At 34.6% G+C, this 63588-nt stretch overlaps 1 protein-coding gene across 1 annotated transcript; it reads left to right on the top strand.

The window, feature by feature from the left end:
• Positions 1-10517: 10517 nt before the first annotated feature.
• LOC128554351 (uncharacterized) lies at positions 10518-52251 on the top strand. Its single transcript, XM_053535633.1, has 13 exons — positions 10518-10645; positions 10881-10990; positions 11943-12013; positions 19242-19589; positions 31473-31594; positions 33506-33743; positions 36849-37010; positions 37832-37948; positions 46399-46627; positions 48826-48952; positions 49434-49542; positions 49689-49766; positions 50178-52251. The coding sequence occupies exons 3-10, from the start codon at positions 11953-11955 to the stop codon at positions 48833-48835; spliced, it is 1287 nt and encodes a 428-aa protein (XP_053391608.1). The 5' UTR covers positions 10518-10645; positions 10881-10990; positions 11943-11952; the 3' UTR covers positions 48836-48952; positions 49434-49542; positions 49689-49766; positions 50178-52251.
• Positions 52252-63588: the final 11337 nt, after the last annotated feature.

A 63588-nucleotide genomic window follows, 5' to 3' on the forward strand; every position in this document is an offset into this window, starting at 1 on the left:
TTTTTACGCAAATTTTTGGTATTTGATTCTAGCATGACTCATCGAAAAAAATTGTTCAACAAATACTAATTGTATATGTATTTGATCTGTTTTTGAATGATGAAACGCCCCCACAGCTGAATTTTAAAAAAAAAAAAAAAAGAAATAAAATCCTTAGACCCGCAAGCGGGGTTTTTTCTTGTCAACAAGCATTTGGGGCGTACAAAATCTGTTAACCAAGTGCCTAAAAATAGAAAAAGTGAGAAAATTAGAAAACATGGACAACAGCTGTTTGAAATTTCAAAGGTCTAAGAGCTAAATCCTTTTTTCGTTTTTTCAATTTTCATGCCAATAGATGACCCCCCAATTTATCATTGGCTGGCGGGAGAAATTTGTTAAATAAAATTTTTTTAAAGAAATAAACAGTAGAATTTTGTCAAAATGTTTAAAAAAGTAAATGCAGTTAAAAATTTTCGTTTTGAAAAAAAAAAAGTCACTGTTTGAGTTGGGTTTTTTTAACGCTAACCCGCCGAACAGCCCAAAAATTCTAGCTGTCAAAGGTCCACAAAGGCCGAGTGTGATCAAAATGAAGGGAAAGGTTTTCTGGGGTCTGGAGGGGAAAATCTTAAAACCGGAAAGCCCCCCCCCATAGAAATTTAGACTTTTAAAACAAAGATTGGTTTTGAATAGTTCCCCCCTGTTTTCTTTTTGTGTGTTTTTCATGGGTAGAAATAAAAAGTTGCCGGTGAAGTAAAGCTGTATTTACGGTATAAAAAAACTGTGTCAACGTCACCCTTTCGTTTTTATTAATTTTTTCTACGAAAAAACAATTGATTTCTTTTTTCTTTAAAAATGCGTGTGACTTTTAATGTAGGGGTGGCATGATCTAGGGGGGGAAATGGTGTGGCACGCGCAATGGTGGTTTGACAGGTATGAAAATTCTTTACCGTGATTCCAGGTAACCTTTTGACTTTGGGGGTTATGCTTTACTTTTCTCGGTATCATGAAAGGCAAAAACAGATGGTAAAGAGTAGGGAATTGTTCCTTTTCCCCAGTTTGTTGAACAAAGGGGCCGACAAAAAGCAAAAATTGTTTTTGGTATCTGACGTTCTGTTCATAAAGTTAAATTAAAAATTTTGAGTATGTGTGCAGTGTACAAAATCAGATTTCAACTAAACCTGTGGCAACAAGATGAAAATTTAAGCCCGACCCAAATTTACATGCCCCGAATTAAAGCTGAACTTTGAACCTAAAAAATGGTCTGCTGATACCCCCCAAAAACTTTATATATTTTTTGGGACATGCTCGACTGGGGATTCCCAGGAGACAGGGAATGAATGATCGAACCAAAAAAAAATGTGACGCCCTTTAGTTTGCATTTGCAGAGCTCAAAAATTTTAAATTTTTTGCCAATGTTTCTGAAATTTTAGATGTAGCTTTTTTTTTTGTTGTTAAATTTTAATTTTGCAAATTTGGATTTTAATAAGGGTTAAAATCTAAAAAATGCTTAAAAACATCAAATTTAAAGCACGGTTTTCCTTTGGGGTACAATTTTGTGGTTATAACTAAAAGACCCTTTAAAAATAATTCGGAAGCATCATTTATGGGTTATTTTAATATGGCTGAAATACGGCAGGCAAATTTTCGTAAATAATTTTAAAAAAGCAATTCAAATGTATACATGTCGAATTTGTAAGATAGTGCATTCTGATTTAATTATAAAATGACTTACATTTTTTAATTTATACCCATTTAGGGCTTTTTTCGTTCGGCCCTTCTGGCAAAAAATATTTTTTTCCAATAGTGTTCAAAAAACCCAATCAAACCAAAAAAAAAAAAAATTTTTTTTTTTTTTTTTTTAAAAGACCATTTTTTTTGCAAATTATGTGGTGCAACCTTGTATTTTAGATTTTATTGAAATTTCAGCTTGAAATTTTAAATAAACGTTTTCTTTTTGAAAATTAGCGTGAAAAACAGAAAAATTTCGAAAGAAAAAAAGGATTTTCTGGAAATACTTTTTCCCAATTTGGTGTTTAACGTATTATTTCACAATTGGCAGTATTTGCGAGTCGGGAAATTCCAAAACAAGGGGCCTTTTTCCCAAAAAGGTCAGAAAAAGCCCCCGTCCCTTCACAAAAAAAAGGCTAACCCCAAAAAGATGTTTTGTTTTTTTTATCCTCAAATGAAAACGAAACTACAAACATTAACAAAAAAAAGCAACTTTTGATATTATTTGTATTTACAAAATAAATTGTGTGAAATTTTTATCTTAAAAATTCATCTGAAATTGCTTTCATTTACGAGCAAAATTTTAGCTTTATTTCGGAAAGTAAATTTAAATTTTTGCAGTTATGGTTTGATAACTCTTAAAAACTTGCATTTAGGCGTTTAATTTCATTTCCCAAAATTTTACCAACTAATCGAGATGCTTTCAGAACTCCAGATGGGCTGTTTTTTTTGTAATTACGTTGTTGGGCTAGATTTTTTTTAAAATGGGAAGTATCAATGAATTTTTTTAAAAATTGGTTGTATCGTAAATGTAAAAAAGTTTAATATTTCCCAAAAAAAGACGAGCCGAATTGTTGTTGCGCCAAGTTGGTTAAAAGCTATTGACTGTGACAATTTGACGGTGTCAATGGTGTGGATATACGAAACAAAACACCAATAGCATAAAATAATGATTAAAATAATTTTTTGGCTTAAAAATTTGGTCATAAAAATTGAAAAGGGGGGAAAAAATTTCCAAAATGAAGGCAAACCCGTTATTTTTTTTTTAATTTTTGTATTGAAAGATGAACCCCAAATTTGAAAGAATTCTTTACTATTTTCAAAAAAATGTTGTTTTTTGTCGAAAGCCCGATCGGGGAATGTTACCCGCTGTTTAAAATCTATATTTTTTTCTAGAAGCGATCTGATTCCCCATAATGCTATTTTAGGCGAGCACGTTTTCGGGAGAAACATAAATCAAATTTAAATTCTGGTATACAGCATGGGCTAAGAAATAAAATCTAAAAGGCCATTTCAATTGATGAATAAATAAAAAAAGTAAAAAAAATGGATTTTATGCTTTTTTCAGGTTGGTAACATTTCCCCATCGGCTTATGACAAAAAAGTTATTTTTGCAAAAAAATGAGATATTTCTTTTAAACTTTGGGCCATTTGTTTTAAACAAGTAAAATTAGAAAAAAAATAACTTGGTTGCCTTCATTTTGGGGAATTATTTCCCCCTTTTAGATTTTTTTGCGCATAATCTTTTAAGTCCAAAAAAAAAAAGTTCGAAAGCTAAGTTTTAAAAAAAAAAGGGGTTTTTTTAAAGGGTTTTTTAAAGCTCTAAATTATTGCGTAGTCATGAAAGTAAAATTTTATTTGCTTTCATTAAAATTATAGAGAAATGTTGTCCCAAAAAAAAAATTCATAATTGCATAGAAAAAAAGTATTTACCCCAAATATATAAAAAGGTATTGGCGCACAGTTTTGGGGCAAGAAAACCATTGATCCTTTTTTTTTTAAAAATTGCATTAAAAAAATATTTTTTTGGGCTTCAAAAAAATGCACATAAAAATCTGAAAAAAAGGATTTAATTCTAACTAAAAAGAAGGAACAAAGTTATTTCTATTTGATAAGCATTATTGTAAGCTTTAAAAAATGAAACCAAATCTGAAAAAAAAATCTTCATTATTTGTCAAAAAATATTCTTTTTGTGTCATAAGCCCCTCGGGCAATGTTACCCGCCCGTTTATGGGTGGGGGTTTTTTTACATTATTTACAAGGAAAATTAGTTTTTAAGTTTTTAAAAAAGTCAAAGGGCCCCCCCCGCAAGCTGTAAGGAGTGGGCCATATTTATATAAAAGTAAAATAAATTCCATTAATAGTCATGCCTGCAAATATCACGGATTTTTAATTTTAAAAAAATTCAATAGGCTTAGAAAAAAAGGTTAAAAAAACTAAAGTCCGGAAAGGAATTAAATCGATCTGAAAAGCGCCCCAAAAGGGAATCTATTTTTCTTCCCCCAGTGAAGAACTGTTGGAGAATGTTTTGTTTTCCCCAAAAATTTTTTAAAAAGTCGGGGCCCGGTGTGTATCCCCCTTTTACCTAAAATAAAAAAAGTTCAAAAAGTGCCGTTTTAAAAAAAGCTATCAGTATTGTAAAGTGTTTGTACACAAATTTTCGTGACAGTGTACGTTACCGGTGATAAACTTCTGAGAAAAAAATTTAAAAGCTTACTTGAAAATTTCTTTCGAGTCGCAGACTTTATTGGCGGATATTGCGTTTCGCCCCATGATCTGACGGACGTTTTAAAAATTAAACGAAGCCGTGTTCCCGAATTTGGGGGGCTTTGCCGCCATGGTCTAACCGGAAAATCCAATTTTTTTTTGGATATATGTGTTGTTTGGATACCCCCGTTGTTCCGTGTGGGATTCGATCCCCATTTTCGTCGTTTGCGACGAAAAAGGTAAGATCGTTCCTTCAAAACAAAATTTTTTAAAAACAGGGATATACAATTGAAAGCATAAATATCAATTGAATGCATACATAACATTTAAGCACCCAAAAACAGTAGAAAAACCTAATTTTGTTAAAAAAAATCACAAATGCAGATGGAAAACCCCCTATACTATTAAAAGCCAATACGTTGAAACAACCCTATCACCGGAAAAAAAATAGAAACACAGAGGAAGCAACGCCGTACTGTTAAGCTCTTTTAAACATGTTTTTACTGTATATCGGAGAGGGTTTATATCAGGTTTATCAAACAGAAAACAGATTGGGCGCTCCTAGCTTTAGGATTTTTTTTGGTATGTTTAAAACCTGCAAAATTGTAAATTTTGCCTAACAGTTTTGCCTGTGTTTTTGACTTCTACATTTTCTACGTTTCTTTGAGTTACCTATTTGGGTGAGATTTTTATATATTTTTATGATTTGTATTTGTAAAACGCCCCAAGGGCGTATTGTGTTTTGGGCCCCGGTGTCCCCCCGCATCCCTCCGTTGAGTTTTGTGCCCCTCTGTAACTCTTGAACCCCCTTAAAATTTAAAGAAAAATTGCACAAAAGTTCATACACGGCGGGGGCAGAGGCATGTTTTGGATATTCGTTTCAAAATCAAAGGGCCATTGGGGTCAAAAGTTTTATGAGTGTGTTTCGTGTCCCCGGGGTACCCTTTAACTGTTTGAAGGAATTAAAAGAAACTTGCCACAAATGTTTACCACACTGAGACGACGTGCAGAGTGCATATTTCAGATTACTAGCTTCAATGTCAAGGTCACACTTAGGAGTGAAATGTCATTACTTTGTTGTGTCGCTCTGTAAATCTTGAAACTGCTTGAAGGATTTCAAAGAAACTTGGCACAAATGTTCACTACACTGTGGCGACTAGCAGAGCGCATTTTTTGGAATGACTGGCTTCAAGGTCAATGTCACACTTAGGGGTCAAAGGTCAAATATGACTTTGCTTTGTGTATATTGCTATGCATTACAGTGTTCATTGTTTTTATTTGGCATATCCTTTTAGTTCTTCACACATGTTTTTTAATTACTTCCCTTTTTGTTACTATAAATAGCTTATTTTGCAAGTTTTTTATTATTGTCAGTAAGGAAACCGAGACACTTTTCTGTGGTACAACATGGATGGTACATCCAATTTTTAGATGTATTTTGACATAACTTTACATGGTAAGAATTTTTGTGGACTTAGAATTTTTTTTTTTTTTTTTTTTTTTTTTTTGAATTTCTTATTTTTTGTTCCTGTCCTTTGGGCTTCAACAGTCAAGTTCTTTAAATTTTGCTCCTATTCTCTGATGTGACCCTTCGGGCGTATATTGCCTCGCTTAGCGGCGCTCTTGTTACTCATGTTAAGGGTCTACCTCCTTTCGGAATCATTTCATTTGCACTGTCTAATCTGACTAGTTGAAAATAGGACAAGTGAGAGGCTGTCATGCCCAAAGCGCTTTTAAAATGACTGTTTCCTATCTACAGCTTAATTTTGTACGTTTCGTTTCATATGTTATCTACATTTACGCACATTTGTAACAGCTACAATTGACTTTTTATGGTGAATACATGTACATGCTAGTGGCGTTGTAGACTTATTGCTAAGTTGTAAAGTATGACATGATCAATCAGACATTTTTTAGTTTTGAACACTACTGCGACAAGGACAGTTATTTAAGCCGTCTTCAAAGTCAGTCGGTAATAAGTCAGTATAACTGTAAGCTTTTCAATTTGTATTTGTCAAATGAATACACTTCTCTGGCGAGTTTCGTTGTTCCATTTATTTATCACCCATAATTAATTGGCCTAAAACATAATATAAACCAATAAGACAAAAATAAATTAGATAAAACATTACAATATTAAAAATAAAAATTTGAAATTTTAAAGCGATCAGAAAACACAAAATAATATATATCAATTTATTTGATAACATTTTACAGCAACGTCTGTATAAGTTATTTTAATAGAACTTGAAATGAACTTCTTTATGAAAATCGTCTAACTCGTAATCGATTACTATATAAAGTGCAGAGATGTAGAGGAGATGCATGGCAGAGAAAGACTGTTACTAAAGCAATGTATTCAACTCCCACATAAACATAAAACATACAATACAATTAGTTATGTACAATACAATAGACTGGCACGTGCTCACCCACTATATTGCTTCAGTGAGCTTTGGCCATACAATTTCCGCCACAGGTATTACCACTGGATGTCATACACTAATGGATAAAACAAAACATATCTAACTAAAACGTATACGCTAAGGTTAATTATTAACAAGAGGGCCAAGATGGCCCTAGGTCGCTCACCCGAGAAATTCACCATAACAGTGTAAACATGTTTGCCCTAGTGTTTTATGGAAACAAATTTCTGGCCAATTTTCATTAAGATTGGATCACAAATGTAGTCTCTGAGTTTAAAACATTACTTTCCTAGATATGACCTAGTTTTTAACCCCAGAAAACCCCATATTCAACTTGACTTAGATTTTATCAAGGCAATTATTTCGACCAAATTTCATAAAGATCAATTGAAAATCAATTGAAAATGTGGGTTTACGATCGCATACAAAAGGGTTTTATCTTTGATTTGACTCGTGACCTAGTTTTTAATCCAGATAACCCTATTCAAACTCGACTTAGATTTTATAAGATAATTATTCTGACAAGATTTCACGAAAATCAATTGAAAAAATACAGCCTTTATCGCATCCCACAAGTTTTTTCTTTGATTTGACGTAATGCCCTAGTTTTGACTCAGTAACCCATTTTTAAATCGGCCTAGATTTTATCAAGGCAATCATTTCGACTTAATTTCATGAAGATCAATTGAAAAACTAACCTCTGTCACATACACAATGTTTTTTCTTTGATTTTGATCTAGTGTCCTAGTTTTTAACCCTAGATAAAACATTTTCAATTTGGGCCCTAGATTTTATCAAGATATCATTTGAAAAAATTTTTGTTTAAAAAATCAGTTGAAAATACAAGGTTTTCCTTTGATTGACCTGTGACCTATTTTTTAAACCCCCAGGTAACTCATTTTTTAACTTGGCCCGGGAAATTTTTCAAGATAATCATTCTGACTTAAATTCATGAAGATCAGTTTAGACATACAGCCTCTATCGCATACACAAGGTTTTTTCATTGATTTGACCCAGTGACCCAGTTTTTTTTTCTCAGATAACCATTTTCAAACTTGGCCTAGATTTTATCAAGGTAATTATTCTGAAACAAATTCATGAAGATCAGTTGAAAATTACAGCCTCTATCGCATACACAAGCTAAATGTTGGCAGACAGTCAGACGACAGACGACGGACGCCCCGGGCATTGAGCGATCACAAAAACCACCTGGTGCGCAGTGAAGATCAAGTAATTATATCCTTGATGATTGAACTATACGAACGCTTCAAGTTAGCACAAAATAAAGAACGTCTGGGCAATAGTCGTTACGTTAAGAATGCTTCGGGTAATTAAACTTTTAAAACTCATTCAAAAAATAGATCAAAGGAGTTTAAAGTACGGCATAAATAACGGACTTTAATTTGTGTAGTTTCTGTGACTCTGGCAATAACGCGATTAAACAGTCTTTATCAAATATCACTAAAGTCTTATGTATACAGCAAACAGTATGCATAGGGGTTTAAAAATTTTAAATGAATGGGTTTTAAAATTTTCAGTAAATTTTTTTGTCTGAATAGGATATATAAAGCTATTAAGGTAGTACTAAAATTTATTAACGGTTTTATAGTTTTCAAATTCAGTTTGATAAATCGGCATGTTGAAGTCGTTAAGTCATTACTCCCTTTTACGAAAAATCAGTATTTAACGAACAGATGTACGGCTTATTACTTAATTTCGGGAATCAAAATCTTATTATGCACATGATCATGTAAATTAGGTCCAGACTGTTTCTGAATAATGTTTTGGGGATTGGGGTATGGCGGGGGAGGGACACATTGCCTTCGTCTGTCAGTCTTACGCGTCATAGTGCTTCGGCGCATGCTGATATAAAATGTTTTATTTTTTCAACAAATGCTTCATAGAGACATGAATGTTTTAAAGAATGTTAACGAGACTAATTATGCGGAAATGCCACGTGCGGTTTTGTTTGTTATTTCACAGCTATCGTATTAGAATTAAAACATTTAAAGGTGTTCAAAACGGGCAAAGAGAAATGAACGATTTTTGGGAAATGTTAAATCCAGCATGTGACATTTTACACCTAGAGTTTATGCTTTTTATGGTCATGAACGGGAAAATATACTAACCCATTTCAATCGTAAATTTCTCAACTATATATATACCTAGTATATTGAACAAGCGATAATTTATATTCCATCGTGCACCAGTCACATTGTCTCAATATTCCATATTGCTGAGATTATCAACATATTTTATGCTTTCGTCAACGTTACAGAAAAAACTTGCTTGACCTTCCCTAATAAACATCCGGTCTAGAGGTCACGGCAGTGTGCACATGTTTGGCGAAATGTAAACAAACAAAAACAGAAAAAAAAATCACATTTTTACAATAAAACTCGAAATGATAAATGAAATTCATCTCGAATATGATCTTTAATTTGAAATCGTACATTGGTCTGCATCTGTTCTGTTTATTTTATTCATTTTGCATATTGATGCTGCATTGTCACATTTTAGCGAACACATGTAGTAAAATGACGATTGACATACATTTTCACATTAGCCAATCAGAATGGTTTTGTAATCTAGAACGGAACTTCACCAGGGAAGTTCAAGCAAGTTTTTTGTGTAACGTTGAAATAACTATAAACTACGCGTTGTTTTTCTGAGATAAGATGTATTGAAGAAATGTGACTGGTACACAATGGAAGATGAATTACGACTTGTTTGATATCCATAGTACACATTTACCGAACTGCGTGTTTTAGGTATGAAATGCGCGATTAAAACGGGTCAGTATATTTTCCCCTTCATGACCATGGTTCTTATAGAATACCTAGGGGTAAGGTATAACATGTACAGAGGCATTTTCTTTCTGTTCTGGTGCCAGTGGACTGACCTAAAACACATACATATTTTTAAAGCATGTGGCCAGACGAAAATAATGGTGGGAAGAAAAGTGTCTCATAACCGTTTACTTTTTCCCGCTATTTTGAGCTGAATCTGGAAGGATGAATGACCGTTTCCATTTCGTCTGAATTCCGTTACCTCAGGTAGGACTTTAGACCCGGCCGTCTACACGGAGCTAGGAAAATCGATTCACGTACATATTTACTTTACACAATAACTACTCGTATGCAGGAATCCTCAGTTCTACGAGTATAAACATCATAAATAACCAGTTGAATATAAATGCCTTTAAAGGACATCTGTCTATTTTATTTAAAAAACGTACCCGGGCCAAATGCGAAACTGGCCCCTGCCACTTAATATGAAAGCTTCAGATCTGCATAGGTAGCAGTTGGTAGTTTCCAGCCCCAGATTCGAATTGGCCACGGTCAAAATCTGTCATTAGAGATAAAACCTTGAAGTGAAGGCTGTTTTGATGTTTGAAATATTTGTTGATGTGAGTTTTTTATTAACAAGTTTAAGAATGGTATGTTGCAGAAATTCTGGCAGATGCGAATGTAAGCTTGATGGCATTATTTTCGTATAACTGCTTAAAATGGGTATATACCACTATCAGCATTCAGCTTCTCGTGAACTGTCAAATAACATATAGGCCTCACACATTTGAAAATAGTGAAAAAAGTAATCGGTTGACAGGTATTTTTGTCCAGCTCTGCAAGTAATACTTGAAACCGAGTACTGAATGCATGTGGCCATTTGGCTCTATCATTTCCCCTAACATTTTCAGGCCACCTGGAAAATGGCTAATTTGGGCTGAAATGTCATGTATTTTCGCGAGCTGAAATTATCTTTCAGGTGGCTTGTGGATTTAAAAATTTATGCTTTGTATGAAGTTTACTATATACTTTATTTCTTCTGCAAGTAAGATGTAAACAGGTATCTTTTTATTTTCAGGTCTGCATCTCGTAAGATATCAGAAGCCGTCTGACTTGGCTACATCACTCGGAAGTCCGAAGTATTAGAAAAAACCGGCATCTGCTACCATATTAGTATAAGGCATTTTAGTCTATCCCGATGGCGAGTTGTATACCGGATTTAGAACGTTTACCTGTGTAAGGAGGCATCTCAAAATATTCAATTGATGTAACATGGTGTAAGAGTAACATTGATGCCACGACTTTAAATGTTCGTTTATTTTACACCAATCTGGTGGTTATTATGTTTTTCTGGCTTTGTCATCGCTTAGTTTTTTTAAATTTTAGTATGAAGCTGTACACGTATATGACTTCCCCGAGCATTTGCATTTGAATAATGTTAGATATCAACAGGCAATCGTTTGAACTTCAGACTTGTGCAACATTGTTAACAACAAAGATAAAGGTAAAGCATCATGCAACCTGATGTAGCGTCCGGCTACTCGAGATATTTATAGGAAAGTCATTACGAATCACTCTGAGGTATGATAGTAGTTCATATTTACTGTGGTGATCAAATTTATCTTAAATTTGATTCGAGATATAAAGCTTAACTTTCTTGTTTTATAACTTATTGCGTGACATCACATTTGTCTAATAACATCCAAATGTAACATCAATGTCTCACACTTTATTACACTAACATTTGATTTCTGTAATAGTACAAATGTACACAGTAATGTTCATGCATAAAACCAAGAAATCAAAATCATTCTTTTATTTTCTTTCTTACTGAGTCGGTTTAATTATATAATGCAAATATCGTATTTCTGAGTAATCTTTTTTTAATGAAACGGCATTTTGCCATTTTTGTTTTAACTGTAAATATGTAATTATATGGCTAGTATATTGCCACATTACAAATCCAAAATGACACTTTTTGATGTAGCGGCCATTTGTTATGCTTTCCTCAAATATGCTATACTAGTGTGCGTTAGTAGGTACACATAAACGGTCTGTGACTAGTGTTCTGTAGTTTGATAACCTTTGTGTCTATGCCCTTTTTGCTATGCAAGTCTATGAGTACGGTAACATAACGTTTCAGGTATAATACCCATAATTGCTACCCTACTTTTGTGTTCCTATCATATTATTTCATGTGTTGTTTTTTCACATACTTTTTGGATAAGAACATTTTGTCATTGAAAAATGTACAATGTAACATACGTTTATAAATTGGTATATTATTAAATATAGATATTGATAGATAATTTATATTATAGTCCAGATAGTAACAATTTGGAAATTATATGCAAAGTGCATATTATCGAATTTAAGCATCCATTTGTTTTCATTCCTTTTCTAATTTTATATATTATGATATATTGTCTCGCAATGCATAATTGTTTCTCGGCAAAAATGTTTTTGCAGGTATCTGTAAGGCTTTTGAGAAATACTAATAAAATGCAAATAAAAATATTGTATATTTTTGTAGATAATTAAACATGAAGACATTCTTGATGTTTCAAGCTACGTTCCTTCTTTCATGCATGGATCTGAACACAGGTAAGAGACAATTTGAAGTTCGTATACACGTAAGAAATAGAGATCTTGAAGCACTTTTCACGGATCCTGAATATTAGGAGGTACCAATCAAAGATTCAAAGAAGGAATTTATCAGATTAAAACGATTTAGTTGAACTTATGTTTATCTTTACGTAACATCATTAAGTTGTGTCTTATCGAATTGTTGACTTTATATGATTTTATACGTTCTTTGTAGTGCTCAACACTTGAATTCATATGAGCAAAACTCTTCCATTCTTAGGCAGTTTGAAGGCTACATATGTACAAGTAAGGTAAAAGCACATAGGGGTTTGAATAAAAAATAGAATCAGTCAGTTTTGACAGTCATGATGTAAAACGCTGAAGAGAAGAGAAAAGGCGCTGTATTTAAGGGTATTATTCTGTCAAATATCTAAGCTATGGAAAATGCAGCACGCAAGTTCTGAATAATAGATGTTCTGCATAGATGCCTATGACTTTTTTCAACTTGTGTCCCTATGGTGTTGTGTGTAGAATACTTTCACAGCTTGTAAATGAAATTGAATGATAAAAGATAGAATACGTTGCATGACATCAAGCATCTGTCCGGCTGGCATATAGACCTTTTTACACAGAGCTATTTGCTTAGCAACGGGAAACAATTTTCGCGCATGCGCACTCTACGTAGGGCAAGAGACATGAATGCACAATATAAATTACGTTAGAGGTATATTGTATTTTGATCTATTCGATCAATAATGAGTTTGTTTCATAGTAAATATCCACCGAAATACAAAGGAAAATATATGTAGGTCTTTGCAAACCCACAGCTTTAACTGATTTGCATTATCATTGATGATTTTGGATTAATGAACTATTCATTTGGCAATTTTGATCTCGACAAATTTAGGTTAAGAAAAATGAAAAAATGATATTTTCGATGAATTTATAAAGTAATAACAAAGATTTTGTTTTATTTCCTAACGTGATCTCCCATAACGTACCACGTTGCAATTAGCTTACATGATACTTGAAATATAATTAACAGTGGAAAGTAGTATAGGGGTCGGTTTGGCCCCATGACTGCGCATGCGTGAGAATGACGTCATGCGCGGCGGCCATTTTGAATTCTATTTTAGGATAACATCTTCTTTCTATTTTAAGAATGACTTCACAATGTTATAAAAAGAAACGATCATTATAAATCTATTTTAAGACTGTCATACTGAAAAGGACTAAATGTTCTATGAATAGAAAATGTCTCCCAGAAGTATACGGAGCTGACTCGCATACCTATCTAAGGCATGGTCACGCACATTGAGGGTCAGGTGCTCAGCCCTAGGCGGAGAGACAATATGAAAACAAAATATTACAAGAAAATCAAATAGAATATGAATTATATTTAACCATATAAATTCATTTCAGACCTAAATGAACAAATACATACTTTTAATCAAAACAGATTATATTAAAAAGCAAAGAACATTACTAATCTAATTCGAAATATTTATCACATTAAAACTAAAACATTAAACATTGTTTAAGATAAATACATGCTTAAAAAAGCAAGATTACTTTTTTGTCCACGATGTGTACCCCTCGGCGTCCACTAAGTAAATGACCATGTATCTGTTTTAACAAGAGGTCATTCAAATGAACTCATAGTCTAATTTTAGAATGAACTTTTGACATCGGTGCAACTATTATTAGGTACTTTATACTCATAGCGACGGTCATTAATCAAACAAGTCTTTGATAGTTGAGCTTTGGTATTTATACGTAAATTTGTACCGGATGAAAAAGTCATTAAATTCTCCATTTGGCACTCAGGCGTGAAAGTGCACTTTCTGCCTCTCTGAGTCCATGTGGAAAACTCATTATCTTTTTCGGAATAGCGCTGAAGCGTGATAGGGCACATTCTGCCTCTCCGAATACGCGTGGAAAATTCATTTCCTGACATGGAATTCACGCGTGACAAAGTACTCGATGCCTATCGGAGCAAGTATGGGGAAAACACATTAAATTTCCCGACTTGGAACTCGAGTGTTATTGCCACTTTCATACCATTAATAATATGATGTTAAAGAAGATTTTGATAGTTTTCTAAAATATTTGCCAACATTTTCAATGACCATATAGAGTTTTAGAACCGGTAAGGTACTTTGTAATTGTTAATAGATTGTCTGAGAGGATCCTGAAAACGCTTATCCCAAATCTCACTGATCGCTCTTCTATAATCTCAACTTTTCTACGTTTACCGGGAGATACCTCGATCAAAGATCGTTTCTTTACAAAGCTTGTGTCATTATTCCTATTTTCTGTTTCATCATCACTATCATCATCATCATCATGGTCATCATAATCCTCCTCCTCATCTTCATCTTTGTCATCATTTTTGTCAGATAAGCATCCCTCTCCATTGAAATAGTCTTCTGGTTTATATTCATCATCTGTTCGTTTTCTCTTTTTTGGATTGTTCGCCTCGAAAATGTTATCACGTAAACGGTGTTGTTCTGGGGTGATCGATTTTAAGTCTATTACCAAATAACCACGCGGTCTTGATGTCGCTCATTCAAACCGTTTCATAAAGATGTTCCTAGACGAAGGGTAAATTCTTCTTGCAAATATAGCTGCTTGTTGTCTGTCAATAGGATTATTAAATAGCACCAGATACTGCGTATACAAAGCGATATCCCTACAAGCTTTACCTTGAGAGAACAAATTTTGGATGAGATATATGACAGATATGTTCTTGCGGTGACGGCCCTTGGTAATGAGATCAGCAATTCTTTGATCGCATTTAGCTTCAGTCATCAAGTCGTCAAAGACCAGCAGGTTCCTTTGATTAACATTTATATATTGAGAATCATCAAGTAGTCTGGAATACCGTGTACAAATTCGACCCCAGGGATTTCACGCTGAATCTTATCATACAATGGTTGTCATTGTCCAAAACACCATATGATACGCTGAGGCTGAGGTCTTTCAAGATTTGATGTTAACAGTTTTCTTGTCCATTCAGTTTTCCCACTACCACTTGGTCTTGAAACGACCATGAAAATGGATGTTAAAACGTTGTTTCTCTTGACATGTCCCATGTTTGTAATGGCGGTGAAAAACTGCCAGTGGCTTCGTCATTTCCGTGGACATAACGTTGATGTCAATCCTCACTCAATGCATGTTGTCAATCCTAGAGATTGACTGATGGCAAACAGGACACTGATGCATTTGTGAAACCGATGTAAGTTATATCTTTTATCAAAAAACACTGCTTTATTCTGTTCTGTTAGCCATTCTTAAGCTTTCTTCGGGCAGAGGAGAAGGAAGAGGAGGAGAAGTGGTGGAGGAGGAGGAGTGGAGGTGGTGGAGGAGGAGGAAGAGGAGTGGAGGAGGAGATGCAGGAGGAGGTAGTGGGGGAGGAGGAGGAGGAAGAGTGGAGGATGAGGAGGAGGAGGAGGAGGAGTGGAGGGGGTGGAGTGGAGGAGGAGGAGGTAGTGGAGGAGGAGGAGTTGAGGAGGAGGAGGTGGAGGAGTAAAAGAATGGAGTAGAAGGAGGAGGTGTTGTTGGTATATACAGTAGCTCATAACACCTTCAGTCATAGTTAAACTGACTTTTGACTTAACTTATACGACTTATAAATGACTTATGCGTGTGATCCTTGAGTGACCAATCAGCATGCGTCATATCACTAGCCAATCAGAGCATTGCTATAAGCTATACTGACTAATCAGAACGTTGCTTTGGCTCTATTTATTATACTTCTCCCTGTAAATTCATTCACTGCCATTTAGGATATCAAAGTGTAAGGATCGAGTAAGCTTACCTTGATGTATTTCTCGCATGAGTGATTTGACTTCCGGTTTAAGTTTGTTGCCTTATAGTACTTATCAAGACCTTTGGTTAGATACCCTACATGCCTAGTTGTAGTTCAATTATGAAGGAGTTAGCCGGGTTTTAACGCTTGAGTGATTTTGGCTCATTATTCGGTTCCATTTGAAAATACAATTATCAAAGTATAAATGTTCCGAATCTTCTTGGGGAGACCTTTCCAAATATACCTCACTTGACCAGGTTCGAGTCTAGGAACGCTTAAAAAATGTGAATTTACGCATGATTGATTTCACTTCCGGTTTGAGTATACCAACTTATAGTACTCGTCCAGCCCTTTAGTTAGATACCCAACATGCCTAGGTTATCTTTAATAATAAAGGCACGAAGCCGGGTGTTTCCGGATGAATGATTCCGGTTTTAAACTCAATATCTGGAAAACGGATAGAGATAGATCCATAATAGCATATATTTTCGGAACCTACTTGAAAAGATCTTTCTAACGGTACAGGTCCTGAGCCTGTACGATGACTTTTGAAATTTAATGACTTCATTTCCGGTTGGCACCTAGGTTATGCTAAAGTGTACCCTATAGGCTTTTCAAAAATGTCAGATATCAAAAATGTAAAAATGGACCATAAAACATCTTATTTTTGATGATATATAAGCAGCCTTCTCAAAAAGTATCTTACCGGTTCTAAAACTCTAGATGGTCATTGAAAATGTTGGCAAATATTTTAGAAAACTATCAAAATCTTCTTTAACATCATATGATTGATGGTATGAAAGAGGCACTAACACCCGAGGTCCAAGTCGGGAAATTAAATGTGTTTTCCCTATACTTGCTCCGATATGCATCGAGTATTTTGTCACGCGTGAATTCCAAGTCAGGAAACTTAATGAGTTTTCCACGTGTATTCAAAGAGGCAGAAGTGCCCTATCACGCTTCAGCGCTATTCCGAAAAATATAATGAGTTTTCCGCATGGACTCACAGAGGCAGAAAGCGCCCTTTCACGCCTGAGTGCCAAATGGAGAATTTAATGACTTTTTCATCCGGTACAAATTTACGTATGAATACCAAAGCTCAACCATCAAAGACTTGTTTGCTATGAGTATGTAGTACCTAATAATAGTTGCACCGATGTCAAAAGTTCATTCTAAAAGATTAGTAATGTTCTTTGCTTTTTAATATAATCTGTTTTGATTAAAAGTATGTATTTGATCATTTAGGTCTGAAATTAATTTATACGGTTAGATATAATTCATATTTGATTTTCTTGTAATATTTTGTTTTCATATTATCTCTCCGTCTAGGGCTGAGCACCTGACCCTCAATGTGCGCGACCATGCCCTAGATAGGTATGTGAGTCAGCTCCGTATACTTCTGGAAGACATTTTCTATTCATAGAACATTTAGTCCTTTTCAGTATAACAGTCTTAAGATAGATTTATAATGATCGGTTTTTTTTATAACATTGTAAAGTCATTCTTTAAATAGAAAGTTGATGTCACTCTAAAAATAGAATTCAATATGGCCGCCGCGCATGACATCATTCTCACGCATGCGCAGTCGTAGGGCCAAACCGATCCCTATACTACTTTTGGAAGTTGAAAATGAAATGTTTAATTAATAAAGTTAAGCCTTTTGTTTTATATCCAATTATACTCAAACGGGGATCAATTCATTCAGTATTCAAAAAAAAAAATGATCATCTTAAAATTGTTATTTTTATTTTAATTGTTTCTTCGAATTTGAAAGTTTTTATTTGGCATTATCAAAGTGGTTCGAATGCTGAAAGCAGCGGTCAGATTTAATAGATAGGGGGCGGGTAGCGGGGAGGGGTGTTCTATACTTACATTCTTTATCTGTTCTATTCTTTACGAAATTCAAGTTTATCATAATAATTCTACTAATTCACGGATAATGACTTTTTGCGCGATACATTTTCGATATGAAAATGATCCAGCATGTAAACATAAGAAATAAAAAAAAAATAGAGATTTATATTAGGTATTTTCCTTCAGTGTGTAGGTATAGTCCTTGATTTGATTAATATTTTACGAATATATATTTTTTGTAACTACACTTTCATCGTTTTTAAAGGAAATGTCCACTAAAGTTCCAAAGCATATTCTTATAGATTTTGAAATACTAGATATACACGTGAAATGGGTTTTTTTTATTCACAAAACAGCTCCGCCACGTGATATATTAATCTGAGTGCGTTCTTTTAATGGCATTGATGACCGAAGGCATTAATGTATCACATCAAAGCCATCTTATTTGCTTCAGTAACCTTTATGGTCCGCTCTAAATAGGGGACACTCTCGAAATTAACTTACGGTCTTGATTACCCAGGTGACCTATGTATTATCATGCCAATTGCATAATAGTTACGCAATGATTTCCGGTATATCACTTAAAACAGCAACTTCAGTGGCATGGAGCCGCGACCCCAAAGTATGTAGATATCATTTAAGGCGGAGAAAAATATATAAACTATTTGAAGTTGTGGGAAAAATAGATATAATGAAAAATATGAAATTTTTAAATGTAAGGAACAAGTTTTATATTTGTATGATGTGTGGAAGTCTGGAAATGCTTGTTCTTTTCTGACGAAACTAAGAATAAAGCAGGCTTTTCAGGTAAGATATGATTAATTAACATACATGTCTTTAATCAAAGTATACTGTATAATAAATTACTTGACTGAAATTATCTTTATCATGGCAAAACAATTCGTAATATAATGATAATTTTATGTAGATTTTCTTATCGTTGAGAGTTCTTTTGCCACACGTAAAGAGCGCATGCGCGTTAAAATCAAAACATCCGCGGATTAGCATAGCAAGCAATAACTTGTGTAAAAACATCTATAATCATTATTGGTATGCTTTGTATACTAATGCATTTAGTTCACAAGAAAATAAACAGCAGCATGGCGCTTATTTGATGCTTTCTCCAGTCGGTGTCATATATAAATTATATAAATTAAGTTCTACAATTTCCAATGAAAGTTGTTCTTCGAAGCTAATTGGAATTATTTTGTGTGCAAATACGATGTAAATAATCATCAGCTGGAAAGCATTTCCATCCAGCAGAGGTTTGCAGTTATCCCGAGACGAACCAGGCAGACCATTGGTTAATGCTGTATCAGTTAACAAAACCGTTGCCATTTATTTGTTGTCTTTTTAACTTTCGCGTTTTCTGAACCTTGGTTTTATTCTAAGTTGTACATATACATGACGTGTAGATATTACTAACGATCTAACAAACATGCAGAACTGCTATAAATGCATTTACTATATCAGCGTTGGCTGAAAGAATGGGCTTCTTTTCGGTGCGGTGATAGTATTAATTTTCTAAAGTGAACCTCAAGCAAAGATACATTTTTTGTATTAACACTGCTTTCATTCCAGGTGCGGTACTTTCTCTTACTGTAATCAGTCCTCTAGGTGATACAACAATAAATGATCTTGATATACCCACAGACTTTGTGTGCAATGCCGAAGCCACTTTGTTATGTGAAATTAAACCATATATTGATGACTCCGTGACTTGGCAAATAAATGGGAAAACATACGCAGTGTGCGTTTTGCAGAATTGTGTCATATACCCGCCCTTTCCAGAAAACCACAATTTTTCTTTGGACGTGGCAAGCGGAGTTTTCAATTTAACTGTGGATCCGGTTACCAATTGCACAAACTACAATATTTACAAATGCGATGATGGCATTACTGCAAGATCAGTTGAAGCACAAGTGAAAGGTAATTATAATAAGTAGAAACAAGGTGTCCACAGGTGTTGACGTTTGCATTTATATCAATGTGACGTATAACCGTTTATGAAAATTTATTTTTATTACATTTAGAAAATGCAAGGGGCGTTCAATAAATAATGATACTCTGAGTGTAGTTCCGTAATCGATGGTCATTTTGAATACGATTTTCATCACATTATAGAGCAAAATGCTATATGAATGATAAAAATCGGTAGATTCAAAGTAAAGCTATTATCATTTGAGAGAGGTGTACTAAGGTATAATAGATCATAATGGAAAATAACTATAACTTAGGTTTGTCCTGGGCCTCCAGGGTCTCAGAGTAATAGAATAACTTGTAAAATCACAAATTCTATCATTTTTCTCCGAGATACAGCAATTTATGGCGAGTTTGAGTTACTAGCATTTAGATGTGACCTGTCGCTTTTATTTTTAGATTTGGATTTTCCAGACTGTTCCATTTATTAAATAAGGGTTTGAAAGATATTTGACTTTTTAAAACTATAAATATATTTCAAACTGTATACAGATCGAAATTGCACCGGTAGCTCTGTTGGTAGAAATCAGGAATCTTGCTTTCATCATTGTAGGGATAATACACGTTTTTTTGTGTATTAACGTCTGCAGAAGCCCGCGGGATTGTTTGTGACCGAGACCGGAGGTCGAGGTCACAAACATATCCCAAGGGCTTCTGCAGGCGTTAATACACAAAACAAACGTGTATTGTCGCTATTCTTGCATAAAAAAACATTACACGACGACTAAATGCATTGCTTTCATATGTGATGACTTGACGATTCCGGTACATTTTTTATTTACCATTCTTGTTGTTCTTGGAAACGGTAAACATGTTTTAAATATCCATAACCGGGGCACACATAACAACAACACTACTAAAAGCGTGATTTGAAGGTTTTTGAGCATCTTATTTTTATTTTTAGTTATTACAAACGTTACATTACACATAATTTTGCATATAACTAAAAAATTTGATAAACAGGAACACAATTATTTTAAGAATAACAACTTTACATTCGAATTATTTTGAGTACGAACAAACAGAGTACGGATGAGTACGAAGCTAGTGACTAGCTTTCGAGGTTTATTATATGAATTCTGCGAACAATCAGGTAAAAACAAAACGACTGATACTAACAAAAATCATTAATATAATACCTAAAAATGGGCAATAGCGCAAGTTACACGCGATACTTATTTATTCACAGTTATTTACAATAACTGAACAGACGCTTTGTAAAGGGAGTAAACTCTAAGAGAAGCTAGTGCGTACATTGATGGTGGCAGTACGTTTGGGGTTAGAAACTGATACAGCTAAACATACTATGTGAGTATGGATTACATTGTATCTATAATGCTACAAGACGAGGTTATTATGGAAGAAACAAGATGCCGATGCCAAATATCAGTCTGCGCAGAAATACATACATACGGCCCTGGCAAAGCATTTCAAAAATAAAAATCATGTATTAACAGCACGTGAATTGCCTTGTTTGCACACGATTTTTCTCCCGTTTATACATGGGCGGATCCAGTGAAAAAAGTAGTTTTTATGCAAGAATTCAATTTCATTTTTAATTTCATTCATACAATTTCAATACGTCATTCACAATAGCTTTTGAATTAGAAGTAAGAGCCTTTGTCTTTGCTGATTTTGAAAGTGCCATTTTCCTTGCCAAACTGGGTATGGCTATTTTCTCAATGTGGCATAGTGTTTAATATGCAAACGATAAAACAATGTTGTCCTCGTGAAGTCCGTGCACTCTCGTACAAGAACACACCATGTTGAATAATTCGAAATCAAGAAGATATTTGAAAAACCTATGCTATATGCTAAAATAGCAAAATGATACAAGTAATTCGATTCAAATACATATTATTTAACATTATTATCACTTTAAAATGTATGCTACCAAAATATATAATGAAAAGAAAAGTGAAAAAGAAAAATCATTGATCTCCGTTAGAATTCGAACTCACGAAAGAGCCAAAGAGTCGACACACATACGCATTTGCAGAGATTAAAATTTAAACTTACAGGTTGTGCGTAAGCGACCATAAAAGGCAGTAGAAGCATGAGAAGTCCATGCATGTCATTTACAGTGCACGCCTGATCGACTCCGTAAATAACATTATCACTGTAAAATTTTAACACTCAATTTTGCATAGGTCTCGAGATATGACGGAAAATGAAACGGTGCATACTCTTCTGTCTAATGGAGAATGCTTCATGAAACTGGACAATTTATTCTTCGTGATATATTTTATAACATTTCCGGACGTGACTGAAATAAGATTAACAGTTTTACAGTGCACGTCTGATTGACTCCGTAAATAACATTATCACTGTAAAATTCTAACACTCAGTTTTGCATAGGTCTCGAGATTTGACGGAAAATGAAACTGTGCATACTCTTCTGTCTAGATGGAGAATGCTTCATGAAACTGGACATTTTATTGTTCGTGATATATTTTACAACATTTCCGGACGTGTTTGAAATACGATTAACAGTTTAAACATATTTTAAAGGCATTTTAAGTAGTGTAAATGGATGGAAAACTGGTCAAAGCACATTTCTCGTTTACTGAAAAATGTTTTAATTTTGCTGAATATCGTTAATCCCTATCGAATTCACGGTTAACATTTTTATTCCTTCAAATTTTATTGTATATTTTGCACTGCACAAAGTTTTGTCGGTTTATGCCATTTGTCAGTTTTCAAAATTATACTGACTTAACATCCACAAGTAAATGACAACATCTTCTTGTGAATCAGATGTGGAAGACGAGAGCGATTTTAAACTAAATAATGTTAATTCAAATCGTTATCATGTCACACGAACTGCAAACCTCTTAAAGATAGAAGGTTTTCATATCTTCTCAATGGTGTGCGCGCAGTTTTTTAGGACATTTCGTTGTGTCGTCTTGTCGCGCCTGATCAGGGTATATCACCTCTGTTTGGATTATTTTGCCCGGATCAGGGAAATACAAGAACACTAGAAAGAACACACAAGTTTCAGTATCAGCTCTCTAGAAAATTGGTAACATTTACATGTTATATAGATTATATTATTAGGTTACCTATATATCAAAAAGTAGTAACACGCGTGCGTAGAATTTTATCTGTTTTCCCTGTGTAAAATAGCTGAACTTTTATACATTTATTTTATCATGCTGGTATGAGTTTTTGCACATTCTTATTAAAAAGTTACCAAAACTTCAGTGTTTTCTATTGTTCCTATGTTATCACTGTTACAACGATCGGTGTATATCATTCATATCGATTGAAATATATACTCGGAGAAATGCCAAGCCTGCTAAGACTATTTAAAGACCTAAATAAGTTCTTCAAATATGTAAAAGAAACCTAGAATACCATTCGCATCAAATTCTGATCAGTTGACTAGACACACATTGCAGCCCTCAGAAAGAGACTATAATCTTCTCAATGTTTCCCAAATGTGCATGGATTTTTCATTCAATACAAATGTCATGTCCTGATTCCTGACAAATATATTTACAGGTGCCTAGAAAGTTGAGCATTTTGATATATTAGTAGTATCTGATAAGTTCTGGCACACATTGTTCTTGTTCCTTATTGTAATTATTTGTTTTTAATCATACATACGTGTTACAAACGTTTTACAAATCCGAAACCAATCTGGACTATTTAAAACAAAGAAACATGTAGGTAAGTAAGTTATCATTCGAACAATAACTATTACTTATTGCGTTTTACATTTTACAACACAACTAAAACATCTAAACCCGAGAATTAAAAAATTAGTATCAACTTCAAATAAAAGAATTTTTTCAACGATGAACATCACACCTGACAAAATAGCAGAGGCTTATTGTACTCATCTTATCGTTTTTCGGATAAAATATACACATTCCATTTAAAACTGTTATCATTTTTTTTTTGTTTTAGTTTTTAAATGTTTATGTAAAGATGCTGGTTTGTTTTTAATTGTTTAAACTGAAAATTGAGCTACAGTTCTAATTGTTGAATAGTAGAATCAAGGACTTATTACAATCTCATTATTCTATATCTACGTTAATTTGCAACACGTGACCGTACAATATAATTATTACCTTATTCACACCCTATAAACGTCTGTATTCCCCCTCTTCCTCTTGCGAGTGATTCAAACAATAAACTTACAGCTAAAAGTTGAAAAACAGCATTTTAAAGTGGCTGATTTGCTTTGAAGGTATGTATATTTACATTTTATTGGAAGCTAAACATGATTTGTTTCTGTATATAATGTGTTAGTCTGATGACAGGTTGAATTATAGCAATAAACTCGATTGATCACTGATTTTGTCCAGACATTGTACATTGTCGGCGTCAAAAGTTCTTATTTTCTTGCTAGAAGAATGACCTACATGTAAATTCCACTGTTTCATGAATAAAGAAACAATACTAGTTCGGTAAAATAAAATAAAATCATTGATAAATTCTCCAATTTGTTTATAACCGTAAATGAAAGAAGATTCGGTGTTATTTCCTGACTGTATGCACGCTTGCTTAATTACTGTACAAGTGCTTGCGAGTTTGGTAAAAAGACTGTATGCCTGTTTGTGAGTGATTTCGTTATAAAATATCGGCGTTTCCTATGCTCCTGTAGTATTTCTTCATATTTAGAACTCGCAAACAATGTTTGAAGGAGGGTGGTATAAAACAGTCACCATGCGGTCTGTCTGTTCGATCTGTTTGTATATGTGTCCTCATATATTTGATCGTGCATTTACTTCTATGTTATTGCACCTACCTCTCTCAAAGTTTACATACAAACATCGGCCATATGTAGTTAATGTCCATCTTATTATTTTCCTTTTTTCTTTTTAAAGTGACACTTAAAGGTAAAAATATGGTCTGTTTTTCGTGTCAGTGCCATAACTTCTTTAAGCATTAAGTGATTTTGAAAAAACTTGGCACAAATGTTATCCATCAGGAGACCGTAATGCGACGATGTGTCGCATACAAGACTATATTTTCTAGAATTTCACACTATTGAAATCAATATATAATCGCAACTGCAATTAATAAGGTGTGAAAATATGAACAGTAAATGGGGTGATTTGGAGTGAAACGGTGCCAGATAGATTGAATCCACTTATCGTTTGTGGATGGCTTTCTTGACAGCGTTGCACAGTAAACAGCTCTATTTTAGTTTTGTCTTTGTATTTCCCATAAACACATGAACTTTAACATGAAACTTGTCTTATTTTACTGAAAATACATTCTGCGAATGAAATAAGTCCCCATTTTACAAGCAGAAGTGCCATTAGAGGGAAAATGAGGGTTTATTACCTCCCCTGAGCAAGAAGTGCTCAAGGTGAGCTTTTGTGATCACCCTGTGTCCGTCGTTGTCGTCTGTCGTCAACAATTTGACGGTTAACACTGAGAGGTCACACTTTTGGTCCAGTCTTAATGAAACTTGGTCAGAATGTTACCCTCAATAGCATCTTGGACGAGTTCGATATTGGGTCATCTGAGCTCAAAAACTTGGTCACCAGGTCAAGTCAAAGGAAAAGGTTGTTAACAGTCTGGAGATCGCAATTTGGTCCAATCAAAATGTAACTTGGTCCGAATATTACCCTCAATAAAATCTTGGTCCAGTTCGACATTGGGTCATCTGGGTTCAAAAACTAGGTCACCAGGTCAAATCAAAGGAAAACCTAGTTAACACTCTAGAGGCCACATTTGTGACCATTTATTAATGAAACTTTTTTCAAAATGTGTTTTTGATGAAATTTAGGTCGAGTTCAAATCTGGGTCAGATGGTTCAAAAACTTGGTCACCAAGTCAAATCAAAGAAAAAGTAAGTTAACATTCTAGAGGCCACATTTATGACCATATCGTAATGAAACTTTGTCAGAATATTGATCTTGATAATCTATAGGTGACGTTTAAAGCTTAGTCAATTGGGGTCAAAAACTAGGTCACCGGATAAAATCAAAGGAAAAGCCTGTTAACTCTCTATCGGCCATAAATATGGCAATATCTCTAATGCCTACCAACGACTACCTGCTGTGATTTGGTAATCATTTCTCATACATTCATACTTACCAAATAACATACAGCTTTCGATATAAATGTCGGAATTTGCCGGTCATACTGAAACAAAGACGAGGTACAACTCACGCCATTTTTAAAACAACGGAAGTGGATTGAGCAAGGCATAGCAATGAAAACGGCCAAATCCGCAAGGACAGATTCCCGGCGTGTGTGCGTTATCACTATCAAATGTAAATTATTTCTAGGTAAATCTTGACAGGTAGTAAACACGATGGCTGTTCTATTCGCGCACGGTATTTGTAACGATAATATGTTTATGTTATTATTGAGGAAGGGGGAATCGGGTATTCGTGACAAAATAATTGTACTACTTTTGGAACTTGTTGACTGACTTACCATGAAGTAAACTCTGAATTACTAATAAGGACTTAATCGATTTTTTAATCCCCCGCCGTGGCGGAGGGATTATAGGAATGGTCTGCGTCCGTCCTTCCGTCCTTCCGTCCGTAACAAAATCGTGTCCGGTCCATATCTCCTAAACCCCTTGAAGGATTTTCATGAAACTTGGGTCAAATGATCACCTCATCAAGACGATGTGCAGAACCCATAAGTCAGCCTTGTCGGTTCAAGGTCAAGGTCACAACTCAAGGTCAAACGTTTGAGCCTGCCATTTTGTGTCCGCTCTTTATCTCATAAACCCCTTGAAGGAATTTTATAAAACTTGGGTCAAATGATTACCTCATCAAGATGATGTGCAGAACCCATGAGTCAGCCATGCCGGCTCAAGGTCAAGGTCACAACTTAGGGTCAAAGGTTTTGAGCCTTCCATTTTGTGTCCGCTCTATATCTTCTAAACTCCTTGAAGGACTTTCATGAAACTTGGGTCAAATAATCACCTCATCAAGACGATGTGCAGAACCCATAAGTCAGCCTTGTCGGCTCAAGGTCAAGGTCACAACTCAAGGTCAAATGTTTGAGCCTTCCATTTTGTGTCCGCTCTATATCTCCTAAACCCCTTGAAGGAATTTTATCAAACTTGGGTCAGATGATCACCTCATCAAGACGATGTGCAGAACCTATGAGTCAGTCATACCGGCTCAAGGTCAAGGTCACAACTTAGGGTCAAAGGTTTGAGCCTTCCATTTTGTGTCCGCTCTATATCTCCTAAACTTCTTGAAGGATTTTCATCAAACTTGGGTCAAACGATCACCTCATCAAGGCGATGTGCAAAACTTATGAGTCAGCCATGTCGACTCAAGGTCAAGGTCACAACTGAAGGTCAAAGGTTTGAGCCTTCCATTTCGTGTCCGCTCTATATCTCCTAAACCCCTTGAAGGAATTTTATAAAACTTGGGTAAAATGATTACCTCATCAAAACGATGTGCAAAAATTATGAGTCAACCATGCCAGCTCAAGGTCAAGGTCACAACTAAGGGTCGAAGGTTTGAGCCTTCCATTTTGTGTCCACTCTGTATCTCCTAAACCCCTTGAAGGATTTTCATCAAACTTGGGTCAAATGATCACCTCATCAAGAACTCATGAGTCAGACATGTCAACTCAAGGTCAAGGTCACAACTGAAGGTCAAAGGTTTCAGCTCTGTATCTCCTAAACCCCTTGAAGGATTTTCATGAAACTTTGGTCAAATGATCACCTCATCAAGACGTTGTGCAGAATTCATGAGTCAGCCATGTCAGTTCAAGGTCAAGGTCACAGCTAAAATAAAAGGTTTACCCTTTCACTATCCATAGCAGTGGCGGGGGATTTAGCTGTCTTTCAGACTGCCTTGTCCGATAATGTTTTCGTTATCTTTTTCTATTTATACGTCCATTCGCAGGATACTTGCGGGTGTAATAGTTTTGTTGCAGACGGACAGACAGACGGGGGTCAACCTGTAGTCCTCTCCGGTCTCATCTCATCGATATTTAAGGTAACATTTCTTCGTGTGATTTCCATAGGGAATCGACGGTTAATTTCTTGCATGACATATTAGGAACCCCGTGTATACATTCAGTTTCTAATTCGTATTTTATGATAGTACATGTGTTTAAAACCAACACTGATTACTTGCATGTAACCGACGCTGAAGCATTCAATTAATTATTTAATTAAGTAGGATAGCGAGTTACAGACACTCCACCCCAATCCCAATGGATTAGTACAAGCACCGCACGGGGGATTCGACATTTAATGACATTATAAACATGACGACTGATCAAAAGAAAAATTTTGTATGCATATTTTTATTTCATTTACGCCTTTTAAGGACATAAATCGCCGATTGTACTCGCAAGATGGAATACAGTATCACTCGCTATATTTATGTAGTATTCATACTTATTACAGAAAACATCATGGATAATTCGATTACAAATCAGTTTGGCGTAATTTTCATCAGTTTCTTGACTTGGTCGAGTGCATTTTCATGCAATGAGTGTGATCAGTCGACATATTTTAAACATTACCTGTCAGTTTCATTTATTATATCACCATATACACACATATATGTTAGACTTATCGTTTAACTTAAATACACATACAGTTTAAAGCCAAATAATGAATTTGAAGACGATTCTTACCTTTTGCGTGTCTGTTTATTGTTTTGATCACTCGCAAGAGGAAGAGGGAGAATACAGTCGTTTATAGGGTGTGTTATTGAATGCATTTGCGTACAAGAAAACCTGTATTTCTTCCGTACTTGGACGGTTCGAAAAGTCCCATGGCAAACATACGATAAAGCCCGAAACGCGTGAAAATGTTCCGAATGTAAATTGGATGAAGTAGGCGCTATATGTACAGAGTTAGATTGTGAGTCTTGAAATGAGGAAGACAGAAATACAATATTCAGTGAATCAATTTTGATTTAAACTAAAATAAAATAGATGTAGAATAACAAGGTTATTTAACATTGAACTGTACAAAACGAGATATATATGGACTCGAATATGGTTTTCTCAGCTGGGTACTCGTCAAAATATATTTCCGTATTGTACAGAACAATGTTAAATAACCTAATAATATTTATTTACATAAAATGGTCCAGTATTTATAGGTTATTAGCTTTGTATCGGGAAATATGCACGAGTTCTTCAGTGGAAATATTGCGCGACTTTAGGAGCGCAATATTCTTCCGCCGAAGAACGAGTGCATATTTTCCGATGCAAAGATAATAACCTTTTTATTACATACTCATCTACACGTATAAATATAATGTAAATATCATTAAATTTGTTCAATAGCCTGAATATGACTGACAATACTGAACTAAATAGAAAAAATAGTGCAACAACATACACTGAATTACGTCACGCACCCGATATGAAATTCAGGCGTCAGTGTATGGAAAAATATTGACGTTTCCGGTACTAGTGTAACTTAACGGGGAATAGAAACGAGTATGTAATAAACCTGAGTACACCTCACTCAAATGATTATATTTTAACTTTGAATCTACCGATTTTTATCATTCTTATGGCATATTGCTGTTTCAAATAAACTGCTCTATAATGTGCTGAAACCCGCATTTAAAAATAACCACTGATTACGGAACTACACACGCAGTATCATTATTTATTAAACGCCCCTCGTATATAAAATAAACACTTTTAAGGTATTCTTATCATAGAGCTGATGACTACAAAATGTCAAAGGTTATTTTTGGAAATACAAAAAAAAATATCTTAACCATCATGATTTTCTGATTGGGATAACCTCTTGTTCCCTAAAGTTGTTAATGCTTTTTATACACCATTCTCTGCTTGAAGGAACTCTGTTGCAGATTTTTAACTTATCCCAAAACAAAGTGCTCCTGATGAGCATTTAGGATATTATATAACCGTCGTCCACCGTCCATTTTGAAAAAAATATTGTACTAAACTACCATGTAAATTTCAACAAAACGTCAAAAGATTGTTTCTTGTGAAGTATTCTCAACAAAATATGAAACTTTATATTAAATCCGCACAGAATACTAGTTGCCGTCGCAACAAAACAAATTAGAAACCGATTTCAAAATAATTTCACAGCTTCGCTAATGCTGTCTTAATGTGTTTAAACAAGACTGCCAGGGCCCGGACTTCTTTTAATGGCTGTATGGACCACTTTGAAATTCTTCTCCACTGCAACCACTGGTCTAATTTGAAATTATTTTAACTTAAAATGTCCCATAAGTGGCCGTCCAGCCACGCTGATTTGAGAAAGGAAAACAGGACAGCCAGGGATGGTGTTTAACAATATGGCGTTTTAAAACTTTGAATATATTTTCCTCTGAAATCACGACTGATTCTTTTCAAAGTCACACAAATCTTATTTATTATTTCAGACTATTCCGTTACATTAAAAAAATCATGGCCAACGTAGAATTTGGCAGATTTTGCTTATATGATTGAAAATGTTTACAATCTTCTTGTCATAGACTGCGGGTCTGATATCAAAACCAGTTTTCATGATTGTTCCTTGGATGACCGTTTAACAAAACATTCAGATCATTTCCATTCGCTACGAAATATTGCCACCAAGGGAGAATGACAACATTACTGTTCTTTATTTTTTGTAAGGAGCGAACACTTTCACTTTCAATTATTTTGATTTGCGTGGTGAGTTTTCCCTGAAGAGAACTTGCTTTCAACGACACATTATTGAAAAGACATTCGCGGTAATCTGTCACTTTAAATAGTCACAGTGTCTTCCTTATACATGTTTATTTCTATTGTTACAGCCGATCGTAAAGAAACCTGCTTTGTGCATCGGCACATTTTAGAGGTCTATGCAAGCTTAATTGCTATTCAAGGAGACACTTAGTGGACACATTAAATAAATACACAGCGAATATTACCCAGTCACGCAGGCGTCGATAATATTAAATAATCTATATATTGACCAAGATGTTCAATTATATATAGAAAAATAACTGTTTTTAACGTTGCAAAATTCTTTTGTATGTGACGTTGACGTGAATGAAACGTTGACGAGTTGAAATCACATGATACTGCCTGTGTCGCAGTCTGATGTAGGTATATTTTCGACGGCTCCGTCTTGTGGCGTTGTTGCCACAACATTAGACTTTTGGAAAGGCATTTTTTGGACATAAATAAAAGTCGATAACTATTTTGATTTAAGTTTGGAAATTTCATTTCATTTTCATATTTATTTGAACCGACTTTAACATTTGATTTTTGTACATACATGGTATGGATTCTGAATTTACATGTATCTCTACACGAGCTCCCTGTACATATGTAACAAATGTCATATATCACAAAGAAACACCCATAATGGATCGCATTTAAAAGAATGGTAAATATGCATCAACCCTTTTGAAAAGATATTGCCGGAATAAAATATTTGCCATAAATAGATGTTGCTTTTTTACATTTCTTGAGAGAATATAAAGTTTATAATCGCTTAGAAAAATAATTCTTTTTGCATCAAAACATAAGAAACTGTCAACGAATCAACGAGCCACATATCGATACAGTGTGTGATCTTGTACATAACTAAAACCTAATTAGTAATACATGATCGAAGGACCTTAAAGTTTCGAATTTCAATAAAATAAAATTGCTGTTTGCTTAGTAGGAACGAATTTTTTTCATACCCTTTAAATATTTGTAAGAGCTGAAACACATATTCAAATTGTTTTTGATGTTTGAATTGATATATGTTATACGTCGAATGCAGGTAGTATAATGCAAGTTATGTGTAGAAAACAACAACAATCAAGTTTTAAATCATTTTAAAAACGACACAGTCGAATAATTTGTTACAATAGTACACCTTCAATCGATACTTTAAAAAAAAAAGATGACTAGCTTGTCTTATAATTTTAGTATATCCAACCAATGAGACTTTAAAAATGGATACAACTGCTGAAGATCGATTAACAGTAACAACCGGATGTGTCTATCCAAATGAAATTGAAGACCTAACATTTGAATGGTACATATCTAAGGTAATCATTCAATATTGTTAATTAAAAAGAATTTAAACAGCCTTTTAATATCTTAAATTTTATAACGTTCAATCAAAAATCAAACGTATTCGTAAACAATTTCTTTAGGATTATACTTGAATTTGCCTTATACGGTACATTTGAGGCGGGATATCCTTATTTTCTATCAGCTTTTTTCTTTTAAATTCTTTATCTCATGAATGTCTTGATGGATTTTAACCAAATGTTTATGCACGTCCATCCTAAGACAACAAAATCTGTCTGAAAGTCTCAAAACCGCTTGATCTCCGTTTAAAATGCCACAAGAGCTACCAATAAAAACGCCTTTGAAATATCTCTTCTCATGAAATGCTCTAACAATTTTCACAATCTTTATCAGAAGCATCATTGCATATGCATGTACCTTATACAACTTATACAACTTGTTTTATTAAATCGCTTCAAGTTGAACCCCTTTATTGGTCTCCTGGATTAAAATTGAAAACCTTTAAACAATAATCTTTTCATTAACTGTTCTATGTATCTTTACCAAATGTGGTCAAAAGAAGCCTTGAATGAACTCTTCACGGGCTGGTTTAATAATATCTGTCATGTATTTACGAATGGGATAGAAATATCCGTCCCGAGGGCACCTGCGCATTGGGCGGTAATGTGGCTTGCCGAATTACCGCCCATGCGCAGGTGGCCGAGGGACGGATATTTCTTTCCGATTCGTAAACACATGAATGATATTTTTTCGCATATCGTATACATGTGAGCATTTTATTCTGGCACATTGTTTTTCTTGCATACCGTATTTAGCACTCATTTTTATAGTAGAGAATGAACACAAAGCGCGGGAAATTAATGTCCGTAAGCAGACGTGACGTCATAACGTTTTGCGTTATGCACAATAACAAAGGTCTTCTTCAGTTTATCATTTGCAGCGTAGCGTTATGTTCTTACGGAAAACTAACGTAATTTGTATCGAGAAAGATACTATACGGAACGGAGAGAAACTATCAAGGTACCTGCTTTTTTCGTATTTTTACATAAACAATATATTATCAGTGCATGAACCACTGGTTGTCATTAACAGCACGAGAGTAATCTGGCATGGGGGTGCCAGATGGGTTTTGCCGGCATGGGTAATAACCGGAAACGCCGGTCCGGTGTGCAAGAATATATAGAGGATATTTGTTTGGTTTAGTGAAATATCAATTTTATTTAACTCGTGAGCACCAAAAAATGTCATTTTCACTCGTGGCTACGCCACTCGTGAAAATATCTGTTTTTGATGCTCACTTGTGAAATAAAACTGATATTTCACTGACACAAACAAATTTTTTTTTATTTCATGTGTAAAACTCTACTTTTATTGCGTAATTTATAAAATGTCGAAAATCGCGGGAAAGGTCAGCAGAAAGCATAACACAAATAAAATGACGTCATCGTCATTATGGTCCCCGGTGTTCATAACGCTCGGTATACAATTTGACTCTAATCGCGACGGAGGACGGGAACTTGTTCGGCAAAAACAGTGAAAAATAAAAATGATAATCTACTGTTTCAAAACTGTGGATTATCACTTTTATTTCACTGAGAAAACTCTATAATACACTGGAAAACATAAAATAAATGATTCCCTTTACGGGGCAGCCAGATATAGAAGCCAAAAAAATGGCACAAACTGCTTATTGTAATTTTAACAAATACGGTCTGTAAGATCGTTTTCAAGGTCGTTTTAATTTTTCTACTTTATCCTTTATAGCCGCCACCTTAAACATGAATGGTTACTGACTAAAAAGGTATTGAATTATAGGCATTTGAAGATTTTAATTATCACTTTTTAAATGCTTCTAACTAGGTTTAAAAAGAATAAATCATCACAAATGTATTAAGATAATTTGATAATTTTCTTACAATTTGCAGTATAACACGACTGTAGAGTCAGAGCCATTTACATCAAAAAAGAATGAAAGCACAGTAATTTTTGATTGTACAGAAACGCCAAGTTGCACAGCATCACATTTCAACAACACTGTAGTTTTTGATGTTTTCGATGATGGAGATGAATATTACATTTATGTTATCGTTAAGCACAACGATGCACCAAATAGGCCCTCTACAATACATTCTACTGGAAGACGTTATAAAGTCAAGGACAAAGGTAGGTTAATTTTTATACGTCTTAAACATCATTTTTAAATGGAAAAATGTTTTCATAAAACATACATAAAAGATAATAGGTAACGGTAGATTTCTCGGAAGCACATAACATAATACATAAGTTCATATAAAGTGTTATTACATTACCATGATATAATACACATACGGCCTTTTCCTTCCGTCTCACACATATGTATGCATATTAAATAATACATAGTTGTGTCTAGGTATTCAAATTAAAACAATATTTTATATTTTTGGAATACAAGTGTTTCTAAACTACACAACGAAATTTTTCATTAATAAAATCATGGAACGTCCCGTTCATGTTGATTACCAGGCCACTTTATAAACAAATATGTTAAACCAAACTTAAAGATTAGACCTGCAGCTATGTTAGGCTTTATGGTTCCTTTGATTTGAATTCAAAAAAGGAAATTTTACATGGCCCTTGATATCAATCGCCTGTCCATAATGTGTGCTTTATGACTGGTCTATATTCAACACATATTTACCTGGCTAAAAAGACAAAATATTCAAAATTAATATCTAATGCCCTGTAATATGGCTGCCGGCCAGTAGTCAAAATTGTTCAACTATTGACCGGAGAGCCATTCAAGACATGTATAATACTTTAGTAGTTACACACGTCTGTGTTTGACCGTTTTTGTTATTTTAAAGCTCTTTTTGAAAGTGTATCTTGTTTGCTCTTAATATTCTACAGATCACACAAAACTACAAAACTGACTACATCAGCACTGACATTAGGATATAACCCAGTCACAAAACTGACTGTACAATATTACCCAGTCACAAAACTGACTATACGGAATATCCAGACATAAACTGCGTAGAGCGGATTTGGGTAATCCCGAACAGGGGGATAATTCCGAACACATTTTTCCATTGACATTTTTGTATTCTTGAAAAGCAATAATCTAATCCATGAGGTCACATAAGTGATATCAACACATTCCATACCCTAATGCAATGAATGCAAAGTTTTGTCGCGCATATTTTCAATATAATAAACTAGAATTTATACGACAGCTTGCATGTAAGTCGTTCTTACCGGTTTTTGCATTTCGATGTAAGTAATACGTAAGGATCTAAAAGTATTGGTTTTTACCGTTGACAATGTTTTGGTGGAATTCTTACATCACAAGTGTCCCGTGGGAAGGGAATTCACTGTATTTCCCATTATGAAAAACGTTGAAGGTTAAACTGACTGTTCGGAATTAGACACACTTGTCAAGTAATGTATTTCTAATTCCAAACAGTCAATATATGAGGAACAGTTTATCCAAAATAAGTATATATAAATACTTATACTAGCTATATTTGAAGCAAATAACTGGAGCTAGATTATAAATAAATAAATAAATAAATAAAATAGATAAATAAATAAATATATACTAGATCTACTACTTTGTAAAATGATTACAACTTGTTTTCATTCATGTTGGCTCGTTTTAAACATGTGCAATATGATCTGACTCTGGTGGAGGAGGCGGCGACTCATGTAGCAATAGCATGAGCTTGTCAAGAGTTGCAAGCAAAGTTTGGGTGCCAAAGACAACCCTGCACCACAAGGTCCACGTAACTGGTACGCATGTGAAAAACCGTACATGCACCAATTGTGGGCGTAGATTTCACCTTAAATGTGTAGCAGATGAATTATTGGGCGATACAGACAAATTTCCGTTTGAATGCAAATACTGTTAAGTTAAACACAGGTTCTAAGACATTTTGAACTGTTATAACACTGCACATTGCACCATGTATAAGGATATATAAAATTTGTCGTAGTGATTAGATAACCCATATAAGTATAGTAACAGCAGCTGTTAAACTATTCAGCTGTGCATATTTATCATGCAAAAAAGTACAGGCAGAACATATCAATAAGGGTACTGACACCATGGAAGACATGTAAAGTGTATACACAAAGACTTGTTAAGAATGTTATATGCAAACAAATATACTTTCTGAAGTTTGAGTTTAAAATACGTAACCTATTTAATAAAAAAGGTACACTTCCTGCGCAAACTTATACAACCATGTTATGCTATTACTCATGTCATCCTATGAGAACAAGAAAACAGAACACGATTTAATAACTTTATATAAATACTTTGAATACTGTTTGATTTAAAACATAGAGCGGATGTGAGTATTTCCGAACAGTTAAGCAATAATGTTGAATGTTCGGAAATACCCACTTATATTGTCATTAAAAAACAACTTGTTTATAAAGTAATTCCAGCTGATTTAGCTTGTATAATACCGAACTATATAGAGGATATTTGTTTGTTTCAGTGAAATATCAATTTTATTTCACAAGTGAGCATCAAAAACTGATATTTTCACGAGTGGCGTAGCCACGAGTGAAAATGACTTCTTTTGGTGCTCACGAGTGAAATAAAATTGATATTTCACTGAAACAAACAAATTTTCTTTTTATTCTATGTGAAAAACTCTTCTTTTGTCGCGTAATTTATAAAATGTCGAAAATCGCGGGAAAGATCAACAGAAAGCATAACGCAAATGACGTCATTTTAACGACGTCATTGTCATTATGGTCCCCGGAATTTATAATGCTCGGTATACAATTTGACTTTAATCGCGACGGAGGACCGGAACTAGTTCGGCAAAAACAGTGAAAAATAAAAATGATAATCTACTGTTTCAAAATTGTGGATTATCACTTTTATTTCACTGAGAAAACTCTATAATTCACTGGAAAACATAAAATAAATACATATATAGATATTGTCAGTACAGTGTATTGAATATATTAGGCCTACCTATTGGACGGGTATTTCCGAACAGTGGGGGTTATTCCGAACAATAAGGGGGCTAATTCCGAACAGTCCCAACTTTTTTAAAAATAGAACGTTTGTTTGTATACAATGATAAACATACACATTCCTTACGGTATTACTTGCATTTTTAACTAAGGAACTTTATAAAACAAAACATATAACTCGTATTCACAGGGTATCTGTATCTAAACCGAAATTTGCAGAAGCACAGCACAACATCTTGACAAATTTCTACATGATTAATGTCCAAAACGTTGAATAGGGTATTAATATCCTTTCAGTTAAAAGCACACCTTCATATGGTGAGTCTAAGGATGACAAACCAGCATTAAACCTTATGCTTATCATCGTCCTTGTAATACTGATCACGTTATTACTTGTACAACTCGGAATTATGTGTTTTCTTCAATGCAAGATACATAGCATACGCAGCAGAGCATCAGGTATAGTACATTGTTTTACTGCAAGTTACATTTGGCTGTTAAGGGAACCAACCCCAAATTCTGATGCAGGTTATTGAAACTAAAGAATCGATTACTGTTAATTTACTGTTAATTCGCTATGTTATACACATCACTCATTTCTTTATATGTTTCATTTATCAGTCCTGCGTGATGAAAAAAGTTCATCAGTCCATCAAAAACGAAACCATAATTAAGCATTTTCCGTATCAAATCAATATTATAACTTTAAAGGATTAGAACGCGGTGGTCGAAAAAGGGCAACTTTTACATTAAATGACTGTGGCACTTTTTGGCCTCTGATCAGGCGTTTAATCGACTGCATGTGATTATGTTTAGCGCTTTAAGTACTTTATATGTAAGCAATATATATTCTAAAAACATTTTTAATCTAAGTTTTTGGGCATTTTTCTTAAGTCAACCGGGAAAGTAAAACAATATTATCATAGATGTTCATGGAACAGTTAACACTTATATCCCGCATTATTTTGGGCGCTATTTATCTGCATCTGGAAACAAATCCGACGTCGTCGAAAATAATTTTGAATTGAAGCACTCTTGAAATAGATATTGCATCTTTGTTTTAGTTTGTTTACAATCTCAAGTTCATTTGTTGCAGAAATGTACATATACTTGCACTATGTTTTCTAGGCAAATTTATCCAAAAGTATGTTGGAAGCCAAAACAGTTTATGCATAAATTATTCATCTAGCGAAGTATGTTTGCAGAACTTTCTATGATGTCATGTCATCCCACAAGCATAAATATACTCTGTATATCAAAACATTTTCCTGTCATTGCAGGCGGAGATTCTGAAATTTACAAAAGGATAGGTATGACTATTTTGGGGAGTATTCCAGTTTTAGGAGGGATACCAATATACATTACCTGGAAGGTGTTTTACAGAGACGTGTATCAAGGTGATTTCTCTTTACTAAGGTTTAATATTCAACATTATGCTCAGGACCCGGTTGTTTGAAACTTTAACTGCCTGTTGAATTTTGATTCAAAACTCTAGACTTGATGAGAAACACTAGTATGATATTTTGATTTTATTGCAAAGATTTTTCAGTGTTCATAATTCTTACCTTACACATTTGTTTTTCAAAGTTTTCTGAAATGCCAAAAAATAATCCTAAAAGTTAATCAACCGTTAGCTTAAACGCCTCGCCTGTTATAGTTTCAAACAACTGGGCCCTGATGTCCATAATCTTATGGTTTCAGCTTGTTACATGTTTATTATCAGTTTATGTATATGTTCTGGATAATTATATGCGCGTATTATGTAATGACTCGAGCGTCTATCTGTCCGTAATAATTCGTGTCCAAAGCATATCTCAAAAATCAAGTTATTGACTTTAAACTTGGCATGTAGGTAGGAGACAATATGCAGAGCGCATTACCCAGGTCAATGGGTCAAAGGTAAATGTTACAAATGGAACACAAAGGTCAAATTTGTCCCTATATGTCGTGTCCGATTGATAACTTACTAGCTATTGAAGGCATTGACTTTAAACTTGGCATATAGGTAGCTGGCGATGAAACAGTGTGACAGTTTAAGGAGGTAGGTTACCTTTATATTTGTATGTGCGCATGTCCAACCGGAAGCTAACATGACGATTTACGACGATGTTTACGACAAACTAAATGTGTTTGTATATTCATTCTTCTGAAAACAAATCATGAACCTGTCTTCGATCTGATGCTTTATGGTTTAATAATGCAGAAATAGTGAATAAATTGCCGCAGAAACGCTTCAAAACAATGTTGCCTTAAAATGACGTCATTGGCGTCATGACGTTACGTGTCAGTTACCGCGCAAAATTAATAGCTTTTATCTTGAAAGTATGTAATTCTGTGCATTTTCTTTATTTTAACTGTTTCCGAATAACCATTATTTGCTGAAATATTTTTTATGAGTCTTTTGCTCTGAATAATATTCAATATTTTGCTTCTTTTATGTGGTTATATTGAAATGTTATGCGGAATATAAGAAAATGGATGATGATAAACAATGTTATTTGGAATATAGTTAGGTGAAAGGTTACTTGTTACGGCCATTTTCAAATAAAATATATAGCAGTTTGATTTGTAATACCTATTTTTCAGGTTCCGTTGATAATTTGCTACTTATGTACTAAAACTAAGATCTAAAATTGTTCAAATTTCAGTAGAAAATTGTGATTTCTTGAATTGAATTGATGTTACCATGGAAACGAAGCCCGTGACCTATGTATCTAAATGTAAAATTTAAAAGCGTTGACACTGGTTTATTTAAGAAACACAGCTTCGGCTTTTTATTTTCATTTGAACAATATCCATGAGAATAATAGCAGCATGCTGAACGATTTTTCCATGAAAAATTCCAAACGAGGGATACTGCTGTAAGTATTCTAAGCTGTGAAATTTATTTGAATAAATGCAAATAACACGAAAATATGACTTACGTTAGAAATAATATGTTTTAATGCTACATCAACTAGAAAGATAATCTTATTCAATACTTTCTATAAGAAATTACGACAAAAAGCAAGATATAAGCTATTTTAAACATCTCTGTTGCCATGGTTACTTTAAACATTAAGAAAAATAGGGTACCATGTAAAGTGCTTGGTATTTTGCTAATGATATTACCCAAATATTCCATGTTGGTCATTAACAGAATGGCACTGAAGCCGTCGAAAAACCCTATTTTTATACATAGTTGTTTAAAAATGAGAGAAAATGCGTTACCATGGAAACACGAGCCCCGCGACATATACATTTTAAGCTTATATTAGAAAGCTTACGTGCATATTAGTAACATTATCAATTATGCAGACTTCTACGGATATCAATGAAACTAAAATACACTGAAAAGTGTTAAATATCCGTATTTTCCTTCTTCTTTCAATATGAAATACCTTTGGAGGATCATGTTCTTTAAACCTGGATAAAAATTGAACTTTAAGGGACAGAGACAAACGAAATTGAGATTGTAGCAGTTAAAACTTCATATTACACGAAATACAAAAGAATGCTGCGGTTCAGCTAATTTGAATTTACCCTTGTAACAAGGTAACCTACCTCCTTAAGGAAGTAAGAATAAATTTGGCACATGTGTAAGTGGTGATAAGGCGATGTGCATGAACAAATCCGACTGTCAAAGGTTATGATCACAAATGGATGTCAAAGGTAAAATTTGTCACCATGTTTCGTGCCCGGATGACACTACGAACTTACTAACTATTCAAGGTGTTGACTTTAAACTTGACAAAAAAGTAGGCGGGATAAGACAATGTGTAGAGCGCAAGAATTGGATAGTTAGGACGAAGGTCAAGGTCACAAATGGAGCCCAAAGGTCCAACTTGTCTGTCATATTTTGTGTCTGAAGAATTTCTTGATAACCGTTCAATGTATTGACTTCAATTAATGGCGCATATGTAGGTGGCAAGGAGACAATGTGCACTGCACATGAATCAGGTCAGTAGGTCAAAGGTTAAGGACATAGAAAAATCAAATGTGTCTTTTTTACTTTATGTCCAGAGTACAACTTTAAAAGTATTCAGTGGAATGTAGTGGGGTGGTGATGGTGTCACAAGGTGAGTAAAATGTGCAGCCATACCGGGACCCGGCGCACCGGAATACCGTTACTCTACCGACTGAACTAGCCGGTCACTTACACATTTTCTTCCCGTTTTAATAATTTTAAAAGTCCTGTACAGTGATATACTCTTACGCTATATGAAATTCGTCCTCGAGTTTCTAATGGGACAGAGATCAAGGTGAACATAATCTCGGATGTTATACTGTCACGGTCCCATGTTGGGATCGAAATGTCACAGGGTGAGAAAAATATGTAGTCAAACCGGATCTCTAACCAGTTGTCTCGTAATACCGTTCCTATAATTTGCCGCCCGAGCTAGCCGGCCGCCTACACATTTTCTCCCCGTTATAATAATTTAGTCCTATACAGTGGCAATGGGACAATTTGAGAAGTACAACAATCCAAGTGTAGTATTCAGCCCCCACTCACTCATTATCACTTGCCCGCGAAAAATCACTTTAAGCATTTAGTTTCTTATGTCTTAGTATTCCATCATCGCCGCCGCACAAAGCCCTTCAACCCCGACCCGCCGCCACATTACATCCTCCCCTTCCAACACACAAGAAAAAAGTCGTTAATTTTTACCTCCTCTCCCGCTGATCTAGATATTCGGGTGTATATTGTCCCGCTTTGCGGAGCTCTTGCTTACAACTAAAGATACCTGTAAAATTAAGTATATTTCCTTGTAAACTAAATGATCTAATTAGTAGCAGTAGTAATACGTTATATTTACTGACTAATACACAGAGAATGATGTGAAGTGTAAGTACGATTGTATTCAGAAAAGCATTCCCCTGTAAGCTATTATAGAAAGTGTGTTGTCGATACATGAGCTCATGCCTGCTACGCTTCTGCAGAAATAAAGTAATTGTTGGGAGTTTGTTTGTTTGTTTGTTTTGGGTTTAACGCCGTTTTCAACAGTATTTCAGTCATGTAACGGCGGGCAGTTAACCTAACCAGTGTTCCTGGATTCTGTACCAGTACAAACCTGTTCCCCGCAAGTAACTGCCAACTTCCCCACATGAATCAGAGGTGGAGGACTAATGATTTCAGACACAATGTCGTTGATCAAATAGTCACGGAGAACATTGGCCCCGCCCGAGGATCGAACTCACGACCCCGCGTCCCGTACACCAACGCTCTGCCTACTGAGCTAAGCGGACGGGTCAATTGTTGGGAGTAGTTGTGTTTCTAACTGCTTAGCGTTGTCATAGTATGAATGTTAGTTTCATGTTTCGGGGCTTAAACTTTTTATGTTTTGTAATATACCCGCAGCAACAACCAGTTATGAATAGATATATCTTGTGCTTTATTAGATGCGACATGGGTGCAGTTCTTTCAGTGATACAATATAATTATAATGGTTTTGATCATTTTGCTAGTATAATCATCATTGCACCGGTCTGTGTCTTAAACATAGTTCACTTTATGTCAGTCATAGTTCCGAGACATACATCTTTTAGTGCATGTACATATTGTTAAAATTATAGTTTTTACAATGCGGATATGAAGAGTCAGTTTGTGTATTTATAACCACTTTCAATTTTGGAAATAAAATTTAATGTTATTTCTAGAACAACCAAATTGCATTACGTACGTACATAGGTATTTTCAATGAGCATTCTAAGTTAGTGTAATGACTTTAATTGTTTATTACTCTCCTACTGGATGAAAACCAGTTTCGGGGACTATAGAAATGCGCTTTTCCGTCCGTCATTCCGTCATTCCGTCCTTCCGTCTTTCCGTCCGTCCACAGTTTCGTGTCCGGATTTTAATATTACTTGGCACAAATGTTTCCCGTGATGAGACGACGTGTCATGAGCAAACCCCGGACCCTTAGCTTAAAGGTCAAGGTCACAATTGGAGGTCAAAGGTAAACAGGGTTTTTTTCGTGTCCGGTCCATAACTCTGTCATTCATTAAGGGATTTTAATATCACTTGGCACAAATGTTCCCCATGATAAGACGACGTATCATGCGGAAATCCTCAACCCCTGGCTCAAACGTCAAGGTCAGAATTGGAAGTCAAAGGTCAACAGTTTTTTTTCCTGTCCGGACCATAACTACCATCCCTGAAGGGATTTTAATATTACTTTGCACAAATGTTTCTCATGATGAGACGATGTATCATGCGCAAAACCCGGACCCCTAGCTCAAAGGTCAAGGTCACAATTGGAGGTCAAAGGTCAATAGATTTTTTTCCTGTCCGGTCCAGAACTCTGTTATTTATCAAAGGATTTTAATATTATTTGGCATAAATGTTTCCCATGATGAGAGGACGTGTCATGCACACCACCCAGAACACTAGCTCAAAGGTCAAGGTCACAATGGAAGATCAAAGGTCAATGAGACATTTTTCCTGTCCGGTGTATAACCTTTTCATGCAAAACAGGATTTGGATATTACTTGGCACAAATGTTCACCACTATGAGACGGAGTGGCATGTACAAGAACCTGGTCCCTAGGTCGAAGGTCAAGGTCACACATAGAGGCCAAAGGTCAAATACAAGAATGACTTTGTCTGGAACATTTCTTGTTAATTCATGTAGGGATTTTGATGTAACTTGGGATAAATGTTCACTACTATAAACGGATTGTTGTGTGCACGAACCAGGTCCCTAGGTCTAATGTCAAGGTCACACTTAGAAGTCAAATGCCAGATTCAAGAATGACTTTGTCCGGAGCAAACTAGTCTTAGGGGAAGATTCCAGACCACTTTTCTGTGGTACAACATGCATGTTACATCCAATTTTGAGGTGTATTTTGACCTATCTCTACCTCAGGTAAGGATTTTTGTCTGGACTTGAATTTTATTTAGGATTATTTTTTGCATTATTTTTAAATAGCAACATATTGTTTTCCCAAAGTTGATCTGTGTCCTTTGTCATGTAGTGGGGGCATCTGTGTCCTAAGAATTTTTAAGTTCTTGATAAAGTCAAATATCTCTGTTACTGTCAAAACTATAGACTTGAAACTTAAAATGGTTATTTACTATCGAAGTCTACACCAGGAAAAACAATCCCCATAATTTTGTTTGAGTTCTGACAGAATTATGCACCCTTTTTACTTAGAGTTTTTATTTTTTTATTTTTTTGATAAAGTCAAATATCTCTATTGCTATTAAAGCTTTTGACTTGATACTTAAATACCTTTTTACTATCAAAGTCTACACGCGGAGAAACAACATCCATTACTCTGATTTGAATTTTGACAGAGTTATGTCCCGTTTTAACTTGGAATTTTTTTACTGGCAAAGCTCTTATTCAGATTCAAACACTGAGGAAAGTCGAGCGCGCTGTCTTACGGACAACTCTTGTTCCATGTTTCTGTCCATTAGAGAGAGGTTATGCTAAACATATCGCCAAAAGTATTAAATCGAGTCATGCGCTCTGCACGTCGTCATAATGTAGTGAACGTGTCATGTTTCTTTAAAATCCTTCAAGCAGTTCAAAAGTTACATATCGCACTCGAATCAAAATTATATTACCTTTGACCCCTAAGTGTGTCATTAACCATCCAAAACATGCGCTCTGCACGTCGTCTCGATGTGGTGGACATTGTGCAATGTTTCTTTAAAACCCCTCAAACAGATCAAGAGTTACAGAGCGGACACAAAACAAAGTCATGTGACCTTGACACCTAAGTTTGACCTTGTCCTTGAAGCGAGCCACCTGATACAGGCGCTCTACACGTCTTCTTGATGTGGAGAACGTTTGTCAAGTTTGTTTAAAATCCTATAAGGGTTCACGAGTTACAGAGCGGAGTCGGTACGAAAATGCTAACGGACAGACGGACACACAGACAGACAGACAGACAGATGAACACCTGTTGTATCCCAAAATACGTCCCCTCAGGTGTATAATAACAACAAAGGATACGGATACATTGCGATCAGATTAGCTCATCTTTTCAACTTTGACGCAGATGCTCAACTTATAATATCAAAGAACATTTCAGAAAAGTGTTATGACTTTTTGCGATATGTATAACAACATTTCAGTGGTAAACAGACGGACGGAAAGGCACATCCAAATCTTATCCTGTTCGGTGACATAATAAGCCAGACCTTATCATCATTATAGGAATGTTTTCCTACCAAACATAAATTGAAATTATTATGTTGAGACGGTCCCCTTGAAAAATCGATAGTCTTAGGTGTTCACAGTCCACGTAGACTTAATTCGCATTTTAATAATATATACCTACCCATTCTTGCTCAAATGTTGCTTTAACCAAAGTAAGTCGTTTTGATTTAGAAAGCTAAATGCTGTGTGAGTTTTAAAGGTGAAACATTTTCTATAAACTAAATATACTATCATAGACTCTTCAGTGAAAATTAATTTATATTTTGTAGACGTAGATTTGAGTGAATCTTTCCTAAACTGTTTAACTATTGAATGTATTTAGTAATATTGTGCTGAAAGTTACCTCTTTGGTTATGAAAAAAAAAGATTATAAGGAAAACAAAATTTATCAATCTATAGTTTTTAGACGTAAAATCTTTTCCAAAACTATATAATTATTGAATGTATACAGTTCTACGGCGCTGAAAGTTACCCCTTTGGTTTTGACAAAAAAGATTATTATTTACAAGGAAACATACATTTAGAGTGACTGTGTTATTATTCCTTCTCATGAGAAGGAACACTTGTGGTGAACATGTCACACTTGACTGAGTAGGTAATAGATACAAGGATATCATCAAAGGTATCCGAATTCAAGTAGGGCGCCGCCATTTTGTACTCATGCATATTCATTACAAATAACCTCTTTGCCAATGTGTTTTTACGCATCTTTAAGTCAATCTTTAGTGAAATACAACTACGTAATAAACAGACCTACAAAAAACAATAATTTAGTTTAAACAAGGGCTATCTAACTCCTAAATCTTACATGTTATATTGTAGAATCGAGATTAACAAAATGAATATTCATCATCTAAAAATAGACTCCCGCCCAAAAGTCTACTATTATTCCTCTTGGTTGCATTCTTTGCTGCTTCCAGAGGTTCTTTTTGCAATTTTATTTCATACCAAATTTATTATTTTGACATTTTAAGTATTACCAACAAAACAGACTGTACTAATAAAGTTATTCGAGATTTTTCACTTGTCTGTGAATGCTGTTGCACGATACGTACCGTCACCGGATTGCAACATTTCAATTACTTCCCTTGTTTTTATCAAGAACTGTATAATGCATTTCTTCACTTTACTGAGCTATACATATTTCGAACTTTGTAATTTCATGCCTTTTCATTAATTGTTTTGTAATTTTCAAATTGTGAACTTTTTATTCGCACTTTTTTTTCAAATCCATTAGTTTGTTGGTGCCGACTTATATAAAAGCCCTTTTTCTCCTGGTTTAGTCGTTATGGACCTGTAAATATCCATTCATGCAATGCAATTACTGGCATTTGGCAGAACTTTTCTGCCATTGTATTGCTAATTAGAAATATGCAAACATACGTCCAAATTCTGATCTGTGCCACTAGGACAGCTGTCGTCATTGGTTCCCGAAATATTGACAGAGTGATGGTATTTATTATTCATTGTCCGCTGATAATATTTAGGTAGAATCGCTCATCTAAAGGTGTTTGTTTATTATTCTAAGTTAAAAAAAAAATGTTTGTGTGAAATGACTTTAAGTATTCTTATAATAAATAGATAAGAATGCACGTAAACTAGCAAAACACATAGTTGTTTTATTAAAGATCCCTAAAAAGAATATTTAATATACGCTAGAAGGAACTTTTTGGTAAGCTAAATCTTGTTTCATATTACAGTTACTCATGGAATGCATCATGGTACCAATACAGACTTGTCTAATAACTCCTATAGTGGCGTTAGCTTGAATAGAAATGGGACCATGTCACATGAAGTCCATGAATACGACATAATAGTGGAGCACCACGAGACAGAAACAACCCTAAATAGCAGCCATACAGAAACTAATACAGGCATACAGATACAAAGTTCCACAGTAACAGCTAGTCCATCCAGCGAGCATGTCGGGTAATACTTATGATTTATGTTACTTCAGTTCATTGTTACATACACAAATGGCAATGTCGTGACGTTTATTTTACAAGTACGAGAAAGCTTATATTTGCACACGTGCAAACCTCGAGTGTCAATGGTTAGGTTTAATCATTTTCATATGTATCACATTTATTCAAACATCCAAACAAAAACATACAACATGGTTGTGCTAACATATAGTCTTAGGAGTTCTTGTAACCGTCCATATAAGGCACGTCATATCTGTTTACCGAAGTCTTAAAGTAGACTGACCGTAGTGACGGCATAATGTCACTTATCCGGAATACTTTTAAATGGTAGAATGCGCCTAATTTGAAGTTGTTAGGTTCCGTTTTGAAATTTTGTTTAATATAAAATTCAGCATATTCCTCATAGAATGTGTATTTTACTTTTTTGATATTTCTGTAACTTTTTTCTCTACAAACCTTTAAACACGACTATTGACGTCCATTTTTGATGAACCATATAGTCCAAGAGATAAGGCACTTTTATTTACTTTTTTTGAGCCCAAGCAAATTTGTTATTGTATTTGAAAGTCAATTATATGTAGTTTTAGGAAATCCATTTCTTAGTTGTCAAAGCGGGTGGTATAGTCGAAAATTTAAGATGGCGGCCAATATGGCCGCTGCAATTTTCTATTTTCTATGCATCTTTACTTAGGATGTTTCTGCTTTTGAAATTTGTATTTTTTTATGTTTTGATGGTTTTTCTTTTCAGAAAACAAACAAATCTAATGATTAATAACATTTTATTTGTATTTTATACAACAACTAAGGAAATATTGAATAAAATGAGGCAAAAATGGCGTTTTTTTTCATGTTTGTTTTTTGCCAAACAATTGTCTGTCAACATTTACAGTTGTTCACTAAAAATGTATTTTTATCATTTTTTATCAGAATATTTCACCCTTCTACTATACAGTTTTGTATAGTTTTTATAAAATATCTCAGAAACATAGTTGAAAGTAGTGAAAGTTTTACGTATACTCTATTTCACAGAAGTCATATTTTTCTTTGAAATTTATCGATTTAAATGTAAGCTACGAAAGCAAACTGTTTTATACAAATATCTATGTAAATCAATGATGTAAGCATTTACCATTCATGTTGAAGACATTGGTATCAACTAACATAGCATATAAATGTACGCTTAAACTGTAATTGCACTTAGACGTACACCAGATAAAAATATAATAAAGATTTCCTTCTATTAAGAAATAGGACAACACATTTATAACAATAACCCTTTTATTCAGTCAAAAAATGTTCTGTCAACATCAAAACTTCTTTTTAAAAAAAGAGAAAACAGAAAAAAATAACTGAAAATAATATACGGTTGCAAAGCAGTGAAATTATCAACAAGTAATAGAAGAGTTGTTCTCCTTTGATTGAAAACGCCATTTGCAGTCAGACAGCAGACGTCCCTTTAGTCAAGACAGAGGAAGGTTTATTTTCAAGTAAAATATTGAAAGGTAATTGTGATATGATGTTTTTAGTCTAAAGATTAGTGAATATTCATTTTTAAACGAATTTCTATACAGATGCAGATCTGCTTATCAGAGAAAATGCCTTCATTGTAAAAGGCAGAAATTTGTAAACAAAAAAAATTGAAAATATTCTATTGAATCCTATCCCACTGTTTAGAAAATGTTTCAACTAAGAAAATGAGTGGTCATATCAATATATTTTTTCTTTGAATGAACTTGATAAGCTTAAAATAGGCTCCCTATAACATGCATTTGAGGGTAGAAATGCATTAAATTGTTTATTTCTTTCATGAATAAATGCAGAATATATGACAAAAGCATAGCTTGTGATTTTAAGCCGATGCGATTTGAAACTAAATATGGAACGAATTTGACATAACCCTTCATAAACATTTTTAACAACATTTTCAGGTAGATCTAGTTTCCTGTTGTGAAATGAATACATCCTTTGATTCATATATAACAGTTGTGTCCATAAAATTGACTAAAGTAATGTCGTTATCATGTAAGTTCGTATATTATGCTGTTATAGTTTTCGATTTTTCTACACAGGTAACACTTTTGTATGTCCTAAAAAGTGTGAATTCTTTTTAAGTAAAGGGCAATTAATTATTTTTAAGTGCTACTACCTAAACTTTTGAGTATACAATCGATTTTTTAATATCATTAATTTCTTTTATTTCAGGAGAAGTTAAAGTGCAAACTAGTCCAATATGTTGAAGTATTGCTTGGATCCAGAGATCTAGATAGAGTGAAAAATGTTAGCTTTACTCTCTTTATCACAAGTTGCACAAGTGTAACAATGCGTGTTTGTGAGTACATAAGTTTTAATAAACATCATCATACAAATGTTACAGAGTTTTCTTAATAAGATGATAAGTAAACCAGCTAGGTCTTTTATTCAAAAGTATTGTTCACTTGTATATAAAACTTTCGCCCGCATTTGGCGTGAAATATTTCGACATTTTCATTTCTATCAAACTGGCACCGAAAAATGATTGAAGTAGAGAAAGTAACCGTTTGATATTTGTAAGAAGCAGCAAGAAGAATTTTGAAATTTCCATTATTTCAAGCGTTTCGACAATTTTCCCTCCTGCACAATACGTTTGGTAATTTACTATGATATATTACAAAGTTATAATTATGTTAATTATTTTTTTACCATTGGTCACTTTACAGCTTTCACAAGTTATTTTTGTTTAGAGAAAAAAGAAGTTGCCTAAAATGTAAACATATCGCTGTCGAAAATTCTATATGCAGATGAAAAATAATCGAAGTAAAACTTATTTTCAGGAACATGGAGTGCTAAGAACCAGAACCGATTCATAATGCTTTCTGCGTTCACGACAGCACAAATATGTAAATGTGAAAGCAGTATCAAGTTTAGAAAGATGAAGTAAAGGTAAGTGAATTTATTTGACATAAGTATGTGAAAATGTGAAATAATATTGTTCTCTCTAAAACATGTCTTTTATTTGATTTTCATAGTTTTTATAGAGATGACACTTGTTATTTCCCATTTAAAAGATTTTTATTGTTTTCTTTCAGAAGAGGACGATGCCTACAACAGACTGCTTGTATGAAAAAGTGCCAAATGCTTTTAAAGTAAACTAGAGTCATTTAGACGTAAGTCTCTAAAACGCTGAAAAATTAAAGAAATTTCGAACATCCCACGTGCAAGATGTGCTGTTGCGGTGTAATTATGCGCTAGAATACTGCTCCTTTTGAGATATATATGACCAACTATGGTGTGAATCGATAACGGCAAAAACTACAGACTTCGTATGATGTATTGTAATAAAGTTTCCCCGAATTGATAAATATTTTTTGGTCTAGACCTGTATATCTATCTTAATCTCATAAAATTGTGTCTGTTTATGTGTACTGTACTTAAAAGAAATAATTTCGAAACTGACAAAAATTGCCAGCCCGCACAATGCGACGTCATATCATGTTTCTCTGTAACTAATTTATAAAACAAGTTGACAAATAAAATAAGTAAAGAATATTGATATAGTTGATCCTTGTTTATTTCAGGTAGAAATGACTTCAACACCAACAGGTTGTATATTGCATACAAGCAATACTGACACTGGGGATGAGCCATTGAATTATTTTGACAAGAAAACGTGGGCCAAAGTAAAGGAATGTGACAAAAACAGGCAAAATAAATGGACAAACTCGAAGTTTAATTCAATACATTTACCAAATGATTTTGACAAGTCTCTTTGTTATCATTCTCGTTGTTATAAATCATATACAGCTGTACCAAAATCCAATGTTATAAGACAAAAAGATAAAAACAATAATTTAGTTGGTTCAGATTGTAAAAAGCCTACTCCATGAAGTGAAGTGGATCATCAGTGTAGTAGTACATCAGGTGTTTTTCATAATGTTTATATCTTTTGTAACCACTTCAGAAAAAAACTAAACAGAAAAGAAGAAAAACTAGGGAGTCTTGATTACAAACTTAGTGCAGCTAATCTAAAGAAAGCAGCAATAGGCCTAAATGATCATAAACTTTTGGCAAAGTTATCAGATGAGAACCTGGTTGCCAAATTCATGCCGTAACACATATATGAAGAAATATGAACGTTATAAAATAGCTAAGGACGTTAAGACAGAAATCAGTCTGCAGTAGAAAGCTTATACAATTGTGACAGATCATGTACAGAAGTTTCTGATTGGACAGAAAGGGTCTGAAAAATTAACAGCGCTCTATAAAAGGTATGTTGATGCTACTGGAATTGTTAGTCCTGATTACAAGCCACAAAATCTGTGTGAGAGGCTTCTCAGTGAATTTGGAGGTAAGTTGAAAAAATGTAAAATGAGCAACAAAGGAGGTGTCGTTTTGAGTCATACGGATCTTCTTGATGATTCTGCCATAATGAAAACAAATACAAGTAATAATGTCTTAAAGATGTTTTTCACAATTATTTCTAGCGGACAGAATTTTTTGTAACTTTGCATATTTATAGATTGATGTATGACAAGTTAAAATAAAAAATAAAACTAATAGGTACCCGTGCTTCTTTTTTCAATATTCAAAGTTTATTAAGAACACCAAATCGGTATTTTTGTCTGAAGAAACAGTACATACATGTTATAATAAAACTACTGCAAACAATTATTTATTCGAAAATTCACTCTGATGTTACTTTTTATGCATCCGAATTAATAACACCACTATAACTATGCATAAAATGTCAACATATAGATATATTAACTCAGAAAAATTACTCTTGACAGATGTCGAAAGTATCTAAAACTGAGAAAAACACGAAGTATTTCTTAATGATATGAAAAATCTAGCGGACAGATTTTTTCCAAATTTTATATTATGTAAGCTAGAACTAAGACAAAAAAATCTAAACCAAAAAAATAATATCAACCCGTGCTTGTTTTCAAGAAAAATTAAAAAATATTCACTCCACCCACAAAAGTATTTTTTCATTACCCCACCCACCTAAAATTTATAACATTTTTTTTTCTTACAAAACAAATTGCACAATGTTATTATCAGTTCCTTAACCAATATTCTTACTCACATGCGGAATAATGCTCCTTTAAGGTTGCAAGCCTCTAGATCAAATACTTTTTGAGATACGTGCTACACAAGCTTTCACATCCCATTTACGTATATATTTGACCACGTCAAGGGACATAAATCTGTTATTATTGAGTGAAACCTCAAATAAAAGCACTGGTGCACAACTTCGCATTCTGAATTTAATTCTTGTTTGGTTTCATGACTATTAGCGCATATAATTTTGAGGTACATGCGACACAAATGTTTAGACCCTTTATGTACAATTTGACTATCAGGGGCCATAACTCTGGTCTTACTACGTGAAATTCGGGATGGGGCACAAAAAGTATAACAACATTTTTAGGAATTAAAATCTGAAAAGTAGATCACATTTGAACTTGAAGCAGATATATCTACGTTAAGATTTTTTGGAATTTTATTTGACTTGGAGTCGGCTGCATCATTACTGGACGAAATAGTTTACTTTCAAATTGGCTGTCCACAATGTATTCGATTCGAGCACTTCCTACAACTACTCCTCCAATAAAACACCATCACTTTTAAAGGTAAAATATGGATGCACGACCTTTATTGTCAGTACATACGATATATTTTGCGCGAGTGCCCTCTTATCCGACAATTATGCACTTTCGGCGGCGAATTCTGAACTTTACAGTGGATATCGCTTGCTGCGCGATTGAGCTGCGCAGAAAATATTGTGATGAACTCCTTTAATGCAAGCAGCTTTATATATAAGAAGTCTTATTTTCTCGCAAGAGACTGAAGATCTAGAAGAGTCAATAACTGCTGATTCATTGCAAAAAGGACACAATGGAACGCCTGAGGAACTAGCGACAGTTTTTCGAATTTTATACACTGGTTCAGACTGTGAGACTGTGTCTGATCAAGTTTACAGGCTTATAAACTCAGTAAGTGATGATGTCGTTATGGTGCAACGCGGGGAAGGATTAAGCCTGGAAAACATCTGAGTCTTGGACTTGGTCTTAAAAGTCTTACTGGAAGTCGAAAAGTTATAGAAATTTTGAATAGATTAGGGCATTGCGTCTGTTACCACACAGTAGAAGCTATTGAAACACAAATGGTATCAGAAATAGTACAAAGAAACCAAGCAACTCCAGATGGTATGCAGAAAAAACCTGGACTTCTTACAAGCCTTGCATGGGATAATTATGACGAAAACATCGAAACACTGTCGGGGAGCGGTACATTGCATGATACGGTTGGCATATGTTTTCAGACAGCTTCTCTTGACAATTAAACAGACACACATGAAGCACAAGAGGTACAACAGTCTTGGTCTGGACATAAAAAAGCTCCATCTAAAAGATCACTTGATATCAAGGACAAAATGGTAGAACCGTATTACAAGAAACCAAGGATGTCTCTATTCAAATTTGATGCTCATAAATGTGACATTCCTGAAAATCTTAAGTCAATGAAGATATTAGACACATTCTGGATGATAAATTTGGCTCTTAAAAATGACACACCAATGTGGACAGGTTGGAATATAAGACTTATAGAAGATAACCTTCCAATGCAAAGTATAGGTTACATGGAAAATATAAATTTACCTCCAACTAGACTTGACGTTGTGGTTGAAACGTTGCGGCAGTCACAAACAGTTGCAGCAGAATGTGGAGAAGACCACATAGTAGTTACTTACGACTCAGCTATTGCAAAACCAGCATTACAGATACAAACACAAGAAGCCCCATTATATGATAATATTTTCATTTGTTTCGGAGCATTCCATATTCTCCTAGCGTTCTTTGGAGTTCTAGGATACAGGAGGATCAGAAATTCTGACTGAATGTGAAGTTATATCAGCTGATTCGGTAAATGGTTTTCTTAGGGGAAAGCATTATAACAGATGCAAAAGGATGCATACCATGCTTGCCGCAGCTTTCCAAATTCTACATTTTAAAAGATTTATGGAAAGTCATGAACCTATCGACGAAGTGTTGATGGAAGACATGCATATGTTGACAGTCCTGCTCCTGACCTAATGCATCAAATAGAAAGATCACGTGGTTTCAAAACCTTGATGGAAGGATACAGCACATTTACAGAGCAAACGCTGGATGGCTACCATGGACACAAGCAAATTTTTGGATGATTTATATCAACCTTGTTGGTATACTCCTTCGCTTCAGTAGAGTATGTAGAACGAATGACCTAAACCTTTTCATATACTCTTTAGGTGAAATGATTTCTGTACTCTTTGCTGCAAACAGACCGAATTATGCCAGATGGATGATACGATACTATCTGAATCTACTGAACATGAATCCCCATGTCAGAAATACATTGGAAAATGGAGCATTATCGATAAGAAGAACACAGAAGAACTTTTCAAGGACTAAGGTAGACCTGACTTTAGAACAGACTATAAATGCCGATGCTGCATCAAGGCTTACAGGTATTTCACACTTTTCAAAGTCTGACCCAGCTAGGAAACGGTGGATGCTTACAAGATCATTAAGGAGTGAAGTTGTTGGAAACTTGTTGGATACAGCTGGAATGAAAACATCAGAAGACGCAACAAAGTCATTGAAGCCATATCGAGTGAAGAAAGACAATGAAGACATTGCAAAGACTGTTTCACGAATTGAAAGTACCATGAATCCTTTCGTACTTGAAACAGACAGTAATCGCTACTGTCTAACATCTGGCAAACAAGTAAGTGAAGAAGTCAAAGATGACCTGCTAAATTGCATTGAAAGGGGAGATGCCTGGAAGCGCGAATTTATTGAAGGATGTCTTAAAGATCCCTCCCGTTTCGAGAAACCTATCAAGAGACGAAAAGTGAAACATTTTGCCTCAGATGCACTTAAGACAAAGATATCATCGAAAGACAAGAAAGTTCTTGAATTACAGACAACGCGAGATTTATTTGAGCGGCTGTTGTATATAAACACAACTGCAGAAATCGATGTTATATATGTTTTGTCCTATCCTCTCTTACCAGCACCTCCGTCGCTTTGACATCAAGACGGGAGCATAAATAAAACAGATAAAGCAAAGCTAATGCATAATTTGGAGGGTTACTGCAAAGGACCTGCGCCTGACAGAATCGGGGTAACTTTAGTAGATGCAATGTTTCTTTTGCATGCTCAACAGAAAGTTCAAAAAACATTTGGTGAGCTGTCAAAGATGATTTTAGAACGACTGTGTAAAATGTCTCCAAGAGTGGACTTTATTTGTGATGTCTACAAATGTCCATCTATCAAAGACATTGAACGGAACAGACGAGGCTCAGAGGAGGTCGCATATTGTATAAAAGGTCCTGAACAGAAAATGCCAAATGTATGGCATATTTAAGAATGCACTATTTCGATACATGATTGAAGACTGGAAATGCGATAGCCAACATCCTTTGCTCTCATGACATGTTATTAACCTTGCTGTTAATAATCACTGTTACAGATACACAGCACATGACGGACAGGTGATTTGTGACATTGTGATACTGATGTGCTTGTTCTACTTTTGTATCATATAAACAGATTAGAAGAGAGACCAAGGATATGGATGGATGCTGGAATCAGTAGTCATAACACCAGACGTTTCATATACGTGTCTGAGGTTGAGCAGTATTTAGAAGGTGAAATTGTTACTCTGCCTGGCCTACACGCATTTACTGGATCTGATTACACTTCAGCCTTTATGAGTAAAGGCAAACAGAAGCCATTTGAGATCATGAAAAACAGAAAATCATTCATAAATGCCTTCTCAAAACTTGGAGAGAATAACATACTTGACAACGATGCGTACAAGCAGTTGGAAACATTTGTCTGCCACTTGTATGGTTTTCAGAAGGAGGACAATGTTGACAATCTGAGGTACAAATTTTTTAGAAAATATTATGCACCTTCAAAATCAAAGAGTTCATTAGAAAAACTAAGGGGCATCAACCCTAATGCTATGCCACCTTGCCGAAAAGTCCTTTATAAGAAAATATGTAGAGTTAACTTTGTTTCGGCAATATGGAAAGGAGCAAACAAAACTCTGCCAGTTGATAGAAAGCCAGAAGATAGTGGATGGACACTTACCAATGAATGCTACTAAATTGAATGGTTTGATGGAGAACAGTTACCAAGCTCTGTTGTTGAAGTACTTTTTAATGATGGAATCAGCGTTGACGACAGCAATGAGGAATTAAGCATTGAGTTTGCAGGGGAATGCTTAGACTCCGATACTGACAATGAATTAGAAGATGAATGATTTCTCAATTGAACGAAGTGGGACAAGTAGAGAAGTAAAATAAGACTGACTCTTTTTCCTTTAGACCGAAAAGAGAAATAATGTAAAAAAAATAGTGAATTATTTCCAGGTTATGTAAACTAAATATAAACATTGCCAGTGTTTATGGTATCAAACAAAAATTCATCCTATCTGGAAATACTATTTGTTTTCAGTACTTCATGGTCATTGAAAAGTACAACATGCCATTGGTATCCTAAAGATATAGGTCTAACTGTGATGCAGTGTTTGCTATATTTTACACAAATAGTTATGAGGTACACTCTCTTTTGAATGTATATACATCGGTTGATAAAATGTTATTATCTATTGTGATATATGCTTTTGTTTAATAAGTTTATACAAATTGTTGCCAGTTTATATACATATTATGTTATAAATGGAATGTTGCTAAACTGAAACAATTTAATTAATGCCATTTTCATGTATTTACAAATGCGTTATAACAATATCTTTAGTATAGCTGAAAAACCATCATTTCTTATTACAGGAGACTTTTTAATTGAATCAACATCTTTATTAAAGATAAATCATCATCTGCAATTGACTATATTTTTGTGATGCCCAATAGGACTATTTATGAAGATGTCTTTATATACCAGCCATGTTTGTAAAAAAGGTAATTATAATTCATGTGTTGCTTTAATTACAACCATTGTGATAACATTGTATTTGACATATAAATTTACCCGTTTCGACAAAACGGAACTTCTATGAAATAGGGTATACGTAAAACATTCATTATTTTCAACTATGTTTCTGAGATATCTTATAAAAACTATACTAAACTGTAAAGTAGAAGGGTGAAATATTATGATAAAAAAAAGATTTTATAAAATGTGAATGTTGACAGACAAGTTTTTGGCAAAAAACGTGAAAACTCGCTATTTTTGCCTCATTTTATTCTATGTTTTCTTAGTTGGTGTATAAAATACAAATAAAATGTTATTAATCATTAGTTTTGTTTGTTTTCTGTAAATAATAACCATCAAAACATAAAAAATACAGATTTCTAAAGCAGAAACATCCTATGTAAAGATGCATAGAAAACAGAAAATTTCGGCGGCCATATTGGCGACCATCTTGAATTTTCGACTATTCCACCCGCTTTGGCAACTAAGAAATGGATTTCCTAAAACTACAGATAATTGACTTTCAAATGCAGTAAAAAATTTACTTGGGCTCAAAAAATTAAATAAAAGTGCCTTATCTCTTGGACTAATAATTTCACGTCCGTCAGACTGTTTTCTTAAATCGTTTTGATCAGTCAACAAGTATCAGTTTGCTTGTTTCTCATCATATGTTCATTTAAAAATGTCTACAGTTCGCGATTTGAATCGCAATCTGCAAACTGGTCTGCAATTTACGATTCAAACGTCTGAGTGCAGTCTGATGCACTGCCCTGCGAACTGCGGACAAAAATGCGTTTTACAATTCGATGGTCATTACTTTGTAATCGAATGGCAAACTGCAGACTGGTTTGCAGCTCACAATTCGAACTGCGAACTGCAAGCTGGTCTGCAGTTCACGATACAAAATGAAAGTACAAGGAATGTAACTATTATAATTTCAGTACTAGGTATGTAGTTAAATAGAGGTTATGAGTCAGCACTCAGCACTCCATCCCTCTCCATTAGAGTTGCAACCTGCCGGCTAGTCTGCGGTTCGCAGTTCACGATTCGAATTGCGAACAGCTAACTAGTAGATGCAGTTTACGATTCAGAATGAAAGTACATTGGAACGTTACTCTTACTTTTTTAATACCTAGTAAGAGTTTAAATATCTGCACTGCCTGTCCCTCCATTAGACTTACAAACGGACGGAAGTATGCAGTTCTATGTTTCCGATTCCAGTTGCGAACTGCAAATTGGTCTACAGTTCGCCGTTCACGATTCGAATTGCGAACTGCAAACTTGTCTGCAGTTAATTATTCAAATTTCAAAGTGCAGTCTGATCAGCACTGCCCTGCGAACAAGAAGGCATTTCACAATTCGAAACCCATTGAAATCGAATGACAAACTGCAGACCGGTTTGCAGTTCATGATTAAAATGAATGTACAAGGAATGTTACTATTCTAGTTTTAGTACTAAGTTGGAGTTGTTAAATAGAGTATATGGTTGAGCACTCCTTCCCCGCTGTTAGAACTGAAAACTGCCAGCAAGTCTGCGGTTCGCGATGCGAACTGCAAACCGGTCTGGACTTCACCTCTATTAGCATTGCAAACTACCGGCAGGTCTGCAGTTCAAAGCTTCGGGTACAAATTGGGAACTGGTCTGCAGTTCACGATTCAAAATGAAAGTACAAAAGATGTCCCTATCATAATTTCGGTACATGTACTTCGTAAGTCGTTGCTAAATAGAGGTTAAGTGTCTGTACTCACTTCCACCTTACCCCCCCCCCCGCCCCCACCCCACACACACACAGTTTATATATTTAACTTAATCATTCACATTTCCCCAATAGATTTTAATTTTTTTGTAAATGTTTTAACATGTTTAAGAATGAATTCGGGCTCAAAATTTTGTCAAGTTCAGATAAGGTTAATTTTTTTTCAGATTTATTTATTATTACAGTATTCTAATTAATAACTCATTTTTAAACATATTGTGAATTTTAATTGATCACCTTAGAATTAATTGACAAATATTGTGAAGGAAGAAATATTATACATTAAAAATGATAATTAAAAAGTGTTTGTCATTTCATTTTGTGTCAGTCATTACATTTTATAAAACAATATATATATATATATATATATATATATATATATATATAATGTATTAAGAAATGATTTAATGTGAAAGATAATATACATATATTTAAGGCAACATTTTCTGTTTAGAAAATTTGGAACTCATTGCTTTATGAATTATAAATATTGTCCAAGATAGAGGAATCAATTCTAAAAAATAATGTTGTCTTAAATACATGTGTATAATATTTTGCACATTCCTGTGAAATTCCAATCCAGGGAAGTGTCACAGTTTGATAGTTATGGCCAAAGTGTGCATCATTTCGTACATTCCAGTGATGCTAGTATGTCTAGCAATTAATTTTTTTTTTTTTATTGGATTTAACGTCGCACCGACACATGATAGGTCATATGGCGACTTTCCAGCTTTTATGGTGGAGAAAGACCCCAGATGCCCCTCCGTGCATTATTTCATCACGAGCGGGCACCTGGGTAGAACCACCGACCTTCCGTAATCCAGCTGTATGGCTTCCTCACATGAAGAATTCAATGCCCCGAGTGAGGCTCGAACCAACATCAATGAGGGGCAAGTGATTTGAAGTCAGCGACCTTAACCACTCGGCCATGGAGGCCCCCTAGCAATTAATTAATTCCAACATATCACATGCCTATATTCTTTTATTCAATTATACATTGAAACACTTAAAAAAGGAAAAGAACATGGTAGTGAGGCCCCAACTTGCAGGGATCGCAGAGAAGTTCAACATTTCTGTCCTCCTCGACAACTTGTCTTTCTTACGTGAGACTTCTGCAAAATAATTGAATTCTGTTGTGATTTCGTTGATTTAGGTGGTTAATCAGATTTTTGTCAACTAATGGATTTGCTTGAATCTTTGGGGATCTTACTCTATGTAATATATGTCTTTTTGTTCCTTACAAAAATCTCTAACTGAATATATGAAAACTGAAAAATGTCAGAAAATCTATGTCTAAATTTAATGTGACTGTCCACATTTAACAGAATTTAGGATTCTCGTTTCATGATACGCATAATAATATGAGGCAAATACAATACTGACATATAATATCACTGAGGCTAAATATTATACATTTAACATGGTTATACAAAGGGAGATATTCCTTTCAATAGAGTATATATAACCAAAGAGCTATAAAAATAAATAGATAGGCAACTAGAAAGGCATATAGAGCAAATCTCGCCAACATCCTGTGACAACTGAATGGCATCTCGTTTACCGGAAGTGACGCGTTCTCCACGCGCCATTTTGTATACAAAGACAATTATTCATCGGTACATTTATTATCACCGTGTGCCCACACATTTTTTTATGGTAAGAAACGTGTATTTGTGTCTTAAGATTATTTCACATTAAACTAATGTTGTTTTAGAAGCTAACATGTATTTTAAATGTAGTTTTAAAGGTACAAATTGTAACTCAATGCTCGCCGATGTTTGTTGTGACTAAGATAACGCCGATTCAGGCTCTTACACGAGATCACACGAGATTACAGCCAGTTGCCATTCTGTGTATTTGTGCTTTACGTTATCAAATTTACATTACAAAAATTTATAACTAAAATAGCAAATATAACTGTGCAATTTTATGTTTCAAAGAGTTCAAATTTATAAAAAAAAATTAAGTGAAAAAAAAAGGGATTTGGTAAAATATTTTGTTTAAACAGACATATAACATGTACAAATTCCATAAAATATTTATCATATTCTACAACCTATTGGAATATTTAACTGATACGAGTATTTTTATGAAATAAATGGTAACATAAATTACAAAATGAAATGATCGATTGAGAGAACAAAACTAAATGGAAACATTGATAACAACATATTTTGCATATCACTGAACACATTTGCTAATTATTATAGTTGTTTCTAACACATAAATCACCACATTCCAGTTTTATCATTTACTATATAATTGCTAAGGTAACGTAAATAACATGCTGTAATTCATAGAGAACCCGCTGTAATGAAAAATGCCTGAGTGAAATAAAAGATATGTTCTGTTCTGTTCTGCCAGATGGCAGAATTCATATTTTTAATTGCATTCATCATCAAAGTATCAATTAACCTTTAAAATTCTTGTAATTGTATTTGGGTGTGCAAACTTGGTAAATTCTTGTGTATCTCTCTATTTATGTCAATATTATACATACCAAAATTTATGACAAGAGGGATGATTTTAATTTTAGTATTGTAAATTTTCCCCATTTGGATGGGGATGTACCTCAGGTTACATCTTATGGGGTATATATTTCTCAATTAATTCGGTTTGCCAGAGCGTGTAGTCATGTCAAGCATTTCAATGAACGTAATCAATATATTACAAGTAAACTTCTTCAGCAAGGCTACCGTTATTACAAATTGCGTAAATATTTTGCTAAAAATTTTACTACCGTAATTCTGATTTAGTTTTAAAATTCAATAGTAATTTAAAGACACTTCTGCGAGAAGGTATTTCTAAACCCGTTTTTTATGGGGATGTGGTTTACAAACTTCGTAAGATATTGGGTCATGGTAATTTTCCAAATGTATTTGGTAAAATTATAAAACGTTTTATTAAAAGAGGTTACGACCCAACTGTTTTGAGACATACCGCATGTTTAGTGTTCAACCCGTTTACAGTTGGACACTACGCTTCCCTCTTTGATTGTGTCTGACGGAAGAGGGGGAGGACTCTATGATAAGCAGTTTATAAATCCTACCAGGACTGAATTGTTTTGATATTTGTCTTCTGGCCTGTTTCGTCGGGCCCTTAAGGGTGTTTCTCTTGTTGCTCTGTCTTCTGAAAAGGCATTGAGTACATACGTTTTTGGTTCTTAAGGTTTGCTTTTTATATATTTATACACGAGCATTTTTGTGTTTTACATGCCATGCCTTTTTGTTTCCATTACGTGTGTAAGAGATTCACCTGGAGGGGATTACTTTTATTTACACTGTCCCGTGTCTTTGGAACATGGTTGGGGTAAGAGTGAGGTTGGGTGCGTACCATAAACCGGTTTAAGCTCCCCAGTGGTGTTTTTGCCACTGACCGTTCCAAGGCGGTGCCCCACTGTGTTCCTTTGTTTGTTCGTTTTGTCCTGATGTGTTGGCTTTGTGTGTGTGTGTTCCTTTGTTTGTTCGTTTTGTCCTAATGTGTTGGCTGTGTGTATGTGTGTGTGTGTGTGGTGCACGCGTCTGCGTGCTGTGGGTTTCGTTTTGAGGAGGCTGCGTTTTTGGTGCGTGGCATTCCCTGTTTGATATTTGTCTTTGTTTTTTAAGAAGATGCTAATGCTTCTTTAAACATTATCAATCAGCTGTCATTAAAACATCAAAGATTACTTTTAAGCAGGTGTTAATGTTTCTTTTGTGATGATCAATCAATTATCCTAACAAATATATTAAGGTTACTTTAACCTTGAACTTAGAAAAGTGTGACACAAATCATTATCACTTTTATTATTACAGCTATAAAGTTTGATTTATACAACAATTAACAAGGTTTTATTCTCCCAAATTTGAATAAAATAATTAAAAATATGAAAAAAAATCGCAAAAAAAAACTAAAACCTTGGACTTTACACCTCCCTTTTGGGAGGAGTAATGTCTCAGGTTTGGGAGGTGTAAAGTCCTAGGGTGTGTTGTCCCGGAGGTGTAAAGACCTGAATTCCAGACAAACACACTACACCTTCATAAGAATTGCATATTGCCGGCTAGTCTGCGGTTCTCAATTTCCCATCCAAACTGCGAACTGCAAACTGGTCTGCAGTTCACGAATTATAATGAAAGTATGTTATAATTCAAATACTTAATATAAGTGGTTGCTAAAAAGAGGTTTGGGTCTGCACTCCCTGCCTTTAATTAGAACTACAAATTGCCGTCTAGTCTGCGATTTTATGTTTCCGATTTCAATTGCGAACTGCAAACTGGTATGCCGTTCACAGTTCGAATTGCAGACTGCAAATCTGTCTACAATTTATTATTCAAATTTCGAAGTGTAGTCTGACAAGTACAGCCCTGCAAACTGCGGACTGGAATGCATTTCACAATTCAAAAGTCATGACTTTGGAATCGAATGGCAAACTGCAGACTTGTCAACAGTTTACGGTTCGAACTACAAACGTCAAACTGATCTCTAGTTCACGGTTCAGATTGAAAGTACAAGAAATTGTACTATTATAATTTTAATACTTAGTAAGTGGTTGCTAAATAGAGGTTATTGGTCTGCACGTCACACAGAATATGCCGACTAGTCTGCGGTTCGTGGTTTACGATTCGAATTGCGAACTGCAAACTGGTATGCAGTTCATAATTCCAGTTCACGATTCAAATTACGAACTGCAAACTGGTCTACAGTTCACAATACAAATGAAAGTATTGGAACGGTTCATAATAGGTTGCTAAATAAAGGTTATGAACATGCAATTCCCCGTAATAATTGCACACTGTCGGCCAATCTGCAGTTCACTGTTTACAATTCAAATTGCGAACTACAAACTGGTCAGCAGTTTACAATTCAAAATGTAGTATTAGAAGCGTCACTCTTATTAGTGGTTGGTAAATAAAGGTTATGGGTTTGCACTCCCTCCCCCTCAATCTGAATTAGAAACTGCAAGCTAGTTTGCTTTCGCATTTTCCGTTTCGAATTGCAAACTACAAACTGGTCTGCAGTTCGTAATTCGCATTTCACGATTTGAATTGCGAACTGCAGACCAGTTTGTAGTTTGCAATTCGAAACGTTGTTCACAGTGCAAAATAAAAGTATATTGGAACGTTACTTTTATAATTCAGTACTTTATAAGTGGTTGCTAAATACAGGTAAAGAACATGCAATATCCCGTAAGAATTGCACACTGTTGGCCAGTCTGCAGTTTTTCACTGTTTACAATTCAAATGGCAAACTGCAAACTGCAGTTCACG

This window comes from Mercenaria mercenaria, unplaced genomic scaffold, assembly GCF_021730395.1.
Source record: "Mercenaria mercenaria strain notata unplaced genomic scaffold, MADL_Memer_1 contig_4962, whole genome shotgun sequence".
In the NCBI taxonomy this organism is placed as follows: domain Eukaryota; kingdom Metazoa; phylum Mollusca; class Bivalvia; order Venerida; family Veneridae; genus Mercenaria; species Mercenaria mercenaria.

Coding starts and splice junctions, on each gene's coding strand:
- LOC128554351 (XM_053535633.1), top strand. CDS start 11,953: ATGAAGACATTCTTGATGTTTCAAGCTACGTTCCTTCTTTCATGCATG. Junction 31,595..33,505: donor TTGAATGGTACATATCTAAG/GTAATCATTCAA, acceptor TACAATTTGCAG/TATAACACGACTGTAGAGTC. Junction 33,744..36,848: donor TTATAAAGTCAAGGACAAAG/GTAGGTTAATTT, acceptor ATATCCTTTCAG/TTAAAAGCACACCTTCATAT.